The sequence below is a fragment of the Lolium rigidum genome, chromosome 3 (assembly GCF_022539505.1).
Source record: "Lolium rigidum isolate FL_2022 chromosome 3, APGP_CSIRO_Lrig_0.1, whole genome shotgun sequence".
NCBI classification, from domain to species: Eukaryota; Viridiplantae; Streptophyta; class Magnoliopsida; order Poales; family Poaceae; genus Lolium; species Lolium rigidum.
The window spans coordinates 97,530,370-97,602,458 of NC_061510.1; the positions used below are offsets into that span (position 1 = coordinate 97,530,370).

A 72,089-nucleotide genomic window follows, 5' to 3' on the forward strand; every position below is an offset into this window, starting at 1 on the left:
ATCTAGTTTACATTTGTAAAGATATAACACCTTGGCCTTATGGTGCTTTATCATGTATTGCTCACGGGAGAGGTTTTTAGTCAACGGATCCGACACGCTCGAAACGTATGTATTTTGTAATTCATTTGCGTCTCAACGCATCACTCATTTCCAAATGAGTTGGCATTAAATATGTTTGATCTTCTGGTGGAACCTTAATTCCGCTTGTCTGAAATATGTCACTAATATTGTCACACACAATATAGCTTCAAAGTTTCGACTCTGTCGGAACTACACCAAGTTCTCAAAGAACCTCTTGACTTAACATCCTTTGTCATTGTCAAAATAATGACATACTCTGCCTTCTTTTGTAGAATCCGTCACAATATTTAGAACTCTTCTAAATCTAGCATAGACAACTTCTAGCTCATTGTGCTACCTTTTAAACAACACTTAGTCTAATTTGAGATTGAAATTATATTTTATATGTGACAAAACCAATATCGGTGTAACACCTTACAGCGATTTGTTTGTCATTTCTTCATACAAAAATATATATATATATATCCTTAGTTCTTCTAAAGTACTCAAGGATATTCTTACTGTCGTCCAATGATCATCATATGATATATGCTCATAACACTTTATAGCACATGATATCTGATTGTGTACATATTATTCGTGATCTATAATCACTCATGTGTTTTTATTCATTGAGTGTCAGATACACTCAAGTCTTGTTAAACCTTCACATGACAAGAACATTTTCTTAATATTTCTATATTGAACTACTTCAATATCCATCATATGTACTTTGACTTAAACTTATTTATGTGTTTCAATCTATCTTCATAGATCTTGACACTAAATTTGTTTCGATCCATATCCTTTCATTGAAGTTAATTCTCAATGAAACCTTTTTAATCAAGTATATAATTACATCATTTATAACCAACTATATGTCACCTACATAAAGTATTATAAATGTGTCTTAGCGCTCCCACTTAATTTCTTGCAAATGCAAGCCTCTTCATCGTCTCTGATGAAATCAAAAACTCTTTGACTATTTCATCTGGTGAAGATTCCAACTCCGCAATACTTACTTCATCCAATTGAAGTTCGTATACCTATCTAGTATTCCACGGACCAGCAAAAACTCTTGGTTGTATCTTGTATACACCTTTAATACATACTTCTGATAAGTAATGTATTTTGCCATCCTACTAGCATATCTCATAAAAGAAATATGTAGTGATTACTAGAATAATCCACATAGACTATAAGCATTGCTACGGAAGATCTAATCTTATCGTATTCAACTCTTTGAACTTTGTCGTAAACAATTTTTCGATAAGTCAAGCTTTCTTCAAGGATATTTCATCCAAGTCTATCAATTTCATAGATCCATTTACTTTCATAAAGTATTCATCTATCTTGGATTTCATGGCGCATGGCCATTTTAATGGAGTCGGGGCCCATCATAACTTCTTTGTTTTGTAGTTGGTTTATCATTGATCAAAATCAATCCTTTGTCCACAAATCATTTATTTGATCACAAAGTAAACCATACCTACAAGGTTCAATATGTACTTCGATCTCCATGGCTAAAACACTTTGTAGTCATGAGAGCCATGATCGTCGTGGCCGCTTCCGAAACCAATTCCGATGCTTGCGCTACTCGATCATTATGCTCGGGTTCATAAACCTTATCAAATTATATTGTCCTCCCACTCAAATACTTCACTCGAAACAATTTCTCGGAAATAAGAAACATTGACAAACACTTTTGTCTTTGTCTCGTGGGAAGAATTCCCAATTAAATCTCCGGGATAACCAACAAAGACATTCATCCGATTTTGGTTGACTATTAGGGTTTATACCCATGCCATAACTTGTATGGTGTCATTTCAACGGATCATGATGATGCTCTATTCAGTGTAAAAGCGGTAGTCACTAAAGCATAATCCACAAAAATATAATGGCATCAATATTTTATCTCATCATTGATCCAACAAAGTTTGGATATATCTCTTGGATACTTCATCATCACTATGATACTCCAAGAAACGTAAGTTGTAGAACAATTTCATAACTCTCTTAGATGTTCGCTAAAACTTGTAATTCAAATATTTCCACCATGATCCAATCATAGATATTTGATTTCTATTACGATGATTTCCACTTCATGCTGAAATTTATTTGAATCCTATTCAAATGTTTCAAACTTTTCCTTATTGAATATATCCACATATATACTCAATTCATTGTTTGAAAGTTTTCATGAAGTAGAAGAATCTTCCGCACACAACTATGCCCGAGTGAACCACATATATCATTATGTATGTTTTCACTAAGTTAGTTGCCCGTTCAACTCTTCGGCCTATGAACGGTATTTCAGTCATTACCTTTTAGAAAAGATTTTGCAAGCGCCAAATGATTCAAAAATCAAATGACTCCAAAATCCATTTGCATGGAGTTCCTTCATGCGTTCCTTTCTAACATGACCTAAATGGCGGTTCCACAAATAAGTGGAATTCAAATCATTTGCCTTATGGCATTTTAGCGTCAGTGTTATGTATGTGTGTTTCACCATTAAGATTTATAATAACTTATCCATCGTTCATGGAGTGATGTCATAATTTGAACAACTCATTGTTTTCATTTGACCAGAGCAAAATAACAATTATTAAGTTCTTTATTATAAATTCTAAGGGCTAGATAGAATGCCAACGACGAACATAATAACACTTTATTTTGTTCTAGACGTGTATTCCTATCATATTCCTTGTCAGTCACTTAGGCCATTGTATTCTTGTATTGTGTTGTTTTGTATGACACTTCATACCAACCAATATAGTACTAATACCCAAGAATTTCATTGCGTGACTAAACTAGGAATACATCCATAACATGTATATCATTTATATACACCTGAGCTAGACTTTCTAGTCTTTTCTTTCTTTCTGCCAGAACATCTTTTGCAGTTTCTCTTTTAGCTTTCCTCATTATTCAGAAAAACACTTCAACATCAATAACTTCTAGGTTTGTTGGTCAAATACCAATAACCTTGAGGTTCTTACTTTGAAGTTGATCATCATATGACAAGTGTTCTAGATTTCACTTATTAGTAACTTTGTAATATGATGAACAATTTCACTCATAATTTTATCCATCATATCATGACGACTTTCTGAGACCATGTCTGTACATGCTAGGCTCGTAAAGTTTTAACCTTGGTATTTGCATGTGCAAATCTAGCTTGCACCCGTTGTATGCTCACGTAGAATCTATCACACCCGATCATCACGTGATGCTTCGAAACTACGAGTCTTAGCAACGGTGCATATTAAGGATGGTCACTTCATGGATATGCGAATATCGTTAGTGCCCCAATAGTTGGAGGATTGTGACGCCTTGCGTCTTCAACCTTCATACATTCCCATAAAACTTATGAGTTTATGTAGTCTCACCAAATTTATATTCTATCATCTTGCAATAAGGTCTTAGATATCACATATATCTCATACCTTGATTATTTCTGAAAACTAAATTTTCAGCTCCTTACTTTTCAAACAAATTTGAACTTCAAGTTTCACGGAGACAAGATAACTTTAGGTACTAATTGAAACCATAGCTCTTTGAATCAACAATGTGAGGTTTACTAAAAGTTTGCAATAGGACTTAATCAATTCTTGATTCTTTAACAATACGGTACCAATCCGTAAAGTTTCTTATCAGATTTTAACAGAATTTCTATCTCAATTATAAGACTAGCGCATAGTAGTAAACGGATGCCAATACTACAAAATTAATTCAAAATACTACTCGGACTATGTTTATGATAATTAGTTCATGTTTTAATCTAATTACTAATGAACTCCCACTTAATACAACATCCCTCATAGTTGTTAAGTGGTACACGATCCAAATCCACTACACCAAAACCGATCATCACGTGAGATGATGTAGCTTCAATGGTGAACATCAACATGTTGATCATATCATCCATATGACTCGTGTTCAACCTTTCGGTTTCCGTTGTCCCGAGGCCATGTCCGTACATGCTAGGCTCGTCAAGCAAACCCAAGTATTCCGCGTGTGCAACATGGCTTACACCCGTTGTATGTGAATCGTTGAATCTATCACATCCGATCATCACGAGATGCTTCGAAACGACGAACTGTTACAACGGTGCATACGAGGGGAGAACACTTTATTATCTTGATATTAATGTGAGGGATCATCTTATAATGCTACCGTCGCGATCTAAGCAAAATAAGATGCATAAAGGATTAACATCACATGCAGTTCATATGTGATATGATATGGCCCTTTTGTCTTTGCGCCTTCGATCTTCATCTCCAAAGCACGGACATGATCTCCATCATCAACGGGCATGATCTCCATCATCGTCGGCGTAGCGTCAAGGTTCATGGCGCCGTCTTCATGGTTGTTCACCTCATGTAGCAACTATTACAACTACTTTGAAATACTACTCAACATGAAATATTAAAGACAACCATAAGGCTCCTGCCGGTTGCCACAATACAATAATGATCATCTCATACATATTCATCATCACATTATGGCCATATCACATCACCAAACCCTGCAAAAACAAGTTAGACGCTCTCTAATTTGGTTTGCATATTTTACGTGGTTTAGGGTTTTCGATATAGATCTAATCTACCTACGAACATGAACCACAACGTTGATACTAATGTTGTCAATAGAAGAGTAAATTGAATCTTTACTATAGTAGGAGAGACAGACACCCGCAAAGCCTCTTATGCAATACAAGTTGCATGTCGAACGAGGAACAAGTCTCATGAACGCGGTCATGTAAAGTTAGTCCGAGCCGCTTCATCCCACTATGCCATAAAGATGCAAAGTACTCAAACTAAAGATAACAAGAGCATCAACGCCCACAAAACCATTGTGTTCTACTCGTGCAACCATCTATGCATAGACACGGCTCTGATACCACTGTAGGATAACGTTGCATAGAAAACAAAAATTTTCCTACCGCGAACACGCAATCCAAGCCAAGATGCAATCTAGAAGACGGTAGCAACGAGGGGATGATCAAGACTAACCCTTGAAGAGATTCCAAAGCCTATAAGAGTAGGCTCTTATTGCTGCGGTAGACGATCACTTGCCGCTTGCAAAAGCGCGTAGAAGATCTTGATCACGATCGCTTCCGGCGCCACGAACGGGCAGCACCTCCGTACTCGGTCACACGTTCGGTTGTTGATGAAGACGACGTCCACCTCCCCGTTCCAGCGGGCAGCGGAAGTAGTAGCTCCTCTTGAATCCGACGAGCACGACGGCGTGGTGTCGGTGGTGGTGGAGAAGTCCGGCGGAGCTTCGCTAAGCGTGCGGGAACTATAGAGGAGAGAGGGGGCGGCTAGGGTTTGGGAGGGGGGCGCCGGCCATCTAGTGGTGCGGCCACCTTGTGGTGCTTAGGGTGGCCGGCCCCCTCCCCTTGGCCCTCATTATATAGGTGGAACCCCAAGAGGTGGTGTCCAAGTCTTCGAATAAGACCCGAACCAAAAACCTTCCATAGGAGGGGAAACCTAGCCCAACTAGGACTCCCACCCAAAGGTGGGATTCCCACCTCGCATGTGGGGGGTGGCCGGCCCCCTTTGGTGGAGTCCACTTGGGACTCCACCCCATCTAGGGTTGGCCGGCCATGGAGGTGGAGTCCCATGTGGACTCCACCTTCCTTGGTGGTTTCTTCCGGACTTTTCTAGAACCTTCTAGAACCTTCCATAGAACCTTCCGCGACATTTTATTTCACATAAAATGACATCCTATATATGAATCTTATTCTCCGGACCATTCCGGAACTCCTCGTGATGTCCGGGATCTCATCCGGGACTCCGAACAAATATTCGAACTCCATTCCATATTCAAGTTCTACCATTTCAACATCCAACTTTAAGTGTGTCACCCTACGGTTCGTGAACTATGCGGACATGGTTGAGTACTCACTCCGACCAATAACCAATAGCGGGATCCGGAGATCCATAATGGCTCCCACATATTCAACGATGACTTTAGTGATCGAATGAACCATTCACATACAATACCAATTCCCTTTGTCACGCGATATTTTACTTGTCCGAGGTTTGATCTTCGGTATCACTCTATACCTTGTTCAACCTCGTCTCCGACAAGTACTCTTTACTCGTACCGTGGTATGTGGTCTCTTATGAACTTATTCATATGCTTGCAAGACATTAGACGACATTCCACCGAGAGGGCCCAGAGTATATCTATCCGTCATCGGGATGGACAAATCCCACTGTTGATCCATATGCCTCAACTCATACTTTCCGGATACTTAATCCCACCTTTATAACCACCCATTTACGCAGTGGCGTTTGATGTAATCAAAGTACCTTTCCGGTATAAGTGATTTACATGATCTCATGGTCATAAGGACTAGGTAACTATGTATCGAAAGCTTATAGCAAATAACTTAATGACGAGATCTTATGCTACGCTTAATTGGGTGTGTCCATTACATCATTCATATAATGATATAACCTTGTTATTAATAACATCCAATGTTCATGATTATGAAACTAATCATCCATTAATCAACAAGCTAGTTTAAGAGGCATACTAGGGACTTCTTGTTTGTCTACATATCACACATGTACTAATGTTTCGGTTAATACAATTATAGCATGATATATAAACATTTATCATAAACATAAAGATATAAATAATAACCACTTTATTATTGCCTCTAGGGCATATCTCCTTCAGCTCGATGCACACCAACGCCACAAAGGCCTCACCCCAAGATGCGGTACTCACACCACACACCGAACGCCACGAAGGCGCCTCACCTAGATCTCCGGTGACCCTCGCCACAAAGGCCTAGGTCACGGTTCCACTAAGGGATTTCCTTCGATGCGGAAACCGGGCCTTACACAAAGATTGGGGCACACATCCACAACTTAATTGGAGGCTCCCAACAAATCGCCACAAAGGCCTAGAATCCATCTAGGGTTCCAAGAACCCAAGAGTAACAACCTTCTTGCTTTCACCTCCACGAATCACCATGGAGAACTCAAACCGATGCACCAAATGCAATGGCAAGAACACCACAAAGATGCTCAAGTCCTTCTCTCTCAAATTCCAACAAAGCTACAAAAGCTATTGGGGGAATAAGAGAGGAAGAACAAAGAGGAGAACACAAAATTCTCCAAGATCTAGATCCCAAAGATTCACTCACAAAGAGATGATTTGGTTTGGTCAAAGTGTGGATCTAGATCTCCTCTCTCTTTTCCCTCAAAATGGGGCAAGAATCATGGAGGGATAGAGAGATAGGGCAAGCTTCTCAAGAACAACAATGGAGGAGAGAGAGAGTGGAAGAAGCAACAGCCCAAGGAGGAAGAAGGGGGTATTTATACCCCCCAAGAAAATCGAGCCGTTGCAGACTTTCGAGGGCCGGATAATCCGGCCTAAGTTGGGGCCGGATAATCCGCCCCCCGGATAATCCGGCCTCAGGGACAAAACCTGGTCAAAATCCGGCCAAAAATCCGGCCCCTATACTGAGCAGAAATTCCCGAGGTCCTTAGCCGATTTCGAGGGGGCCGGATATTTCCGAAATATCCGGCCCGGATAATCCGGCCCGGATATTTCCGAAATATCCGGCCCAAGTAAACTGCAGAAACACCAAAACTAAAACGGGCATAACTTTAGCATCCGGACTCCGATTTTGATGATCTTGGGCTTGTTTTGAAGCTAGGAACAAGCTCTACAAGATCATGCAGGAAACCATCATAGTCCAACAAGGGAGGATAGAAACAAATGATGAAAGGTTTGACCTATCTAAAAAAGACATACCGGTAAAACCTCCAATCTCGAAAATGCAACAAGTTGCCCGTGCAAAAACCATTCTTGATGAACTAGAGCTTGTCATGAGAATATGCACAAGCTCTAAATCATCACATGGATAAGATCCAAATGACAACCAAGAAAGATGATGAACCAAACTCGAAAACGCAACAAGTGATCTATGCGAAATCCATTTTCGATGAACTAGAGCTTGTCATGAGAATAAGCACAAGCTCTAAAACATCACATGGATAAGGTCCAAATGACAACCAAGAAAGATGATGCAAGGATGCAAAGGTTTGAGCTCTCTCCGAACGATACGATCGAGTTACTCACTCGAGAGCCCTCTTGATAGTACGGCAACTAAACTATAAACCGGTCTCCAACTACACTATGATACCGGTGAGAAAGAAACCCTATCAAGAGCAAACCTTATACTTGCGCATTCCACTTGAGCTTGATGACGACGATCTTGACCTCAACAAGATGGAACGCATTTCTTGCTTGTGCTTGCTTGACGAAGTCTTGTAGATTGCTCCCCCATAAACCACCATGGGAGAGCTTCTTCTTCGACGCATCTTCACATATCCATGATCACCATATGGATGGCAAGACTCAAGCAAAGGATCTCTTCGAGATGGCTCATCTTGAACTTGCACATCATTTCTCCATGGCAAGCTTCAAGCTTATGAACTCTTCGAGTTGGCTCATCTTGAACTTGCACTACATTTCTTCATTCTTCATCATGTTGATGTCTTGAAGTAACTTGAGGGCTCACTACATCTTCATCTTCAAGACATACTTGACACTTGATATCCTTCATCAATTTCTTCTTATTGCAACCTTGAAGCCAACATATGGTTCAAGAATTGCCTATGGACAACTCCTACAAATATAACTCAATGCAAACATTAGTCCATAGGAATTGTCATTAATTACCAAAACCACACATGGGGGCTCCATGCACTTTCAGAGGGTCACCTAGCGGTGCATCAAGCACATATTGCAGATTTCCGCCAGAGAGGAAGATCCTCACATGACGGAACCAGTCGATGAAGTTGCTACCGTTGCTCTTAAGCTTTTCTTTCTCTAGGAACTGGTTAAAATTGATTGGGGACGCCATCTCTACAACATATATTTGCAATAGTTTAGACTAAGTTTATGACAAATTGAGTTCAAATTTTAATTCAACATGATTAAAAATCTAGGTGAACTCCCACTCAAAACAATATCCCTCGCATTGTCTTAGTGATCACACGAACCAAATCCACCACACCATAGTCCGATCATCACGAGACAAGGTGTAATTTCAATGGCGAACACTCAAAGTGTTCATCATATCAATTATATGATTCATGCTCTACCTTTCGGTATCACGTGTTCCGAGACCATGTACGTACATGCTAGGCTCGTCAAGGCCACCTTAGTATCCGCATGTGCAAAGCTGGCTTGCACCCGTTGTATGCACTTGTTGATTCTATCACACCCGATCATCACGAGATGCTTCGAAACGACAAGTCTTGGCAACGGTGCTACTAAGGATGAACACTTTATTATCTTGAGATTTTAGTGAGGGATCATCTTATAATGCTACCGTCGCGATCTAAGCAAAATAAGATGCATAAAAGGATTAACATCACATGCGGTTCATATGTGATATGATATGGCCCTTTTGTCTTTGCGCCTTTGATCTTCATCTCCAAAGCACGGACATGATCTCCATCATCTTCGGGCATGATCTCCATCATCGTCGGCGTAGCGTCAAGGTCAATGGCGCCGTCTTCATGATTGTCCTCCATGTAGCAACTATTACAACTACCTTGAAATACTACTCAACATGAAATTTAAAGACAACCATAAGGCTCCTGCCGGTTGCCACAATACAATAATGATCATCTCATACATATTCATCATCACATTATGGCCATATCACATCACCAAACCCTGCAAAAACAAGTTAGACGCTCTCTAATTTGGTTTGCATATTTTACGTGGTTTAGGGTTTTCGATATAGATCTAATCTACCTACGAACATGAACCACAACGTTGATACTAATGTTGTCAATAGAAGAGTAAATTGAATCTTTACTATAGTAGGAGAGACAGACACCCGCAAAGCCTCTTATGCAATACAAGTTGCATGTCGAACGAGGAACAAGTCTCATGAACGCGGTCATGTAAAGTTAGTCCGAGCCGCTTCATCCCACTATGCCATAAAGATGCAAAGTACTCAACTAAAGATAACAAGAGCATCAACGCCCACAAAACCATTGTGTTCTACTCGTGCAACCATCTATGCATAGACACGGCTCGATACCACTTGTAGGATAACGTTGCATAGAAAACAAAAAATTTCCTACCGCGAACACGCAATCCAAGCCAAGATGCAATCTAGAAGACGGTAGCAACGAGGGGTATCGAGTCTCACCCTTGAAGAGATTCCAAAGCCTACAAGATGAGGCTCTTGTTGCTGCGGTAGACGTTCACTTGCCGCTTGCAAAAGCGCGTAGAAGATCTTGATCACGATCGGTTCCGGCGCCACGAACGGGCGGCACCTCCGTACTCGGTCACACGTTCGGTTGTTGATGAAGACGACGTCCACCTCCCGTTCCGGCGGGCAGCGGAAGTAGTAGCTCCTCTTGAATCCGACGGCACGACGGCGTGGTGTCGGTGGCGGTGGAGAACTCCGGCGGAGCTTCGCTAAAGCACGCGGGAGCTATGGAGGAGAGGGGGCGGCTAGGGTTTGGGAGGGGGTGGCCGGCCACTCAAGGGGGGCGGCCAGGTTGTGGTCTTGGGGTGGCCGGCCCCCTCCCTTGGCCCCTCATTATATAGGTGGATTCCCAAGAGTTGGTGTCCAAGTCTTCGAATAAGACCCGAACCAAAAACCTTCCATAAGAGAGGGAAACCTAGCCAAGCTAGGACTCCCACCAAAGGTGGGAGTTCCACCTCCCATATGGGGGGGTGGCCGGCCCCCTAAGGGGGAGTCCACTTGGGACTCCTCCCCCACTAGGGTTGGCCGGCCATGGAGGTGGAGTCCCATGTGGACTCCACCTTCCTTGGTGGTTTCTTCCGTACTTTTCTAGAACCTTCTAGAACCTTCCATAGAACCTTCCGCGACATTTTAATTCACATAAAATGACATCCTATATATGAATCTTATTCTCCGGACCATTCCAGAACTCCTCGTGATGTCCGGGATCTCATCCGGACTCCGAACAAATATTCGAACTCCATTCCATATTCAAGTACTACCATTTCAACATCCAACTTTAAGTGTGTCACCCTACGGTTCGTGAACTATGCGGACATGGTTGAGTACTCACTCCGACCAATAACCAATAGTGGGATCTGGAGATCCATAATAGCTCCCACATATTCAACGATGACTTTAGTGATCGAATGAACCATTCACATACATACCAATTCCCTTTGTCTCGCGATATTTTACTTGTCCGAGGTTTGATCTTCGGTATCACTCTATACCTTGTTCAACCTCGTCTCTGACAAGTACTCTTTACTCGTACCGTGGTATGTGGTCTCTTATGAACTCATTCATATGCTTGCAAGACATTAGACGATATTCCACCGAGAGGGCCCGGAGTATATCTATCCGTCATCGGGATGGACAAATCCCTTTGTTGATCCATATGCCTCAACTCATACTTTCCGGATACTTAATCCCACCTTTATAGCCACCCATTTACGCGGTGGTGTTTGATGTAATCAAAGTACCTTTCCGGTATAAGTGATTTATATGATCTCATGGTCATAAGGACTAGGTAACTATGTATCGAAAGCTTATAGCAAATAACTTAATGACGAGATCTTATGCTACGCTTAATTGGGTGTGTCCATTACATCATTCATACAATGATATAACCTTGTTATTAATAACATCCAATGTTCATGATTATGAAACTAATCATCCATTAATCAACAAGCTAGTTAAGAGGCATACTAGGGACTCTTTGTTGTTTACATATCACACATGTATCAATGTTTCGGTTAATACAATTATAGCATGGTATATAAACATTTATCATAAACATAAAGATATATAATAACCACTTTTATTATTGCCTCTTGGGCATATCTCCAACAATACACTGTTGTTTGATCTGGTCCCCGTCATATTTATGGGCGTGATTGGTTGGCCGCATCCCTTTGCTGCATCAGTTCATATCTTCTCCACATAGCCATGTTTAACTTGGCCAAGTCCATATACCTGAATGGCACTTTGTTTGGTTGCCAACAAAGTTTTTTCCGCTCATTTGTGCGCCTTGTTTGGTTGGCAAGAAAACTGTAATTTGCGTCTTAAGCATGAATTTTGGCTCTTTGGTTATCTATGGGAAGTAGTTCTAGTTACCACTTCTTCCAAGTGGTGACATTACTCCACATCGGCAAAGAGTAAAGATGTAGCATAACAACGAATGAAACTAACATGGTGGCTAATATAATGTCATTCAGTCCTAGCTAGTTCCAAATAGCAGTTTAAAAGAACATGTTAGGCCCTAGCTAATCACGAATGGTAGTGCATAACGCGCAAGTAGTTCATGGAACATCACAACATGGGTAGTTCATGGCACATCACACGTGAATGCTTCTCTTTTTCTTCAGACCCTGGTCTGGCCTATTTCAGCCCACATAGCGTCCGCCCACTGTTGCCTCTTGTTCTTCAAGGCTGTGTTATCGGTGGCAGCAACACCATGGCCAACATCGACCTCATCAGGTTGGACCTCGTCATCCTCCGGGAAGAACGAATCAACACCCCATCGTAAGATCCAATTATGCAGAGTGCAAAAAGCCAGCACTAGCTTTACCTAGGAGGGGAAGGTGTGGAAAGGCTTCTCGTCAAAGATCTTAAATATGTTCTTCAAAGCTGCAATGCCCTCTTGACGGTGACCCTGAGGCTAGAGTGCTGAGATTGAAGAGTTCCTTGACATTATTGGGATAGAACCTTGCATAAAACTCATTAAGGTGGTACCTTGTGGACCTGAAGGGCGGAAGAAAACCAGGGCGGAGCATAGCCGGCATCAACTAGATAGAACTTACCGCGAGGGAGCTTCATGCCATATGCTCTCTCCAAGCCGTTAGCTAGAATAGTAGCATCATGGGCTGATCCTTCCCACCCCACCAAGCACATATGTGAACCTCATATCAAAGTCCACATCGGCAAGCACATTCTGGCTGGTGTAGTGCTATCTCCCTCGATCTGTAAATATGAGACTCGCTTCTTGGCACTCTCGTTGTGATATGAGTACCATCAATGACACCAATGCAATCCTGACATGACCATGAACATATGTGATGATCAGAAACTTCTCCAGTACTGTACATGAATATTAACACTCTGAAATGATGCACAAAAGTGTAAATCAGTTGTACAAGGTATTGCTCACCTTGGAATATGGATACCAGCGGTGACTTTCGACGATCTTCACAGAGGTGGCCGAAGATGCAGGCTTGATCATCTCTCCTCTCAGTTCTCCAATAACATACAACACTTCATTGAAGTGCCTAGAAACTATCTCAGTTGATCTCCTCCATGTGCTATGGATGACTCAGAACCGTTGGTTGTACCCGACGACGTGAAGGGACATAGCAACTTGCTCTTCGATACATGTGTGGATGCTATCCCTCAGCAACCTCCTTCCTCTTAATGTGTTGACGAGTTGGTTCAAGGCAGCTTTTTCCATCCTCAGCATGTTCACAGATTTCACATCGCCATTGTTGTAGATATAGTTCAGGTTGTTAATCCTCTCTCTATTGCGGACATACATTGGTGCATATGCCACGCCGTGCCTAGTGTGGCGACAAATGACTCTCGCATGCAGAAAGAACACCCATGCCTGAATCACAGCTACAAGTGCACCAGCTTGAACAAATATCTTATGCTAGTCGTCCTAGGCATTTTGACGTGGCTAAATTGACATGAATCTAGGCCAAATCGGTTTGTTTGTAAGCTAAATCAGTAAGAGGAGGGATGGGAGTAGGTTGGTTGATCTTACAGTCTTTTTGGAAGACGGTCGCATCTTGCTGGAGCTGCATATGAAGGGGATGGAGGCAGAGACATGCCGCCGCTCCAGGAGGTCTTGGACTCGGAAACTAGCTGGACAGCTCGTTGGAGAGGTTGCGGGAGACAGTCCGAGAGATCTCCACCGCAGATCTAGTTCGACGCTGCCGTCACAGATCTAGATCACCGCCGTCATTGTCCTTGCCTTCTTCGCTAAAGGAAATCTCGTTTTCGCTGGGGTGACCGACTATAGCGGGCAGTGAGACTGCTTTGCGTGCCTAATCGGAGATCTCCCGCCTTTTCAACGCGTTCCCCTCGCGCATGATTTCAGCCGATTTACGCTCGATAGCGCATGTCCTCAGGAAAACGGGAATCAAACGTTACTCGCAGACGAACATGCCGCTTTAAGCTTCGTGTGATGCAGTATTTCCATACAATCCAGGCAACCAATCGTCCGATTTTTAATAACCCGCTAAAAAAGAGAAACGACGTTCCAAGCAACCAAACTACTAGTGTAGTACTACTATGTCCGTGCTGCCCGTTTGAACCGGGGACGCAGCCCTCGGAAACCTCAATGCTGGCCGGCTAGCGGCATTCCTGACATGAGATGGGTTCAAATGAAGATGACGATAGTCTATACATCCCTACGGTGAAGATGCTACACAATCAGGATTCAGGAGTTGGTCCATGGCCTAAACATATCCTCTAGGCCCGTGATCGGTCTGGTCATCTACAACGCGAAGGTGGGCGCATCGATCAGGCAGAGCGAGCGAAAGGACGGGAGCGGGGGACAGACACGGATGCCCTCGAGAACACAGCACTCATCTCCATCCATTATCCAATCCGTCTATCCATCAGACCAGCCACACCGAGGCGTACGCGTGCACGTCCCTCGCCTATTATCAATGGAATTGTGATGAGGCAGGCAGGCAGGCAGAGGCGGGGCATTGTGGAAGACAACTGGCTCCTCAGCCTATTGCAGACTAGACACTGCTGGCGATTACAGCTCGTAGCGTGTGTGCCACCAAGCACTACTACGTACCTGCCCGATCGTTGGATGGGTGAAGCGAGCCGTGTCATTGTGGTTGTGCTTGTGGTTGTGCCGATTTCGTGTTAGCGGGATGGTACTGTGGTGCTAATAATCAGTCAATCACGGTTATTCATTTCAACGTGATTCACGTGCACCGTTTTCGTTTGTTACTTTGTTAGTACCGGACTAACAGTAAGGAGCATCCCAGGTATAACAACTCGTACCTCATGTGCAAATTAGTGCAATAAATTGTAAAATGGGAAACCGGAGTACAAGAACTTGTAAATCCGAATCATAGTAGTCCAAAACGTCCCTAATGGTGCCATGGTGGACTCTGTACCAATTTGAAGTTTTGTCCTAGGTTTTTTTTTCCGTACTGGGTCCTTCACGTTGACATGATTTTTTTTTATAAAAAGAGACCGCGCCTTTATGTTTTTTCTATCTATATGCTTAGAGCATCTCCAGCCACGTCCGCCAAAGCGTTCGCAAACGACGGCAAATCAGGCAAATCAAGCGTATGGGGGACATTTTTTCTTCGTGCCGCGTCGTCGTCCTCACGAAAGCGCTTCCTACTCGTCACCTCTTTTTTTTTTTGCGAATTGCTCGTCACCTCTTCCGAAGAGGTAGTGGCGTTCGATGCATCCGAGGAGTTTGTGCACCCCCTCCGACGCGTAGTGCTTGATGTATTCATCGTCGTCGGTGCTCGCCGGCTGCGCCTCCGCCTTCGCCTTCGCCCGAGCCCTTGTCTCCTTCTTTTCCGCGGCTGCCTCCTACGCCTCCAGACGTCTCCACCTGGCATCTTCATCCTCTTCCTCCTCCTCCTCCTCATGGCCATCGTCGGTGACGGCCTCCACCTCCTCCTCATGGCCGTCGCCGACTACAGCCTCCACCTCCTCCTCATGGCCGTCTTCAGCGAAGGCCTCCTCCTCCTGGCCCTCGTCGGCCTCCCACTGCTCGTGGCGTTCCCTCGGCGGGGAACTAGAGCTGCTTGGCGTGGCAGCTCTTTCCTACCAATGGCACCATCCCAGCGGCTTCCTCTCGCTATCGGTGTCCGGTGGCAAAGAGAGGTTGCTCATGGCGTCGTAGAGATGAATGACGCCGGCCGGTTGGAGATCGGAATGCGCAGACGTATGGGTCTTATTGAGCGGGGGTGAATGGCGGGCAGATATCGAAGAGGGTTGCGGTTGCTCTTCCGCGGAGTTCGCGCTCCATTCTGGTGGTTCGCGCGTCCATCGACGCGGTTGCCATTGTGACGGTTCCCCTTCCCGGCAACTGCACCGTCGCTAGGTAGGCGACGGTTGGGCTTCGTTCGTGTGTCAATGACGCGTCAGGCCCGCCACCCCCCACCTCGCTTCTCGTTGTGTCCGGCGCGCCCGGAGCGTCCCCTGTAGACCGGGGATGGGCTCGGAGCGCCGGACACCATATTGGACCATGTCGGGCGGAAAGGGCCTTTGGGGGGCGTGATTGGGAATGAAAAAATGTCCGGCGCGCCCCAAATAGACACTTTGGGGAACGCGACTGAAGATGCTCTTACCTTTTCGTGGGAAAGAGCCAAAGAGAGCAACACAATCGCTGATTGAGATTCAGTTGCTATTTCTCCTGGACGTAGCCGGCGGCCACGGTGGATTAGGTGCCAATTTGTCGTATGTCAGGTGGTAATACCGCTCACCCTCTAAGCCGCCCGCTCACACTCCACCACCGCCATCCGGTCGCACTCCGCCGTCATCGTTGCCTAGGGTTAGGCTTGGGGATTGGGGAATCGATTTCGCCGTGTCCGTTGCTTGTCCTATTATGTTCACTAGTGAAACAAGGATCCCAATGTAATGCTCCGAAAGAGTAGGGGAAGTTTGCAAGATTTCAGAGCCAAATGGGATTTTCCATCCCGACCGTGGCATCACACGGCTGAACCCAAAAGGATGGGACTAATATGATTCGGATTTACAAGTTCTTACACTCCGGTTTTCCGTTTTGCAACTTAGTGTACTAATTTGCACATGAGGTGCAAGTGTAAGTTGTTGTATCTAGGACGTAATTAGCTCAACAGTAAGCTGCGAAGTAGTATTACCAATTTCAATGCAGATCACGTGCATGATTTGCATCTTTTTGTACGTATAAAGGCGCTCATGAAACTGTGTGGATTATGTGCCCCGCGCGTGTCACTTGGTCGCGCGCGTGCGGTGCAGGGAAGAGCTACAAGCCCAAAATTACCCACAAAATCGTGGGGGCATCTATCAGTCTCGCAGACCTCAAATCAGGCGCTCACTACCACCAAGACGCGACGAGACATGGTGAGCAGTCGAGCGGCAGCGGCTTTGGCCCCCACGCGACGCTGAGAAGGGGTCACATCCGATGGGCCAGGGTCCGTGCACCGCCGTACCGTGCCCTTCAAGTTTTTCCTCCCTCTGCTCTGCGCGCCGCAGGCCCGCAGCGGGGGGCAGTCACAGGCGGGCCATGCATGGCCGTGCTGCGACCTTATCCTGGATTCCTCTGTACCTCCTCTCTCTCTGCTTTCGCTTGCGCCATACGCCTGCCCTGCCTACAGGACAGGACTATCCAATACCCTCTGCTTTTCTCTTCTTTTCCCACCCCTTGGGCCATACCCATACGCCTAGCCAGGAGGAGTACGACTAGGTACGACGCCACTGTGAAGATGCTAACCACGGCTTGGTCCATGGCCTAAACTAAATGGAGCTAATTACACCTATAGTCCTACAACTTGTACATCATGTGAAGGTTTAGTCCTACTACTTGCAGAACGTGAAAATGTAGTCCTACAACTTGTCTACTATGTGAAGATTTGGTCCTCAGTTAATCAAAAGATGACATGTGGCGTTATAGATTTTGCAAAAAGATCCTTCATATTATTAACTTGCGCAAGTGAGCTCTGCGGCCATCTTAATGCGGGCCCCACCTGTCAGTTCTGCTGAAATAATAAAAATTACTGCGCGCGGCTGGCTGGGTTTCGATCCCGTGACCTGCTGCTACACGGAAATGCTGTTTGCCGCTAGGCCAAGCATCATAGGTGGTCTACGTTCTGTACGTATAATTGTTATCAATAATGAGGATGATTTTTTCACCACCCTTAGAAGACATGAAGTTACCCAATTTTAGTAACCGCACATTTTTTTCGGAAAATTGTATAGCATGTAATTTAAAAAGATTAATGGATGAATGTTGTCTTTTTTATCTTTGATTGTACTCCCTCCGTTCCTTTTTAATTGACTCGAATTTAGTACAAATTTGTACTAAATTCGAGTCAATTAAAAAGGAACGGAGGGAGTATATATATAAGATGGATGCATGTTTTCATTATTCTTGAGAGCTTTTAACCATCTATGCTAGCCAATTTAAGAATATAAAAAATAAACTATTCCGTTAAATGATTCTTGGGTTGACTATGAAATACAAATGCATGGCCCTTTGTTCTAAACTAGTTTAGTGTATACAATTTTTGCAACTAAGCATTTGTTTTTAGAAACTTCATAGTGCCGATTTGTTATTGCAAACGCCATAAATAGATGTATTTTTCCCTAGCTTCGGAGCTGTCCATGAAGAATTAAGTAATGTACACCCCCATTCAGCTAGATCTAGAACATCTTTGTAAAACTTTATAGTGCACGATTCGTTAATAGATATATTTTCTCTGGCCTCAGAGTACTTTTTTATAAGTTCCCTTATTATTGGGATGATGGAGAAATAACTATTTTTAAGTCGACGCTAACTCGTTAAGGACAGTTTTTTGGAAAAGAATTATATTTGTACGTAAAATACATGAGAATATGTCACTTGTGAACTTTACTAGACACATTGATAACTACCTGGTATAAATTATTTTTAAATCAACCGAGAAATCACCACCGTCTTTGATATATTGTCTAAATGTATTGTAGGTGTTTGTAGTTGTGTATTCTATTTTTACTACAACTCGTGAAGTAAGTAAAATATAGGAGAAACATGGACATGTAAAATTTGTGAAAACATTAGTATTATATTTCATTTGATAAATATACATTAGATTACAAATACAATTCAACATATATAATATGTTATATGATAAGAGTGTTTTGTCTTTAAATATTAATACATAGTAAATTGAGTTTTAATATACATGTGGTAAATAATAGTTTTCTAAAGGTTGTGTTTTTCTACTGTTTTATACTACTTACTACTTTGTATAAAAACATGTCTTCTCCATTCAAGCGGCCTGTAATTTTTGTGTAGGAATTAGACCACCTGTCATATGCGAAAATTTATCTTGTGAAAAGTATTATTTCTAACACTGAACTTTATCTTTTTTACAAAAGTCAAATCTTTATGAAATAACTTTGTGAACGCATAGCACCCGAAGATGTACGTGCAAATTTTTTATTTCAATTTTTTTGAAATTCAAAATATGTGTAAGTGTCATCCTAGCGAGAAATAGCAAAAAAACCACTAAACAAATGTATAAAGCTATAACGTCCTTAAGTAAACATCAAGAAATGTATGGTTAGGAGGCAGTTCGTCTGTATCTTGCGAGTAAGAAACCTCGTCCCAGCAAATAAAATTTTATTTATTTCCTCTTACTTTTCTATCTAGCTATCTTAGATGAAATAAGCTAACGTCCTCATGTGCATCACAACGAGTTTCATGATCTAGTGGCTACCAGTGGTTTACTGGAAACAAGAGATCGCGAGTTCGAACCTCTATAGGCGCGTATTTGATTTTATTTTTTCGGATACGCATTGACAGGTGGGACCCACATGTAAGAAGACGTCAAGGGTCCAATGTGCCAGCTAAAAATATTTGGGGTGCTTCTGCAAAAACTGTTATGCCACATGTCAGATTTTGATTGATTGAGGACCAAATCTTCACATGAATTTCAAGTTGTAGGACCATGACTTCACACTTTACAAGTAGTAGGACTAAACCTTCACATGATGGACAAGTTGTAGGACTATAGGTGTAATTAGCTCAAACTAAATGTTTCGCTGCTCATTGCCCGATTGTTGCCTGCCCCACGCCGCCCCGCCGGCGTGGAACGGTACATCTACCAAGGATCCCATTATCTTATTTTCCTTCTTTTCTAAAGAGCCTTTGGTTTGTTTTTTGGTGTCGCCACACCTCAACTTCGGCACATGGAAATGAAGCTGGGCGCTCGAGTCCCTTTTAGCTGTCTGCGGGACATTTAGCATGTGTACGCGTATTTGTGACACATGTTACCCTTATTTACTACAATTTCTATAAGAAAAACTCATATACGAGGATTTAAACACATCTGACCCAAGTATTTTGCTAGTTTTTCACGCATATGACCGGCGCGTTTCGTCGAATTAGCACGGCAAAATATGTGAAGATCAGAGGGCGGCATCGACAATTATGTGCAGGCTACTCTTATCTAATTGTTCCATTCCTCATCCGCGTATCGATAGTCTTTTAACATTGGTTATAACCTCACACCTTGCACAAAGAATAAGAACAGCAAAACGAGGTTCCAAGCATTTTGGAATGCTTAATCTAGAGGAGTTTTTCACACAATGGTGTAATTGGTATAGTGGGAGAGGATGTGTTTGTAATGTTGAGATCATCTCTTGAAGTTGTCAAGGACCACTCCCAAGAGCTTATGCACTCCACCTCAACTACACCCATTGCTATTTCATAAATTCATAAATACATTATTTGGATCAACAAGCAAATTTCCTTTGTACCTTGTCTTTATGTGGCATCCACCCAAGCAAATAAATGGACCGCGTCCTTCAAGAACTACAACTGATGTAATCAAGTTTTTGGTTGTATCTAAACTCATCCATGAAACACTGAGTGAGAAACGGAGTTGTCAATATCTTGAGCTCCCAAACTTTCTCACAAATGTGATCATTACAATATTCTTTCAATCCAGGGGCAACTAAATTGATGAAAACCTTCACATATAGCATGTAGCCTTGTGGCTTCATTTTTTTTATTTTTTTTATCTTCATTTCATTCACACTACAGACATATAGTGCTCCTCTGAATTCTTCCATAGAGGAAAATAGCATGCCAACTTTGAACATTGGTGCTTCCATATCCACCTCTGCATTGAATTTCTTGAACTTGTATTTCTGCTTCCTATACTCCTCCTTCGACAAATTTTAATCCTCATGGTCAAGACTAGCAACATCTTCTTTCTCAACTATATCATTATGCTCATTGCTAGCATTCACATCCTTGTCAACATTATATATGTAGGAACACGATGTCATAAAATTCAGAATCAACACTATCACTAACATCTCCTCCCTATGTATCCTCTTTCTCACTTGGACTAGCATTGTCAAACATCTTGTAAGACAACATCATCTCCACCCTCTTTCTCACTTGCACTCTATTGTCAACATCTTGTAAGACAACAGCATATGCATCCTCGTTCCCACTTGCAGTGATATTCTACTTTCTAGGAATTGGCACTACCACATCTTCTCTTAACCCCTTGAGAAAATTGGTACGGACAACCAGCAAGTTCAATACTTTCTCCTCTTGCACACGTACAATCATTGCAAAGATGTGGGAGTCAAAGCCCATTTGTAATTCCTTTCCCAGTAGGCACCAGTATACGGTTGTTCTTTCTGTAACTTCATTTCCACCTTCCCTAATAAAATCCTCAATCCATAGCAATGAGACGGTATCAATACTGTAGTTGGCATAGTAGTCAAGTGTTCCACTAGCATACTACAAAGGAACCTTACATAAGATGTCCAGAGACACCAAACTCTAACATATGTCAATTTAGATGTAATTTCAAGGATCAAGATGCAATACGCGCCACTACGCGGCGCCGAAACAAGACACTTTTGAAGTCCTGACTTTTGGCACATGAACTGCGAGGAAACCATGCCTACACACTACCTGAACATACACGACAAATTTTTGCAGTCGATCATCACTAGAAACCCTACGTACAACCCTAGCGACGTGCGATGCCATGGGCGGAACAAGAACTCACCAAGGGAGAAGAGAAGCTCACCATATATACTACAAAGGATCTTCCCAGTATTCACGGCGATGCGGTAGCTCATTCATCGGCGCCGATGCCCACGTTGCCACCTCCATCCTCACCCACGTCACCGCCTCCACAACTGCAAAAATGGCAACTGCCTAGCGAAAGTTGCGAGATTCACGTTGCATAACAGGGTAAAGTAGAGATATAGAGCAGGGCATGGATCTTTTGGTAAATTTCCAATGGCAGGGACGTGTGGGAGCCTCCGAACAATTTTGTATGACTTTCGCATTTCATGGACAAGGTTTTATACCGCGAGAATACACCGAAAAAGGTTTTGTATGAAGATGCACATAGTGGAAAAGGTTTTGTCAATTACCTCTTCTTAAAATTTGCAGAGTGATTCTAGCAAATTACGTGTACAACATTATCAATTTCAAAACTAGGGTGAATCCAGCAAGGAAGAACTTGAATAAGCTGCTGATAGTTGGCACTAGAATTTAGCAAATCATGTGGCAAACATGAAGTTCACTGTTCGTGCCTTTCTCGACGCTCTTCTCACTTCTCAGCTAATAAAGCAGAGTACATGGCCATCGACCTTAATCACGGCTGTCCGAAACGAGACCAATCATACCACGAGCCAACAAAGATCGTCAGGAACAATGCCATAGTACAGAACACGATGATTAAAACCTAATTTTAATCACAGACACCCACTACATTTTTTTCTTTTTGATTCTGACCACGAAATATTCACAAGAACAATTAAAAACACACATCCACGCGAACATACAGACGAACATCGTCACACCTCCCGATCTTTCCTTACACCAAGCCCCAGCCATTTCGTCCTACTGCAACGCATCGATTATTACTCCCATCGCACCTAGTCTCGATCTTGATGTGTTCTACACGAGCGTAGAGCACTGCGAGGTCTTGGGGTCCCACATGGCCGGGAGCAGGAACCGGCGGCCAGCCACCCCGACGGCGTTGTAGCTGGCCCCGGTCGCGGCGTCCACGGACAGCTGCCCGGGGTACCCCGGGTAGGCGCCGGCGCCGAACACCCCGGTGCACGCCGTCACGGCCTCCAGCGGCGCCTCGGCGGGGCCCTGGAAGTACCCGCCGCCGTACGGGTTGGTGACGGCCCCGGCGAGCAGCGTGGCGAGGTTGATGACCACCCCGTCCATCCCCACGTCCGCGTTCGGGGCCACCAGCGGCGGCGCCTGCGGGCCGTACGTCGGCTGGTGGAACGGCCACGCGCACTCCCCCGCGCACTGCTCCGCCGAGTCGCCCACCCACACGTACGCGAACCGCCCGCGCCCGCGTGTGGCTGTGATCGCGGCGCGGCTGCTTCCTTTCGGCGGCGCGGCGGCGGATGCCGAGGCGTGGAGGCCGCAGCGGGAGAGGCAGAAGCCGTCGACGAGGACGTCGGGCGCCGTGATCACGACGGCGACCGAGCCACGGTGCGGGGCGAGGCGCGCCGCGAGGGACGCGAGGTCGGCCTCCGACAGCCGCCGGCCGAGGGAGAGCGACGGGTCGAGCACCTGGCGGCCGAGCGCGAGCCGCGCCGCGCCCGGGTGGTACCGCGCGGTGGTGGCCCACCACGACGCGACGGACGGCGCGGGGGCGGGGGAGGAGAGGGAGGCGACGAAGTCGGCCACGGTGGCGCGCTGCGCCGGGGTGAAGCGGCCGTACCAGAGCAGGTTGACGGAGTGGTTGCCGGTGAGCAGCTGGCCGTGGTGGTTGGTGAGCGTCACGGGAGCCTGGGTGACGAGGAACAGCTGCCGCGGCGTGGCCGCGCCGGTGCCGGCGACAGCCACCGCGAGGAGCAGGATGAGGAAGCTGTGGTACCAGTGGGCCATGGTTGGCAGTGAAATCCCAGTGGGAGTGTGTAGGGGCTGGGTGGCATGAAGCGGGGTGAGCGGGGTTTATATAGGAGGTTAGGACGGAGCGGGCCAGGCCATGGCCCATGCGGCGGGCCGTGGGCCGTGCGGGACTTTTGAGGACGTGTTTCGTGGAGACGTAGCATTTCTTTATGAAAAGTTCTGCGAAATTCGGGATAGTGGGCCCAGGTGCAGAGGGTAGTGGTAGGTCCTTTGTCAGTGGTAGGGCTCCTGCTTCCTTCCAACGGAAGGGACGGAGTATTTTGAATGTGCTCGTGGTGGTGAGCAGGCCTGAAATATCTCGGATTTCGTGCATGGAAAAAACCATGGAGCACGAGTGTTTTGTGTGACAATGTCAGAAACCATGTAATGTAGGAGTAGTAAATATCATTCCGTTCTGCATTTGTGTTATTATTGGTTCTGCAGTATTCATCCTTTCAATGGCCAGATAATTAATTTTTTGTACGATATTTGATCCAAGAGGTTATTGCACCACAAGTACAAGAACTTGCACTCTATGTGCATTTTCATACAAAATCTTGCAAAGTGTGTTCCACTCATACAAGAACTTGTCCTGGACGTGCATAACTCATACAATTCAATGTGGTGGCGACAAGTGGCAGTTTTCAGACATGAGAGGAGGGTTTTCATTGCAGTGTTGAAGAAATAGGATAATTGCGAACAGGTCCTCGCCCCAACTAATGACCCAACTAACACCCTGACCCTCCAGACCCACCGCACAAAATCACACGAAAAGGCACAGCGAAAAAATAGATTACGACAGAAAAAGAAAAATAGCAGAGCAAGGGCACGCAGGCATTACAACGAACACCTCGCCGCCGGCGGCCCGGCTCAGCGGAGCCAGCGGCGGAGGTCGGTGGTGGACGACGGGGAGATCGGCTCCCCGCCTACGCTCTCCGCGCACGACAAGGACGACACGGTGGAGCGCTGCTCGGAGGTGAACCGCCCCATCGCGCTCTTGAAGCTCGGGCTCCGCAGGCTCTGCGCGTACCCGCCGCCGCCGCCGTACGTGTCCAGCGGGACGGGGAACGATAGCCGCTTCTTGGCGCTTCTTGGCGCTCCCGGTCGCGGGGTTGTACGCGGTCTGCGGCCGGTCGCGCTCCGGGGTCGCGGGGTGCTGCCGCGGCGCGCTCTGGGAGCGGATGCGCGCCTTGGCCAACTCCGTGGCCGCCATGTAGTTTGGCACTACCGAGCCGGAGGACGCGTGGCACTGGGAGTGGAGGCTCCGGGTATAGCTGCACCCGCCGGTGCCGCCGCGCTCCACGGGCGGGCTCGCGGAGCGGACCTGGATCGGCGGGCGCGCCTTCCCCGGCGACAGCGTCCCCGCGGAGTGGTGATGGTGTTGCGCCCGGTGCATCGGCGAGCCGCTCCCGTGCTGCGACGGCGGCGCCTGACGCCGAGGCGTGGAGTAGGAGAAGGGGCGGCCGGTGTCGATCTCCAGCGTCTTGACCTGGTCGCGGTGGTCTGTGGACGGGTGTTCTGGCGCGGCGGCGGTGGCCGCAGTTCGGGAGCTGCTCCTGTTGGTGTCGAAGGATGCTCGTGACGCCATCCACCTCTCCACCCAGCGCGGCTTCCCGTCGACGTCCATCTCTTCCTCCAAATCTTGTGAATGAAAACACGGCAGCAACCAATCAGTAAGATCGAACATACTGTAATCTCGGCACTGCAAATGCAATCACCAAACGCATTATTACTTGATTGGAGAAGGCGTAGGAGAGCACTCTCTCACGCTTGAGAGCAGCGTCTTTCCTGGTCTGCAGCATGACCTGGATCTCCTCAATCGTCCGCGGCCAATCATCCCAGTCGTCGGCGGCGAAGCTGCTGCCGTCCCTCGACCGCTCCTGCAAACCAGCCCAATCCATCACCATCAATCAAACATTTACGGAAACACTAGATTGGTAGTACTTGAGATGCGATGTTGGTTGGTTGAGTTGCAGACGGAGACGGACCACGGAGCGTCGCTCGGCGTATTCGTGGGTGTACTTGGAGTCCCAGAAGGTGGATGTGTCGACGCTGTATGAGGACTTTCTGCTGCCGCAGGCGGCGGCGCCGGCGGCGGAGAGGGAGTCCTGCGAGAGGCGCATCCGCTGGTCGCGCACCCGCACCTGGACGCGCACCAGCGCCTGCATGCAGCGCAGCGTCATGTTGGCCTGCTTCCGCACGTTGTGGCCGCGCACCAGCGCCTGCAGCTTCACCAGCCCCTTGAGAGCGCGCAGCGCGCGCCTCGCCTCCGGTCAATAGAAAACACACAACCACCCATTAGCGGCGAACCTACTGTGGCAAGTGCGGCGCGGCCATTGCTGGTGTCCTACGTACCAGGTAGCCTCGGAAGGCGGTCTGCACAACGACGGCGGCGTAGTGCTCGCGCACGAAGCTGGATGAAGGGCGGGTGAGGCGGACCACCTGCGCCATGGCCATGGCGGCTTCGGCCGTGGCCGCGGTCCCCACGGCGAGCGCGATGGCGTGGCGCTGCTCATCCGTCACTGAAGGGCCAGGCGTGGACCTCACCGGCGCAGATTGCTGCTGCTGCTGCTCCGGCGCCGGAGGAGCCGCCGACGAAGGGGACGGGGACGAGGAACTCCTGAACAACCATCTCCTCCGCTCCCTCTTTTCCTGCGCGGCCCAAATGCCCACGATACAAAGAAAACGTCATCAATCTGTCCCCTCAAATCTCGAATTCAATAAGGACTTCTCTGCAAAAACGCTTTGACCGTGGACCAAGGACGCGTGGCAGCTCCAGACACCACTTGTACCAACGGTGCACATCCAGGATAAGTTCTTGTACCACCTGAACACGTTTTGCAAGATTTTGTATGAAAATGCACATGGAGTACAAGTTCTTGTACTTGTGGTGCAATTACCTCTTGATCCAAGTTAGTATCACAGTTTTTGGAAAAAAAATAGTACGCTCTTTGATCCAAATTATTTGTCAACAGATGTTAGTACGCTCTTTGTCTGTCTAGCTTTCTCGCAGAACAGGGCAAGCTACTTGGCTCTCATTTGTCACGTGTTTCTAAGTCAAAAAAAGAAATTGGTGTATAGATGGGGAGAGGACAGAGCACCACTGTCACAGTGTAAAGCGTGAAGTTCCAGCTCAAGCGACGCCTTAGATAAGGAATCTGTCTGCTTTGCAGAGTAGCTAGTCACGTGCATTTTGTTAGGAGTACTTGTTAGGGTTACTAATTGAACCTTTCGCGTCTTACTGATAAGGCATAGGTTAAGGGTCGTGGTCCTGCTAACATGCATGCATTTCGTTCTTGTGGATCGGGACTCATATGTTCCGTGAGCTATTTCTTTAGTTTTCTCTCAGATTTTACGAGTAATTGCTTTTCTCAGAGCATCTTCAGCCGTGTCTCCCAAAGCGTCCCCTAAAGGGATTTAGGGCCCGCCGGACAAAAAAACCGTTCCAGCCCCCCAAAGCCCATTTTTGTCCGGCGCGCCCCCATACGGTGTCCGGCGCCCCGATCCCATCCCCGTCCCACAGGGGACGCACCGGGGACGCCGTACACAACGAAAAGCGAGGCGGGGAGTAGCGGGGCCGACTCGTCAGCGGCACAATAAATTTTTAACCTAACCGTCGCCTACCTCGCGACGGAAGTTGTTGGCGGTGCGGTTCCGCGGCGACGCGGCCGACGGTGCGGTTCCCGCGGCCGACGCGGCGACGGTGCGGTTCCCGCAGCGACGCAGCGACGCGTCCCGTCGCGCCTAGCTCTGCGTGCCGGCGTTATGCGCGCCACCGCTCCTCCGCCTCCCTCCGGCCTATAAAAGGGCCGCCTCTCATCGTCCCTCTCACACACACAAACCCTAGCGCATCTCTCCGAAACCCTAGCCGCCACCATCTCAACAAGACTCGACGCTATGTCCGGTAGAGGCGGAGGCCGACCTCGCGGCCGTGGTCGTGGTCGTGGTCGTGGTCGTGGCCGCGGCAGAGCTGAACGCTCGTCGTCGCCTTCCACGCCGCCGGCTTCATCATCGTCGGAGATGGACGTGGAGCCGGACGTGCGGTTCGAGTTCGTCCTCGTCCTCAAGGGCGACCCGCGCGGCATCCAGAGGCTGCCGGACTCCTTCGCCAACTACGTCGCCGGCGGCGATCGCCCGCGCACGATGCATCCGCGGGGAGGCTGCGTGCGGCTACTACCGGTGGATCGTCGACGTGATCTACGACGCGCGCGGCAAGATGTACCTCAACATCGGGCCGGGAGAAGTTCGCGCGGCACCACGGCCTCCAAGCCGGCTTCATCCTCCTGTTCTCCTACTTCGGCGACGGGGACATGAGCGTCAAGGTCTTCGACGAGACGCGGTGCCGCCGGGACTACCACGGCGACATCACCGACGAGGAGGACGGCCGAGTGTTCTTTCTTCGCGGCGAACACGTGCACGGAGGTTTCGGATGTTCGCCTCATCGGTAGAACCAACAAGGGCACCATCCTCCCGCTGGATTTTCCGGTTTAGGTGACTGGGTGTTCCCTCGAGTGTTCTTTCTTAGCAGCGAACACAGGAAACCTTCGATGCACGGCCTAGTTAGGTTTAGTTTCTTTGCAAAATTTTATATTTGTGTCCACGACGGTTCAAACTATGTATTAGTTTGTGGAAAACCATGTGCCTAACTGTGTTTTCGTGTAAATCACGTTCCAAATTATGTATTAGTTTGTGGAAATTGAAATAAAAAAGCCAAAAAAAAGTATTTTAAATATTTGGGGGAGGCGTTTGGGGGACGCGGCTGGGGAGCGACGTCCCCCAAAGACGGCACGAACAAAACACGTCCCCCATACGCTCAATCCGGCGCGGTTTGGGGGACGCGGCTGGAGATGCTCTCAAACAACGCGTACGAGTACAAAGAATGGCGTTCCAAGGGGACAGGGATTTGGTGCACATGGTCAGCATGGGCACCAGTGCTCCATTTGGTTTTAGTTTTTTGAAATTTTCAAAATTTCACACTTTTATGTTCTTAAAACTTATGGTGTTAAATATATAGATAAATATGTACGTGAGAAGTGTATGCAAAGAAGTCCCGATAAAAATATTTTAAAATTTTGGAAAACTAAAAAAACAAATTTCTGACAAAAGGATACGCTATTGTTATACGGAGTATATATTGTTTAAAATACAAAGTATTTTTAATGGGACTTTTTGCATATACCCTACCCATATATATTTACTTATATATTTAAGGCTATAATTCATTAAGACTTAGAAATATGAGGTTTCAAAATTTTCAAAAATCTGAAAACGAAGAGAGCATTGGCGTTCATGTGTAAAGACACTTTCCGGTTTAAGGTCACTTCCGTCTCATCTCAGACATTGTTTTACTCGCAAACAGTGCTGCACACTGTACTCCAAAACTTGTTTATTGCCCTTGCAATGTAGTAGACAGATGAACTGTCCTAGCAACGTATGACTCCACCAATTGATGTATGGCTGTCTCGCAAAGGATAAACATGTGCGGAGCTAGGCATTTACGACCGACGTCACAAGTCCTCGGCCCTCATAAATCAGCATGGCCGATGGCTAGACTTGACACGGAGAGGGGTTAGATATGCGGCACTTGCCACGCGATGACCTCATCATACTGTAGGGGCCGGTGTATAATCTAAGACAGCGATTCATTCCATTTGTGTAGCTTCCGCTGTGGATATATTTAGGTTGAGTTGTTAGAGCATCTTCAGCCGTCTTCCCGACGAGACCTTCGGCAGTCATTTTTTTACATTTTGACGGTATTATTTGAGCTTTAGACGGATCTAGTTTTTAAGGCACGGGTTCAATTACTTTTCTTCCTTAATGGCTGAATTCCATTCAGCTATGAATATAGATAAGACGAGCCAGCCACGTCTCCGATTCCTCGTTTTTATCGGATTTGGCCTTTAATCCATCCGAAGAAAACAGGCCATCCCCGGCTCCCCGGGATGCGCTCGGAGATTGCGTACGAGAGAAAAGCGGGGACGGGCCCGCTCTGTCGGCGAGAGAACACACGAACCCCACCACTTTCTCGACGCAAATCCCCCCTCCCCTCTCGTTGCTCTGTCGCTGCCGGCACCACCCCTCGCCAATCCGCCGGTCGGTTGCCTGAACTTCGTCGTCCCTCTACCCAACAGCTGAACACCGGGCGTCTACCGGGGAGACGGCTGAAACTTCAGCGCTCCCAGGTCGAAACTTTCATCCAATCCAACGCTATTTAGCGCCGGATTTGCCCGTGGGGAGCGCCAGCGGCTGGAGATGCTCTTAGGCCTGTGTCCACACTGGCCTAATCCATTTGGTCCACGCTGGCTATTTTAGCCTCGCTATCCGCATACAATAATTATATTAAATTTCAATAAATCTTGAAGCGTGCAAAAAAATTAAAAAAAAATTCATTTGTTTAAAGAAATTTACATATAAAAAATAAAAAGGAAGAAAATTAAGCGATGGGTCTTTTTTTGAACAGGGGATGGTCCCATAGGGACCTAGAAGCTTTAATTGAGCGGCGGAGTAACAATTACAAGAAGGGCCAAGGGGAAAAAAGAAATTACAAACGAGCCCTGAATTTTTGCACTAAAGACCCTAAAAGATGATGAAGAAACGCCATAAGCGATGGGTCTCTGTCCATGTAAGGAAAAATGTGCTAGTGGTGAGCAAGGCGTCTAATATCTCGATCTTCGTGCATGCAAAAACCATGGAGCACACATGGAGCACGAGCATTTCACGTGACAATGCGAGACGCCATATATTGTGAATATCTTTCCGTTACTGCATATGTGATATTTTTGCTTTCTGCGCAATCTTTATTCTAACAATGGCCTGATAATTTGAATTTAGCACCCTTTTCGATCAAAATTAACTAGCATAGATTTTGAAAAAATATTGTCTGAATATGTCTAACTTTGTTGCACCTTCAACAAGGGCCAAAGTAGGTGGATAGAGATTTGGTGCATGTGTGTAATGTCCCAAGTTTAGAGACGATCGAGTGGTAGAATTTAGAAAGGGATGTGCACTGCATCGTAAAATCAGGGGAAATTTCGCGCTTTTCTAAAAACTTGCATCTTAAGAGGGGACAAGTTTCTCTCTCGACACCACTTAGGGTGAGGGTTTCGAGAGTGCGATAATCTTGAACCTAACTAAACACAACTAGGGTTTTCGAGAAGAGAGGGGGATAACATACCTCTCAACTTAAGTTGCATGATTGAATTCCAACATTGTTATGTTTGAAATTCAAATTCAAACATCAATTGAATATATTATAAGTCAAATTGAGGTAATTCACATTCATTAAATAAATAGATAATCAAGTATATAAAATAACACAACACATATGTAAAGCTCATTATGGAAAACTTGAGCTTTATTGATTATCACACAATATGTATTGTCATTTAATATCCATATGAATTATAATATTACAACACATTACAGGAATTGAATAAATGGAAAAATAGAAAATGAAAAATTACAAGATATTGTATATGGCTAAACTAGACAAGTAAATCTTCATGATTTGCTTGGACATCACTTGATTGATCTTCTTGATCATCTCCTTAAACCCTACAAAGAGAAATAACAAAGACAAAAACAAGAATTAGGCCAAGTGGTAAAACCACTTGGCAGGTTAGCAAATAAAGGATACTGTGAGGATATGATCAGGGATCAGCCGAGTTGATCCACACCAAAGCACAAGTCCCAACCTGTGAAGCATACATGCAGCTCACAGGGATAGCTGCATGCACAACAGCACACATAGACCAGGGGAGAGTCACCAAAATGACATGGTTGTGCTGTCGACCAAGGAAGCAGGGTACAAGGTGATATAAAACCTTTTCACAGCCAGAAACCTTAGCAGCTTGATGACTGTTGCGGTCAGAAACCCACCGGCGGGCAGCGACGAGCAACACCGTAGAGCCGGGAATCTCCCAGGACTGCGGCTGGCCCTGGTCCCTCCGAGCGACGGCCCGCAAAGCCTTCTGCACACACGTCCGATGCTCGATGCAAGGGCGTGCCACCTGACCTATACCCGGTCGGGAAGGTGTTGGATGATGCCTCGCTTAGTTTCCTGCATGGCATACACGTAAACGTTAAATACGAGCCTCGATCGGCTCTCGGGTTGTCCGAGTGAATCGGCTCAAAGAGCCGATCCACCCATGATGCGTACGAGGTGTACGATCAGATGGTGGTCCTGCTTGATCAAGATAAAGCTAAAGCGACCTACTACGATTTGGGGTTTTCACCGCATAATCGGAACATCCTACTCGTGATCGAGCCTCGCGGCCACGCACGGTGATCGTAAACCGACCCTAGGCAAGGCCTAAAAACCAACACGAGGTTGATCCTCGGAACATCCTGTCTAGGGCTAGCAAACTACACCCTACGCGCCGCTGGATCCTTCGACCCGTTTGTAAGGCCTAACAATGCAGATATTAAACTAATCCTTGAAGAACAAGGAGCAATCATAACGGATCGGATCTACTAGATAATGATCAAGCGGGGTGCCGCCCTTACACCCAAGATAGGCGTAAGGGCGGCTAGATGCCTAAGGGTCGCACGACGATAGCATATGATACGAAGAACAATGCTAACCCTAAAACATCTATGATAACTACGTTGCTCGCCATCAAAAAGGCTTCAGCACGAGCAACGCATGAACGACGAATAAACGTGTGCTGCCTAGATCGCATCTTGCGATCTAGGCAGCATGGTGCTTACCCGGAAGAAACCCTCGAGACGGGGGAGTTGGCGATGCGCCGAGATTGGTTTGTGGTGAACGTTGATTGTTGTTTATTTCATAAATCCTAGATACATATTTATAGTCCGGGGGACTTTCTAATTCAGGCGTGCACCTAATCGTGCACGGGTTAAACTCTAACTTCTAAACGACACGTATCCTACTGTGTTACAGATACACGGGCAAACTAGCCCAAACTTGGTATACAAGGCCGATTCATGTATTCCTTCTATGTATATTCTTCAAGCCCATCTCCAATCGCGGCCCACCTCTGAACCGGTCAAATTCTGGTGATAACACATGCCCCCCTGGTTTTGGAAATGACATTTCCAAAATCATTACGCTTTTCCTTCGTCGGGTCATGTCGTGGCGGAGCGGAAACCGCCGCGATATCCTTCATCATGATGCCTTGCCTCCTCCACTTCTCCGCGTGGCCTGACAAATTTTTTTTTTGTTGGGCACCACTTCCTCGGAAACTGCTGTGGCATTGAATCTCCACTATATCCCCTTTTATTTAACCGTTCCAAACAGTTTGCTTCTCCCTCCTCCTCTTCCTCTTCCGGTCTTTCCTATCGGTCTTCCTCCTCCCGCGAGACGCCGGAACGGGACCCACAGGAGGTCCATGCGGCCAACATCCGTCGCGCCATAGAAGCCGGGGAGGAGCCCGGCCATGACTTCTCCGTCTGGTCCGAGGACGACAAGTCCTCGACGGACGGGGAGAGCGACCTCCGCTTCCTCGCCGACGGGGAATCGGAGGAGGAGAGCGATGACGATCGCTTCTCCTGGGATGACTTCACCTCCTCCGAGGAGGCGAAGGAGGAGGAGGACGACGACAGCTCCTCCGACGAGCCGCCGGCCAAGCGCTTCTGCCCCTGGCCGGGAAACCTCAGCGACTTCAACAGCGACGACGACGACGCTGACGAGGAGGACGAGGACAACGAAGGTCTCGCCGGCGGTCGCTACGGCGGCGACGACGAGCCCGCCGGGAGTAGCGCCGACGGCGGCGACGACGGCGACGATGAGGGCGGCGACGGCCCGTAGATAGGGCCCTTAGCATAGGATCGGTAGTAGATGGGGCAATGTATCCCCTTAGTACTTCCTTTTGAGAGCAATCGGCTCTTTATGTAAGAAATCTCGTTTATCAATGAAGAAATTCCCCAACTTGATTTTGCCGATTTCCTTTATGCCAATTTAGCCGATTTCCCCTCATACTGATTTTGCCGATCGTCACCTAGCCAATGCTCAACGAACCAATGGCCACGCATCGGTCCCCCATAATCCGCTCTTCATCTCTTTGACGTCGGAGTGATCGTGAACTTGGTCAATGCTTCAATAAGCCGATGTCAACGTATCAATCCCTCACGATCTATCCTTCATCTTTTCGACCGATGACTTTGAGCTGCGGTGGACAATGAGGCGGACTAATGCCTTCAAGAGAGTCCTGGAACCGCTCGTTGAAACAACTTGTCGTTGAAGCCGAGACTTCTGCAGAACAGATATCACCTGCTCTGTTCCTTTACAGCAACCAGATAGTCCAGAGCCAACTCTCTATCGGTGATGATGGATCCCTCTTTTGCAAGAACTCGCTGCCTTTGAGAGGAATTGCGTTGCGGGACCAGCCGATGACTCTCCAATCGGCTTCTAAAAACAGAGCATCTACCAGGCCAGCTGCCCCCGAGCCTCAGTCGAGGTGAAAACGATGATGAGGACACGTATTTCGGACAAATGGACCCGGGCTCGATCATGTCCGAGAGAGCTACCATGCGAGCCAGCCGGAGCCGATCACTTTTCTTCCGTTGAAAGCCGATATTGCGGATAATCACCAACGGCTTAATGAGCAAAAGGCTGCCTTGTACGCCAAAACTCCTCTGACAGCATTGCCTTGTGCCCTGAACACGCAGCGGGTAGCTTCTGTGTCATTGTGCTAGAGTCGATGGCTATGCATCGGCTTTGTTCCTTGCATATCATGCGAAATTTTTTTTTTACGGGCCGATTTTTCTATCGGCCCCCAATATTTCACTGCACCTGTATCGCACATGTTTATCTGATTAGGTGCCCCCCGAGCCGATTCTGCCAGGTAACTGCACATGTATCGCACATGTTCATCTGATTAGGTGCCCCCCGAGCCGATTCCGCCAGGTAACTGCTGATATCGGCTCTGTGGTTAGCCAAGGCTCTATATGTGAACGTCGGCTCTGTTAGGACCAGTGTGGATTTCTTCCAGCGCATCAGCCGACGCAAACCCATTGCCCATTAGATCGACGTTGAATCCAGGCAGAATGAATGGTGAGGATAATTTTGGCCGATTGCTGGAATCGGCCTCCATGTTGCTTGCTCGATGAAGGTTTTGCAATGTTCCTCCATAGATCCTTGGGGCCGATCACATGGATCGGCATCGCCATGTTTGTCCATCGATGTTGCTTTTGTTACACGGTCAGGCCGGTGGATAAAACCAACCTAACCCCGTCCTTTGTCACGTCGATGCTTTCTCGTGGCTTCTCAAAGATGACCGGCCGTGGGCCGCGATCAAGGCCGTGCCACAGGTGCTTCGTCTAATCCTGGAGCACTAAACTCCGTTGGAAGGATGAAGACCATGTTTGTGCCAGCCGATGTCTCATCATCGGCTTTCTTTTGTCCGGGCGCCACTCTTTCCTTTGTGGCCGACCTTCTTCGTTCGGGGTTCGCTGAATTTTAGCGGCCGATCGGGCCGCGCCTTCCTCAACGTGTGCGGTATAACCTTTCGGCTTCCTCCAACCCACGTAGACGCTGAACCCTTCGTTTTTGGGAACGGCCGAGCCCATCAGGGCACCACCTTGGCCGATGATATTTGTCTTCTTCTTCATCATCGTCCTCTGGTTCCTCGAGATCTTCCACCCGAGCGGACTCAGCATGCCTGTTCCGAGGCGGGAGAGGCCCTAGACGTTCGAACACGGACACGTTAGCTGCATCCTTCTTCTTTTGTTTACATTCTGGGCAGTTGCCGATTGTAGGCAATCGGCTCATTCCTGAATCCCAACAGTGTCTGAAGAAGGGGCAGTCCCAGTGCCTATCCACATCGTCTTGCTCCCTCGACTTTTCCTTGGCGTGGTGCTCATATCTCTCCTCGTCACGATCATGCCGACGGCGTCTCCTGTCGTCCCTAGCCAGACGATCTTTTTCATCATAGTCGTTGTACCGCCGGCGTTGGTCATATTGACCCACATACTTGTTGAGGAGGTGATCAGAGAGAGGTCGCTGATATCTTACGTTCCTTACTTCTCCCTCTGTGATGTAGCGCTTGCCATCTTGACGGAGCCGATCGCGTGGAGCGGCTTCCTCTGTGTCCTTGCTATGAGAGCAGCTGCCCTCATCTCCGTCCTTACCAGAGTGGTGCCCAGGTCCTACCACGTTGATATTGCACGAGAAATCTGGCTGGCACCCTCCATGGTAAGTATACTCCACCATGTTAACGGCGGGGAAGGGGTGTGTGTCGACCTTCATGGCGTACTCGGCTGAAAATTAGCCGCCCTTGTTCTATCGCCATTTGGACTCGTTGACGCCACACCCTGCGGTCGTTGGTGGCGTGGGTGAACGTGTTATGCCATTTGCGGTATGGCTTTCCGTTCAGCTCTTGCACCGTGGGGATCTTGTGGCCTTCGGGTAACTTTAGTCGCTTCTCCTTGAGTAAGAGGTCAAAAATCTGCTCAGCTTTGGTCACGTCGAAGTCAAACCCTTTTGGAGGACCTTGTGGCTTAACCCACTTACGGGACACGGGGCTTGCCCCCGAGTCCATTCAGCCACTCGCTACCTCTTGATCTCCCGCAACACCTTCATCTTCATCTCGCCTCAACCAGGACCACCGCACGCTTGAATTTATCCCGATAAACATCCGGGTGGCGCTGTTCATATGCCGACAGCCTTCGCACCATGTGCGCCGGTGAAGAGTACTCGCTTGGGAGGCCACGTCCTTGATCGATGATGAGAGACCCACCACCGCCAACTCGATCGCTTCTTTTTCACTTACATGAACCGAATAGCATCGGTTCCTAACGGTCTCGAAGCGCCGGACGTATTCCGCCACTCGTTTCCCGCGCTTCGTCGTACTTGTGCTAGATCGGCAATACCGGCCTCGGAAGCCTCGCGAGTGATACCGTATGTGGAACTGCTCTTCCAACTGCTTCCAAGTCCGGATTGAGTTTGGTGGCAGCGATGTGTACCACCCGAAAGCCGATCCTGTGAGGGATCGTGCGAAGAACCTCACACGCAGCTCGTCCGATGCTCGAGATCGTGCCCAGCTGTGCCAAATATCGTCTCACATGCTCGATGGAGCTGGAACCATCCGATCCATTAAACTTTGTGAAATCGGGGAGCCGATATTTGGGTGGTAGCGGGATCAATTCGTACTCGTTGGGGTACGGCTTGGAATAGCCGATTGTCCTCCTTTTCGGCATCATGCCGAACTGGTCTTTCGAATTGTACAAATCGGATCCGCGGTGATGGGCTGTAGGCGTCGAACCCCGAAGATTCGCCGGGGTGGCATACTTAGCCAGCCATGCTTGCTTTTCCAGTTCCGAGCCAACTGCGGGAGCTGAGCTGCGGAGGTTTGTCGGAGTGGCGTACTTAGCTAGCCACGTACGCTTCTCAAGATACGTTCCCGACGTTCCTCCCTGTCGTTCCCGAAGTCCCCGCTTGTTGCGGCCTGGTTCGAGAGTGCCCGATTCTGCGGTCCGGCACGTATGCGCACGTGTATCCGTGGGGGATCTCCTTGGGCGCCTCATGTAAGAATTGGTAGTCACTAGGGTCACCACCAATCTTGTAGACGACGTATGCCGATGAACTCGGCACTTCCGGTGCTGCCAACGCGAACGGCAGCGGTGGACGGGACCGGAGTGGCATCTCTCCTTGGTAAGTCCCCGGAGCTGGTCCCGACGGAGAATGCGATGGCTCATGATTTCCTGGATCACACGCAGAGCGACACGCTCCAAAGTGTTCACCGAGGCTCTCGGAATGGTGGTGCGGCGAATGAGCCACCATCAAGTTGATCTCCCGACGCGGCGACACTGGTGCGTTCTTCGACGGGGAGGACAGGTCCACTCCATCGAGCGCGCCTTCAGGTGAGAACCCCTTCCACCTGATGCCATGTGAGCGGGTTACGTGAAAAGAGTCGATGAGGTCGGCTTCGAGGACTCGCTTTGATCTCGTCATGCTTCTTCTTGAGCTCCTCGGTCGGATCCTCGTACTTGACCGGAGTGCCTTCCGCCATCTCGGATGTAGATGGCGATGCGGTGGATGTCGAAGATTGTCCCACCGGGCGTGCCGGAATGTGTTGCGGTCGGAAACCCACCGGCGGGCAGCGACGGGCAACACCGTAGAGCCGGGAATCTCCCGGGACTGCGGGCTGGCCCTGGTCCCTCCGAGCGACGGCCCGCAAAGCCTTCTGCACACACGTCCGATGCCGATGCAAGGGCGTGCCACCCGACCTATACCTGGTCGGGGAAGGTGTTGGATGATGCCTTGCTTAGTTTCCTGCATGGCATACACGTAAACGTTAAATACGAGCCTCGATCGGCTCTCGGGTTGTCTCGTGAATCGGCTCAAAGAGCCGATCCACCCATGATGCGTACGAGGTGTACGATCAGATGGTGGTCCTGCTTGATCAAGATAAAGCTAAAGCGACCTACTACGATTTGGGGTTTTCACCGCATAATCGGAGCATCCTACTCGTGATCGAGCCTCGCGGCCACGCACGGTGATCGTAAACCGACCCTAGGCAAGGCCTAAAAACCAACACGAGGTTGATCCTCGGAACATCCTGTCTAGGGCTAGCAAACTACACCCTACGCGCCGCTGGATCCTTCGACCCGTTTGTAAGGCCTAACAATGCAGATATTAAACTAATCCTTGAAGAACAAGGAGCAATCATAACGGATCGGATCTACTAGATAATGATCAAGCGGGGTGCCGCCCTTACACCCAAGATAGGCGTAAGGGCGGCTAGATGCCTAAGGGTCGCACGACGATAGCATATGATACGAAGAACAATGCTAACCCTAAAACATCTATGATAACTACGTTGCTCGCCATCAAAAAGGCTTCAGCACGAGCAACGCATGAACGACGAATAAACGTGTGCTGCCTAGATCGCAAGGCAGCATGGTGCTTACCCGGAAGAAACCCTCGAGACGGGGGAGTTGGCGATGCGCCGAGATTGGTTTGTGGTGAACGTTGATTGTTGTTTATTTCATAAACCCTAGATACATATTTATAGTCCGGGGACTTTCTAATTCAGGCGTGCACCTAATCGTGCACGGGTTAAACTCTAACTTCTAAACGACACGTATCCTACTATGTTACAGATACACGGGCAAACTAGCCCAAACTTGGTATACAAGGCCGATTCATGTATTCCTTCTATGTATATTCTTCAAGCCCATCTCCAATCGCGGCCCACCTCTGAACCGGTCAAATTCTGGTGATAACAATGACCCACAAATATAGGGGGTGTATCGTATCACTTTCGATAAATAAGAGTGTCGAACCCAACGAGGAGAAGAAAGTGTTGACAAGAAGTTTTGATGAAGGATTCACTGTAAATGCTCACAGACAAGTTTTCAGGGGGTTTTGATATAGCGGATAAATAAAATACAAGTAAGTAAAATGCGGGAATAATAATTGCAGCAAGTGGCCCAATCTTTTTTAGCACAAAGGACAAGCCGGTTTGTTTACTTATGATGACCAAACGTTCTTGAGGACACACGGGAATTTAGTCTAGTGCTTTCGCTTCATATAGTTGATTAATCTTCATTGTTTGATAAGTGTTGTGTGGGTGAACCTATGCTAATGCACCGCCCTGCCTAGGACTAATACATACTTGTGATTAAACCCCTTGCAAGCATCCGCAAATACAAGAAAGTAATTAAGATAAATCTAACCACAGCCTTAAACTCTGAGATCCTGCTATCACTCATGCATCGATATACCAACGGGGTTCGAGTTGATGTCACTCCGGCAACCCCACAATTAGCAAACGAATACAAGATGCATTCCCCTAGGCCCATAAAGGTGAAGTATCATGTAGTCGACGTTCACATGACACCACTAGAAGAATAACACCACAACTTAAATATCAAACCATTAAATATTACTCAACATAGTTCACTACTAACATTTAGACTTCACCCATGTCCTCAAGAACTAAACGAACTACTCACAAGACATCATATGGAACATGATCGGAGGTGATATGATGATGAATAACAATCTGAACATAAACCTTGGTTCAATGGTTTCACTCAATAGCATCAATAACAAGGAGTAATCAATACCGGGAGAGTTTCCCCTATGAAATAATCAAGATTCAACCCTAGATGTTACAGCGAAGACGAGGTGCAGCGGTGGAGATGACGGTGTCGGTGGTGGAGATGATGATGATGATGATCCCAATGAAGTCCAGCTCGATGACGGTGACGATGGTGACGATTTCCCCCTCCGGGAGGGAATTTCCCCGGCGGATTTCAGCCTGCTCGGGAGAGCTCTTTTCTCTCGCGGTGTTTTCCGCCCCGCAGAGGCGGCTGTGTCTATTCTCGATCGTCTCCTGCACCTTAGGGTTTCGGGTAGATGAAGTACGTGAAAGAGCGATGGCCGAGGGGGGTCGTGGGCCCCCTCCCCACGTGGCGGCGCGCCTGGCCTGGTGGCCGCGCCGGCCTATGGGGAGGGCCCATGGTGGCCCTCCTCGGCCTCCCCTTTTGGCTGGCTCCGTCTTCTGGAAAAATAAGAGCTTCGGTGTATTTTCCATCAATTGTTGATCTTCAGAAATATTATATCCTGACGGTGCTTTTTCCAGCAGAATCCTGACTCCGGTGAGTAATTCTCCAATAATCATGAAACATGCAAAATAGGTGAAATAACATAAGTATCATCTCTAAATATGAAATATATCAATGAATAACAGTAAATTATGATATAAAATAGTGATGCAAAATGGACGTATCAACTCCCCCCAAGCTTAGACCTCGCTTGTCCCCAAGCGAGACTGAACTTAGTAAACAAGACCACATGTTTATGGAGTGAAGAGTCGATAAATAAAATACGGACAAGAAGCATCACATTTATTAATTCACACAAGACATTCTAGTAAACAACTTCCTCATATAACTCAACTTGAGACAAGTAAAGGGAAATCACAAATAAAGGTGCATAGGAAATCATAATTGGTGATGGCAAACTTTGTTCTTGGTCAAAGAACAATTAGCAGATTGTACTTATCTTTCGAGTAGAGCCTTTATATTAGAGCTTATATGGTAGAACTTATGTGCTCAATCATAACAATCTCCTCATAATCATTGATAACCTTCAAAGTCATATTCATTCAGATAAAATTTGTACTAAACAAGGAAGAATAAAAGACATGATTAAATAGATCACAATATAAATGGTTGGATCACAACAACTCAATTGCTTGCTTGAGACAGAGGGAAATAGGTTTACTGACTCAACATAAAAGTAAAAGATAGGCCCTTCGCAGAGGGAAGCAGGGATTAAATCATGTGCTAGAGCTTTTTAAGTTTTGAAATCATATAGAGAGCATAAAAGTAGAGTTTTGAGAGGTGTTTGTTGTTGTCAACAAATGGTAGTGGGTACTCTAACCCCCTTGCCAAACATAATTCCAAAGAGCGGCTCCCATGAAGGACGTTATCTCTACCAGCAAGGTAGATCATCCCTCTTCTCTTTTGTTTACACATGTATTTTAGTTTTATTTAGGGATGGCACTCCTCCCAACCTTTGCTTTCACAAGCCATTGCTAACCGAATCCTCGGATGCTTTCCAACATTTCACATACCATGGAGGAGTGTCTATTTGCAGAATTAAGTTGCTGACTGATGAATCAGGGCAAAACATGTGAAGAGGATTATTAATGAAAGTTAATTAATTGGAGATGGGAACCCCATTGCCAGCTCTTTTTTGCAAAATTATTGGATAAGAGGATGTGCCACTGGTCCATTGGTGAAAGTCTGCCCAACAAGATTGAAAGATAAAACACCACATACTTCCTCATGAACTATAAAACATTGGCACAAATAAGGAGTAATAAAGTTTTGAATTGTTTAAAGGTAGCACATGAAGTATTTACTTGGAATGGCAGAGAAATACCACATAGTAGGTAGTTATGGTGGACACAAATGGCATGGGTTTGGTTTAAGGTTTTGGATGCACGAGAAGCATTCCCTCTCAGTACAGGTCTTTGGCTAGCAAGGTTTTTTAGCAAGCATAAGAGTTGAGGGAGACAAACAAATATACATGTGATAGAAACAGTCATGCATCTTCCTTGTAAGCACAAATAATTTTAACTTTAGAATACTAAGCTTATTAGCTAACAAGAAAGAAAGATAATGAAATAATATATCTACATGTATTTCCATCTTTTCTACTTAAACCTCAAAGTATTGTTGTTGTTGACCAATGCTAAGTTTGCCAAAACCAAATAGATTTACTTGATGCTCCCAAAGTGATACCAATACTAACAACAAGATTAATCATATAACAGAAATTGCAAACTAAAATAAGGTGTGCAAAATGTAGATGATAAAACTTCTCATTAATATTCCATAATGATAACTCACACCAAGGGATACATAGATAACCAACTAAAAGAGAGATACTTCCACACTACAACTATCTTATATGATAACTTCCCTACTCATGATATGACACTGCTTGACAGTAAAAAGGTAAAAGATAGTGATGATGTGATACCGCGGCACTCCCCCAAGCTTGGAACAAACCAAGGGGGTGCCAATACCAATGATGAATTACTCCTTCGGTGGTGATGTCGAATTCTTGATAAGCTTCTTAACAAGCTCCTTTATCTCATCAATCTCGTAAGTGAGGTTGTGGATCATCTCCGAGTTGTGCTCGGCGCGGTTAAGAAGTATGTCAGATGGTGAATCCCAACTTTTAGAGTTGTTTCCCCACTCCTCAGCTTCAGGTTTCATCCTTCCCGCAGTGTTAGAACGATCCATATCCCAACTACTAGGCAATACTGCCTTGGGAATCCTTTCAATTTGACTATTATGAATTAGAGTGCGGAAGGGGTTGTCGATGCCTGGAGGAGATGTCTTTGGAGCTAAGAAGCGACGTGGGACTTTTCCTCTGGTGCTAATTCGTGCGCTTCTCTTGGGGTTGAACGGATTTGCCACCACCCCGATGCTTGCGACGGTGGCACGCGGGTATACTCGCGGGTCTTCCTCCACTTCTCCTTCATCTTCACTCTCGACTTCTTCTTTCAACTCGGGATCTTGAATATCTTCCTCAAAAGGCCCCTTGCCCTTGTTGTTAGAGACCATGGTGCTTCTAGATCAAAAACAGATCCTGGCAGAAAACAGCTCGAAACAAAACACGACGAGAAAACGATATACGGACCTCGGGGGATCCGGGGGATTATATAGCAAAAAAAATCACGAAAAAAGGAAAGTACCAGGTCGAACCAGAGTGGAAAAGGGACTCCGAGGAGCCGTCCCCATAGGGCGGCGCGGCCAGGGTGGGGCCCGCGCCACCACGTGGGAACGCGCCCTCGTGCGTCTCTTCCGCTCCGATTCGATCTCGTAATTTTTCATATTTTCTAAAAATAGCAAAAACATTGTTCGGAAAATTAAACGCGGACTTTTTATTACCGAAACTATTACCTATTCGAAGGCGAACTCTGCAGAACTATCAATTTGATCTTTGATGAAAGTTTCCGGAGTCACCACTCGAATAACATCAACATCTTCATTATAAGAATCTCCAGAAATATAATGCTTGAGTCTTTGTCCATTCACCACTTGTGTGGCATCACCTTTCAGAGAACAAATTTTTATTGCCCCTGAACGATACACCTCCACGATGGCATATGGTCCTTCCCATTTTGAGAGTAATTTCCCTGCAAAAAGTCTGAGACGAGACCGATACAATAGGACTTTATCTCCAACATTAAATTCTCTTGTAATAATTCTTCTATCATGCCATTTCTTAACCTTCTCCTTAAAAAGTTTAGCATTTTCATAAGCTTCACTTCTCCACTCATCTAGAGAACTCAATTGTAGCAACCTTTTCTTACCGGCAAGTTTAGGATCTTTATTAAGTTCTCTTACAGCCCAATAAGCTTTGTGCTCTAGTTCTAAACTGTAAATGACAAGCTTTTCCATAAACCATTTTATAAGGAGACATACCCATAGGATTTTTATAAGCAGTTCTATAAGCCCACAACGCTTCCTTCAACTTACTAGCCCAATTTTTCCTATATTTATTAACAGTCTTTTGCAAGATAGATTTAATTTCTCTATTTGATAATTCTACCTGCCCACTAGTTTGAGGATGATAAGCGGAAGCAATCCTATGATTAATACCATATTTAGCAAGAGTTGTTCTAAAACCACCATGAATAAAATGAGAACCTCCATCAGTCATAAGATATCTAGGTACTCCAAACCTAGGAAAAATAACATCTAAAAGCATTCTTAAAGAGGTCTCACCATCAACACTTTTTGTGGGTATGGCTTCCACCCATTTAGTAACATAATCAATGGCAACAAGTATATGAGTGTTACTTTCTGAAGAAGGGAAAGGACCCATGAAGTCAAATCCCCAACAATCAAATGGTTCAATAACAAGAGTGTAATTCATAGGCATTTCATTGCGTCTAGAGATATTACCAACTCTTTGACATTCATCACAAGATAAAATAAACTTTCTTGCATCCTTAAATAGAGTTGGCCAATAAAAACCTGACTGTAGAACCTTTTGTGCGGTTCTATCTCCGGCGTGATGTCCTCCATAAACACTACCATGACACTTACTCAATATCTCTTGTTGTTCATATTCGGGAACACATCTTCGCATAATACCATCCACTCCTTCTTTATATAAGTGTGGGTCATCCCAAAAATAATGCCTCAAGTCGTAAAATAATTTACTCCTTTGATGAGCTGAAAAGGTTGGAGGCAAGTACTTGGAAACAATAAAGTAGCATAATCAGCATACCAAGGACTATCTCGCGAGCTCACCTTTATTACAGCCAATTGTTCATTTGGAAAACTATCATTAACAGGAACAGGATCATAAGCAATATTTTCCAATCTAGACAAATTATCAGCAACAGGATTATCAGCACCTTTCCTATCTACAATATCTAAATCAAATTCTTGCAAAAGAAGCACCCATCTAATAAGCCTTGGTTTAGCATCTTTCTTTTCTATAAGGTACCTAATTGCAGCATGATCAGTATGAATTTTGACTTTTGAATCAACAATATAAGGTCTAAACTTGTCACAAGCAAAAACTACAGCTAATAATTCTTTTTCAGTTGTAGCATAATTTCTTTGAGCAGCATCAAGAGTTTTACTAGCATAATGAATAACATTCAATTTTTTATCTACTCGCTGTCAAAGGACAGCACCAACAGCAAAATCACTAGCATCACAGATAATTTCAAAAGGTAAATTCCAATCAGGAGGTTCAACTACTGGAGCAGTTGTTAAGGCTCTCTTTAGAGTTTCAAAAGCTTCCTTACAATCATCATCAAAAACAAAAGGTACATCTTTTTGAAGAAGATTAGTAAGAGGCTTTGAAATTTTAGAGAAATCTTTAATAAATCTCCTATAAAAACCAGCATGACTGATACGTCCAATTTGCATCATTATTTTATATCATAATTTGCTGTTATTCATTGATATATTTCATATTTGGAGATGATACTTATGTTATTTCATCTATTTTGCATGTTTCATGATTATTGGAGGATCGCGCACCGGAGCCGGGATTCTGCTGGAAAAAGCACCGTCGAATGCAATATTTCGGAAGATCAACGGTTGACGGAAATTATATGAAAAATCCTATTTTTCCAGGATGACGAAGGGAGCCGAGGGGGAGAAGAGGGGACCCGAGGTGGGCCCACCCCATAGGCCGGCGCGGCCCAAGGCCTGGCCGCGCCGCCCTGTGAGGAGGAGGGCCCACAGCCCCTCTCGCCTCCTTTTCTTTGCGTATGCCTTCGTCCCGAAAACCTAAGCTCCGGAGGTACGTCGCGAAGAGCCACGGCCGCCTCGCGGGGCGGAGAACACGAGAGAAAAGAGCTCTCCGGCAGGCTGAGATCTGCCGGGGAAATTCCCTCCCGGAGGGGGAAATTGACGCCATCGTCACCGTCATCGAGCTGGACATCATCTCCATCACCATCACCATCATCTTCATCATCATCACCGCCGTCTCCACCGCTGCACCTCGTCACCGCTGTAACAATTTGGGTTTGATCTTGATTGTTTGATAGGGGAACTCTCCGGTGTTGATTTCTACTTGTTATTGATGCTATTGAGTGAAACCGTTGAACCAAGGTTTATGTTCGGATTGTTATTCATTATCATATCACCTCTGATCATGTTCCATATGATGTCTCGTGAGTAGTTCGTTTAGTTCTTGAGGACATGGGTGAAGTCTAAATGTTAGTAGTGAAGTATGGTTGAGTAATATTCAATGTTATGATATTTAAGTTGTGGTGTTATTCTTCTAGTGGTGTCGTGTGAACGTCGACTACACGACACTTCACCTTTATGGGCCTAGGGAATGCATCTTGTACTCGTTTGCCAATTGCGGGGTTGCCGGAGTGACGAAACCCGAGCCCCCGTTGGTATATCGATGCGAGGAGGGATCGCAGGATCTCGCAGTTTAAGGCCGTGGTTAGATTTATCTTAATTACTTTCTTGTAGTTGCGGATGCTTGCAAGGGGTATAATCACAAGTATGTATTAGTCCTAGGAAGGGCGGTACATTAGCATAGGTTCACCCACACAACACTTATCAAAACAATGAAGATTAATTAGCCGTATGTAGCGAAAGCACTAGACTAAAATCCCGTGTGTCCTCGAGAACATTTGGTCATTATAAGTAAACAAACCGGCTTGTCCTTTGTGCTAAAAAGGATTGGGCCACTCGCTGCAATTGTTACTCTCGCACTTTACTTACTCGCACTTTATTCATCTGTTACATCAAAACCCCCTGAATACTTGTCTGTGAGCATTTACAGTGAATCCTTCATCGAAACTGCTTGTCAACACCTTCTGCTCCTCGTTGGGATCGACATTCTTACTTATCAAAGATACTACGATACACCCCCTATACTTGTGGGTCATCAAGACTATTTTCTGGCGCCGTTGCCGGGGAGTGAAGCGCTATTGGTAAGTGGAATTGGTAAGGGAAATTTCTACTGTTTGTGCTGATTTTATTTCTGTCGCTACTATAACTCATTATGGAGAGATCTTCTCTTGAGTGTTTATTTGGGAAATCTACTACTACTGCAAAGGTAGTGGATGAGGCGCCAAGTAAGGAAGAAATACCATACAAAATACCTATGAAAATTATTGAACGTGTAGTGGGTAACCGTTATACAGGGGATGGAACTGTCCACCCTGGAGATCATTTACTGTTCTTACATGAGTTATGCGGTTTATTCAAGTGTGCAGGTATTGCTATGGGTGAAGTGAGGAAGAAACTATTCTCTGTATCGCTGTCTGGTAAAGCGGCGCATTGGTATAAATTACTGGATAATGGGGATTCTCTTGAATGGAATGATATTGTGCCCCGGTTTTATTGGATAATAGGGACAAGTGAAAGTGGTTTTCTCTTGATCTTTAGTTGTAACAGCAATTTGTGAAAACCCATAATAACCATCAAGAAAACAGAAATGAGTATTTTTAGATAACCTTTCTAGCATTTGATCAATAAAAGGTAAAGGGTAATGATCCTTCTTAGTAACTTTATTAACTTTTCGAAAATCAATGCACATTCTATACCCTACAACTACTCTTTGAGGGATGAGCTCATCATTATCATTAGGTACAACAGTTATTCCTCCTTTCTTAGGAACACAATGCACAGGACTAACCCATCTACTATCAGCAATAGGATATATAATACCAGCTTCAAGAAGTTTTAATACCTCATTCCTTACCACATCCTTCATCTTAGGAATTAAACAACGCGGATGTTCAACAACAGGCTTTGCATCATCTTCCATGTTGATGGCATGTTTGCAAATAGAGGGAGAAATCCCCTTCAAGTCATCAAGAGTGTAGCCAATAGCTCCTCGGTGTTTCTTCAATATTTCCAATAATCTTTATTCCTCAAAATCTGAAAGCTTAGCACTAATAATAACAGGATATGTTTTCTTATCATCAATATAAGCATACTTAAGATTATCAGGTAACGGTTTCAAATAAAAACAGGATCTTCCTTTGGCGATGGTGTTGTACCTAGATCTTCAACCGGTAAGTCATGTTTAAGAATAGGTTGACGAAGGAAGATTTCATCAAGCTCATTCCTTTCTTCCCTAAAGAATTCACTCTCATGATCCTCCAAATGTTGCTGCATAGGATTATTAGGACCAAGAGCAATAGATGCAAGCTGTTCAACTCTAAAATCATTATTAGGCAATTCAGCTTCATAAGGGACTTTGGCAAATTTAGAGAAATTAAACTCATAAGATTCACCAGCAAATTTAGTCACAATTTTCTCTTTCTTGCAATCTATTATAGCTCCACAAGTATTTAGAAAAGGTCTACCAAAAATGATAGGACAAGTCTTACTAGCAGCAGAACCAAGTACCAAAAAGTCAGCAGGATATTTAATCTTACCACATAGAACTTCCACATCTCGAACAATACCAATAGGAGAGATAGTTTCTCTATTAGCTAGCCGAATAACCACATCAATATCTTCAAGTTCACAAGGAATGGCACTAATACTTGCACCAATATCGCATAAACCATAATAACAATGATCACCAATTCTAATAGAGAGCATAGGAACACTAGCTTTTCTAGACTTACTAGGATGTGAAACAATATTAGAAGCATCTTCACAGAAAATGATGTGGCCATCTTCTACATTTTCAGTCACAAGGTCTTTAACTATTGCGACAGCAGGTTCAACATTTATTTGTTCCTCGGGTTCTATAGGTTTCTTTGCACTTTTATTAACCACACTAGTTATAACAGAATAGTCCTTCATTTTAGCAGGAAAAGGGGTTTTCTCAATATAAGCTTCAGGAAGAATGTGATCAACAGTTTTAACTTCAATACATTTACCTATAGGTGAATCAGTTTTATCTTTGTAGGGTTCATGATACTTACTAAAATTCATCCTAGGCAATTCAAAATGAGAGGAAAAAGCTTTATAAAAATTTGCAACAACTTGAGAGTCAAGCCCATAAGTAGCACTCATATTACGAAATTTATCAGTATCCATAAAAGTTTCAATGCATTCATAATCATAATTTATACCTGACTCTCTACCTTTGTCGTTCTCTCATCCTTCAGTATTCTCCTGAATCCGATCAAGAAGGTACCATTTAAACTCTTCCTTGTTGCGTGTGAATGATCCAGAACAAGTAGTATCCAGCAAGGTTTTATCTTGAAAAGAAAGTCTTGCATAGAAATTATCAATGATGATATTACCATGAAGCTCATGAATGGGGCATTTGAGCATTAAAGACTTCAATCTCCCCCATGCTTGGGCAATACTCTCTCCATCATGAGGCCAGAAATTATATATGCGGTTTCGGTCTTTATGAATTTCACTTGGAGGATAGAATTTAGAATAAAATAGAGGCACAATATCCTTCCAATCAAGAGAATTCCCATTCTTCAGCAAGTTATACCAATGCGCCGCTTTACCAGACAACGACATAGAGAATAGTTTCTTCCTAACTCATCCATAGAAATACCTGCACACTTGAATAACCCGCATAATTCATGTAAAAACAGTAAATGATCTCCAGGATGGACAGTTCCATTCCCTTCATAGCGGTTATCCACAACGCGTTCAATAATTTTCATAGGTATTTAATATGGAATCACTTTCTCACCTGGCGCCTCATCCACTACCTTTGCAGTAGTAGTAGATTTTCCAAATAGGAATTCAAGAGAAGATCTCTCCATAATGAATTATAGCAGACAGCGTAAATATAAACAGAGTACAGTAAAAGTTTTCCTTACCAATTCCACTTACCAATAGCGCTTCACTCCCAGGCAACGGCGCCGTGAAAATAGTCTTGATGACCCACAAGTATAGGGGGTGTATCGTAGTACTTTCGATAAATAAGAGTGTCAAACCCAACGAGGATCAGAAGGTGTTGACAAGCAGTTTTGATGAAGGATTCACTGTAAATGCTCACAGACAAGTTTTTAGGGGGTTTTGATATAGCAGATAAATAAAATACAAGTAAGTAAAATGCGGGAATAATAATTGCAGCAAGTGGCCCAATCCTTTTTAGCACAAAGGACAAACCGGTTTGTTTACTTATGATGACCAAACGTTCTTGAGGACACACGGGAATTTAGTCTAGTGCTTTCGCTTCATATAGTTGATTAATCTTCATTGTTTTGATAAGTGTTGTGTGGGTGAACCTATGCTAATGCACCGCCCTTCCTAGGACTAATACATACTTGTGATTAAACCCCTTGCAAGCATCCGCAAATACAAGAAAGTAATTAAGATAAATCTAACCACAACCTTAAACTCTGAGATCCTGCTATCACTCATGCATCGATATACCAACGGGGGTTCAGGTTGCTGTCACTCCGGCAACCCCACAATTAGCAAACAAATACAAGATGCATTCCCCTAGGCCCATAAAGGTGAAGTATCATGTAGTCGACGTTCACATGACACCACTAGAAGAATAACACCACAACTTAAATATCAAACCATTAAATATTAGTCAACATAGTTCACTAATAACATTTAGACTTCACCCATGTCCTCAAGAACTAAACGAACTAATCACAAGAAATCATATGGAACATGATCAGAGGTGATATGATGATGAATAACAATCTGAACATAAACCTTGGTTCAATGGTTTCACTCAATAGCATCAATAACAAGGAGTAATCAATACCGGGAGAGTTTTCCCTATGAAATAATCAAGATTCAACCCTAGATGTTACAGCGGAGACGAGGTGCAGCGGTGGAGATGACGGTGTCGGTGGTCGAGATGATGATGATGATCCCAATGAAGTCCAGCTCGATGACGGTGACGATGGCGACGATTTCCCCCTCCGGGAGGGAATTTCCCCGGCGGATTTCAGCCTGCCGGAGAGCTCTTTTCTCTCTGGTGGTTTCCGCCCCGCAGAGGCGGCTGTGTCTATTCTCGATCGTCTCCTGCACCTTAGGGTTTCGGGTAGATGAAGTACGCGAAAGAGCGATGGCCGAGGGGGGTCGTGGGCCCCCTCCCCACGTGGCGGCGTGCCTGGCATGGTGGCCGCTCCGGCCTATGGGGAGGGCCCATGGTGGCCCTCCTCGGCCTCCCCTTTTGGCTGGCTCCGTCTTCTGGAAAAATAAGAGCTTCGGTATATTTTCCATCAATTGTTGATCTTCATAAATATTGTATCCTGACGGTGCTTTTTCCAGCAGAATCCTGACTCCGGTGAGTAATTCTCCAATAATCATGAAACATGCAAAATAGGTGAAATAACATAAGTATCATCTCTAAATATGAAATATATCAATGAATAACAGTAAATTATGATCTAAAAGAGTGATGCAAAATGGACGTATCACAACTCATCGCCAGAATCTCCAAAGGGTAAGCATAGCAAGAACACAAGAACAGGAAGAACACATAACCAGCAAACCATCCAGAAATAGTTCCACCAAGAACTGCTCACTATTGATCAAGTCACCATGGAGTAGATCAAGCACAAGCTAGCCAGGAGGAGCAGGACAAGCCAACAAACCATCCAGAAGCAAACCCTCTACAGCAACAACTAATCTAGGAGCTGGAGTGAGGTATACACAAATCATCCTGAGCAAAATCATGTTTTGCTCATCAATAAGCATATCCATGCATCACAGAAGCACAGGAGGGTAGAACCCTGTTTGTATCATCACTTGGTTGCAAAACCATTTGGTGCCAGCAAACAAATGACTTAGCTAGAAGTATAAATCACCAAGGGAACATTGGTTTTGTCACCATAGTGACATAATCAAAGAATTCCATCATGGATTTAATCCTATTTAGCCACTCAAAGTCACCTAGCACCTAACAGATAAGCTATACCATCAGATTGGCAGAAATAAAGTTTTCTGCAAGTATTTTTTCAATATCAAAAGCTACTGGCAGTCAAGTATGATCAACCAGTAAGCAATTATCCCTTCACAAAGAAGCCACCAGAGGTGGGAGCTACCAAAACAAAGAAGGTATTGCTGTTGAGGCCACCTCAACCACACAATCATCCAAACCACCAAGTCATGCACACTTATTATCACCCAAATGGGTTCAAAGAAGGGCTAGGGTACCCAACCAAGGGTTGGCATCTCTCTAGCTCTACCAAATCCATTTATATGATCATTACTACAAAGTAGTTCACATCATTTATCCACTAAAACAAAAAAGGCAACACAGATAAATGATATACACAAGATAACCATGCACTGGAGCCTTGCAGATGATCCAATGGATCATTGCAAGCAATAGCAATGGCTTGAGAAAGCACCAGTATGCACCAGCACAGGCTAGTGTGTCACACAGACACAAGGAAGAGCAACAGTGAGACATAAACATGGAACAACAGCCATTAACAAGCAACTGATGATCATGTGATCATCAGGGACTTGCTAGAGCATGACAGAGCATGTTAAAGTCAAGCCTAGCACCAACACATTAACCATATGAACTAAACCGCCACAGAACATGAACAATTGCATCACAGATAATCAAATAAGCTAGATATAATTGTATCCAGAAGCACACCATCAAAAGATGAAGCTATCTAGCCCACAACCAAGCTCAATGGAGAACTACCATGAATTATAACTCATTGAGCAATACACCAGAGGTACTGGTCCTTGCATAAAGCAAGGATTACCTACAGTAATCAAGCCAGAGACAGAAAGTATGAATACACATGAGAGTCTAGTAGCAGCAGCAATGAATGGAGCAACATGGCAGACCATGAGCATCACAGTATGCTCATGAGCAATTACACATAGTCATAGCATCAGCAGTGGCAAGAGCACAAGCATAGACTAGAGAAAGAAGGGCAACCACACAGGCATGGTAATAGAGCTAGGCCATGGCTAGTAGAGCAGCAGCAGCAACAGCTAGCACACCATAACAGAGAATCGAGAGCACAACAATAGCAGCTAACATCGTCCGAAGCAAGAAGACAGCACGGCATGGCAGCATCTCCAAGAGGAGGAGCAGCCGTAGCTGGAGCTAGACGAAGAGGAGTAGAAGAGGAGGCGTACCTGGAGCAGGAGCACCACGGCGTGCCCATGGCGGCACGACCCGACCACGGTAGCGCCAAGCCGCGGCCAAGCCTGGCGTCGCCGACCACAAGTGCTCCAGCACCGCCACGGCGAGGCACACGGCCGCGTCACCGCGTTTGGATCGCCGGCGAACGACGAATCGCCGCGGATCCGTGCGGCCATGCGTGCAGACGAGTTGGGGGCGAGCAGAGGAGGCGACGAGGACCAGATCGACGCGGACCATCTGGTTCGCCGTCGAGAGGCGGTCCTTCTGCAACCAACCACGTCGCCGGAGTTGGCCGGAGACGGCCGGAATAATTCGGCGACGGCGGCGGCGACGCGAGTCGCTAGAGCTCGGGGAAGATTAGGGTTCGTCGAAACGGCGCAGAGGGAGAAGAGTGGGAGCGACCGCGCCGGTCGGTTGGACCGTGCGGGTCTAACCCAACCCACTGGGCTCCAATGACAGGTGGGCCCAGGGGCATTTCTGTCTTTTCAAAAATGCCCATGAAATTGAATCTTTTCTATAATTTTTATAAAATAAATATAGCTCTAAAAAAATAAATAAAAATATGAAAACCACTCAGCACAAAATTCTCTGTCAGAATAAAATATGAAAAGGAATTTTTGGAGACAAAAGAGATTAAGTCATAATTTGATGAATATTTTAATCATTAAAAATAACCCACCCTATTTTTAATGATAAAATAAGTCCATAAATTCTTTTGGACTTAAAAAAACACCTTGACAACATTTCAAGGTAGTATTTTACTCTAAACAGAGTATCTCTAAATTATTCTTAGTAATTACCTCTCACATGGAATGATAAGACATCGGAAAGGGGGGAACAAACCCTAAAAGCTGAACCATGCATAATTGCTTCTTTAACCATTGCCCTTATCGGACAATGATGCTATTTTTCAGCAACAGAGGACAAGGGTCAGTCCACACCTTCGAACTGCAACACTTTGTAGTCTTCAGGCAAGTTCATCGCTTGCTCATGTCATTTGAGTACTTTTACCAAATTACTTGCAAAGTACTAAACTTATCACTCCTGCATGAAAAGCAAAAGTACTACTTTCATAACTATGAATATGACTATGTGGTTGGCAACGGAACCATGGAATGTGTTGACATGGTGGAGGTTCCATTGCAATGAATTTATATCCATCTAGGATTAAACAACAAATATCGTCCAGTGATTCTTGTGCCGTAAAACTCGTGTTAACCATAAGATCTGGAGTGGGACGGAGTAGTCAATCGTATTTCCACCTCTTGTACATCAACGGATGCACTTTACCGTAGTCACTTGTATTCCGAGGGGCAAGCGGAGTGGTTGGGGAGCCCTAAGTCCCCACGGCAATGACCGTAGTCACTTGTATCCCGAGGAACAAGCGGAGTGGTTGGGGGTCTATGATGGGTTGCATCTCCCGGCGAAGGAGTTTATGGTAACAAGCCCATAACTGTTGTTGTGGTCGGGGGCCATCCTTAATTGGTATAAGAACACCGGCGAGGACCCAGGGTCGGAGTTTGCAACAAAGGGTGGGTGTGCGAGGTAGTGGAGGAATATGATTGGCTAAGACCTTATACCGGGCCTCACACCAAAGGAAGTGTGGACGGGAAAGCTGCCCGGTTGGCACCATGGTTAAGATCTCTTATGGGTAAAGCAACACACCTCTGCAGAGTGTAATGAATCGTGACCTGTCACTCCCTGTTCCAGGTTTGGAACTGCGAACGCTGCCGGAAAGGAACTCCATGAAGTTCTAGTAAGCCGGTGAAGGCTGACAGACATAGTTCTTCTGAATAAAAGCAACCTCTTGAAGAAATGGTTATCAAAACCTGCATTGGTATTAGACTTTTTGGTCTGATATCGTAGCTAGTGCATTAAACACCTCTTTCTATAATGAACTTGTTGAGTACGCTCGTACTCATACCACTCTTAAATCCCCTGCTTAGATTGTCTGAATCGACTTGAGGAGGACACCGACAACCAAGAAGGAGCAGAAGACATCTGCTATGAAGAACTAGACCTCTCCGGAGGTGTAGAAGGAGTGGATTACCTCATCGTCTATGGAACCGGGAAGGGTTCCGGAGGAGAACAAGCGTAGACTAATCTGATAATAGTAGTAGCCGAGCAGTACGAAACTTAGTACTTAACTGCTCGATGAGAATAAATGTATAACTTATTAAGACTTCTATATTGTAAGTTGAGTCGGGTTCACCTAGAACCCAGGAGTATTTCTCTTAGGACCCAAGAGGAACTCCGAGATGATATGTATATATGGTTTGTAATAATAAATGAATGAGTTATGGACCTGCTATGTTCTGTTGTACTACTGTGAGGGATGTAATATTTGCGGATTGGTACTTCGTGAATGTTATATCAACGACTAGCATACTACAAATGCAGTGGTATGCAGGGTCACCACAATGTGGGAACAAACGATCTCTTTATTTTTTTAAATGAAAATATTATTTCTAATTTTTTATAAAAATTAAGAAAATTCATGATGTAGCCAGTAATTTATCTCACCAAGGTGCAAATTTTCAATCGAAAACAATGTGTAGTTTGGGCAACACAAAAATGTCAAAAGTGTAGATCTAAGCATAGTTTTCAAATCTCTAAAAAAGATAGACTTTGTCATTTTTATGTAGCACGGAATACAAAGATTAAAATTAAGATTTTGTATTATTGTAGGACATATCATTAGCTACTTGTAGAATTTGTTTCATAATTTTAAAAATCTGTGAATATATGTTTTCGAATATTCTAATATGCCGAGAGAAATGGTACTCGTGAGCCAAAATGGCTTTCCGAAGAGTAGCCTATTTTTACTTAATCTCATCTGTCACGTGTTTCTTCGTCAAAGAAATTTGGTGGATAGACCGGGAGAGGACGGAGCACTCTTGACATACGTAGTATTGTAAAGCAAAAGGTCCTCGGATAAGGAATCTGCTGTCTGCTTTGCAGACTAGCTGGTCACGTGCATTTTGTTAGGAGTACTGTACTTGTTAGGGTTACTAATTGCTCTCCGATAAGCCATGGATTAAGCGGCCTTGCTCGTGCCGACATGCATGCATATCGTCCTTCCGAATCGAGTCACGTGTTCCATGGCTTTTTCTTCAATCATTCTGCTGAATTGTTTTCTTAAGAAAACTCGTTTAAAGTTGTGTTGCACATTGTTCTCCAAAATCGTTTTGCAATGATCGATGTTAGCAAATGAATTGTCCTGGGCTGGCGACGTATGGATCTAACCATTGATGTATGGCTGTCTCGCAAAAGACAGACATGCGATTTATGGCCAACGTCACAGGCCCTCGGCTGTCTTAAATCGATAGTATGGCCGATGGCTGGACTCGACACGGAGAGGGGATAGACGTGCGAGGTTTACCAAGCGAGAAACCTCAAGTTTTTTTTTGAACTCGTGTTGGTACCTCAAGTTAAAATGCCGTAGGGCAGTGGAAGAAGACGTGAGCCCCGGCCCGGCCACAATGATTGCGCTGCAGTACCAGGGCGCTCAAGTGCGATTCGGCGCTAGCCTGAACCCCTTCCGCGCGAGGCACGGTGATCATTCTCTCGATTCGTCGCTATTCCTGGTCCCTGTGGATGAGCATGCGTTTCGTCGGAAGAATTGGTACTAGTACAACCCGTGGATTCGTGGATGGATGCCGGATTGTATCCTGATGAAATAATTGATCGCATGCTGCTTACGAACGGGCAGTAGCTAGCACAAGAAGAAGACGCACTCTTTTGCCCACAACCTTACGGAAGCACACTGCTGCAGTGTTGCGCAAGAAAAAAACAGTAAATGCATACTGCCACTTTTCAAAGGGTGACAAAGTTGTGACCCGAACTTTTGGCTCTCGGGTGCAGGCGTACCCTATATACTCCAAAAAATGTAGTAATTTCAAATAAAGTCAAAAAAAAATTGAATCCTTTTGGGAATCAAAGATAATTAAGTATTGTACTCGTATAAATTTGTTTGGCCAAGAAATATTTCACATTGACTTCAGGCAAGAAAAAAACAAATCTATAACGAATATAGCGTGAATAGTACTTTAATATAGGACCTCCAAGTCTGTTTTTTTCACCCAAGAAACAAGAGAAGTTATTCCATGGTGAATCTTTTGTATACGAGTACAATACATGATCATCTTTGATTCCCAAAAAGATTTGAATTTTTTTCACCTTTTTCTGAATTACTAATTTTTTTTTAATATAGGGTGCGCTTGCTCCCAGGTTCACCCATGCAATTTCCGACAAAGTTGGTGCTAAAAACATAGAAAGACGCGAAGGGCTCCCGCGACGCGCAGGCGTCTAGGGTTCCGCCCCGTCGCGCCGCCGCCGCCGCCAGGCCTTCCTCTCCTCCGCCCCCGACCCCCACCCCCTCCTCTCCCCCGGCCCTTGCTGCCGCTCCCCGCGGGCGGCAGGAGGGCGCCCAGCACCTAGCGCCCCTCGCCCCCCTCCGGCCTCCCCGCCCGCCGCCGTCGGCGCAGGCCGCCGGGCAAAGCCCCGTGCGGTGCCGGCGGCGGCGGAGCTGCTCTTCCCCGCGCATAAGAAGGGGAGACGCGGGGTCTCCTCATCTGGTGGCGGTGCTCCCAGGTTGGAGCGGTTCCGGCAGCGGCGTTTCCTCCTTGGCGGCGCGGCAGCGGGTGACGACGACGTGGTGGCGAGGCTCTTTGGCCTCGGGACGGCGCGGTGGCTCGGGGCTCCACCTGCCTGGCCCAGATCTGGGTCCTTCGGGCCCCATCTGGGTCCGGGCGGGCCGGCTCCCTGCCCCGTGGTGCTCCTCTAGGCGGACGGAGGGAAGGCCGGAGCTTGGGGCGGCGATGTCGGCGGCGCGTACACCGCAGCCGCATAGACGAGAACTTCACGAGCCCGCTCGGGCTCGGCCGGGCCAGTGGGCCTCGGTGTGTTCCGGTCGCCGCGTCCGGTCGGTGTCCGCAGTGGCGGTGGAGGTGGTTCCTCCGGCGTGGCTGCTGACGTGCTGCCTCTCGCTCCCGGTTGGCTCGTCCTGTTCGTGATGACCCCGCTTCGTTGGTCACGGTGAGACGGCGGTGGTGCTTGCAAGGCCGTGGTGGCGCATGGTGGTGGGTGGCGAGTGTGGTGGAGCACCTTGGAGTGTCCAAGGCGAGGTTGCGAGGGTCGGGAGAAATCCCTGTCGGCATTGCCGGCACCGACGCGGTGACGCCCGCGGGCGCCATTCTTCCTTCTTGAAGGGCGTTGGGTGAAGCCCTGTTTCCTTGTCCTTGCGCGTACCGGGGGAAACCCTAGGACTACTCCGGGCAGCAGTGGCGTTGTCGTCGCACCCCTTCTTGAAGGTGTTGCTTGGTACGCGGAATTTCAAAGTGCTAGGAGCGTGGTGGGCATTATACGGCGGGCGCAGCGGTTGCGAGGCATCTCCGTTTTCGTTGATCCGACCCTTTCGGCATTAGTTTCTCTTTTCTTTCTTTTGTGTTTTCTTTTGGGCTTGCTTTGTGCTGTTTGCCCCAGCAATGGATCCTATGTTGTATCGGTGGTGTGCTATATTAATATAGCGGGGCGAAAGTCTATTTCGAGAAAGGGTGACAAAGTTTTCAAAGGTAAAATGGATTTGAAGACGCTTGTCGCTCACGCTACGCCTGCGCCTTCCTCCTGAAAGGTACTGCAGTAGCTTTATCGAATTCCATCGTATTCTTTTCTGTGTGATGACTGATGAGTGTTAGTATATTCTGACAGGCGAGCCATTCGAAGCGAGAAATGCATACTAGTAGCATATATACTGACAGCCACGATGGCACGATCCTCTCCTCAAGCTTTTGTCCGGCGGCGAGTAATGCCGACATAGCCGAGGAAGTTCGTTACGTAATTACCTCAAGGAAAAAAAGAAACGTTATAATTCGCGGAGGAGCGGCAGAGGATTGGTTGATTAGTGCAAGGAAACGGAGAACAAAACGATGGAGACTGAATCCGAGAAAAGGCTCGCCTGGCTGTCGATGGTGTTGGATAATTAGGCACAATTTCCATGATTAATTCCATAATATAAAACATGATGACAACAACTACTAACATGTGAAACTCGAACATACTAGATGCATTAATCAATATAAGTAGCAGCAGCACAAACAGTAAAGCATCCATCGCTAAACAGATCGAGATATGTCGCACGTACCGATCTAGTGGTGGTGGCGGTGGAGGTGTAACAGATGATGTCGCAGCAGTAACGTTGTTGACGACGGGGACGACGGGTCGAAGTAGACGGCGTTGAAGACGACGGTAGGCAGCACCGCCCGACTTGGACGGAAGGCGACCCGTGATGAAGAATCGGAGCGGCCGCGCGAGCGCTTCCCAAAAACCTAATTCGCCCTCTTCCGTACAGGATCACAAGGACGAGTGGTTCCGGAGACCTGCTCTCCCGTTCGCCGATGCACGTCGGCGCGCGGGATGGAGTAGGGTACGATGGCGACGCAAGCAGAGAGAGGTGGAAACCGTAACTCGTGTATTCAGTATGTTTCTGCGGTAGCCGGGCAAGAGATTATATAGGCTCGGGAAACCCTAGGCAACGTGGGCCACGCCCACGTCGCACGTTTCGAGTCGGTTACAGATAGCCCACGATCCGGGAGCGACCCGAACCGACTAACTCGCGACGCGTCCGTCTAGGACTCTGTTCGTTTTCCTGAGCTGCAAAAAGTAAGGAAAGTCTCGGCTCGAGGCTCAATCCACTCACCACGAGCGCGGCGCGTCGTGACGTGTCGAGTCGAGTCGAGACGAGCGAGCGAGGAGGAGGAGGAGCGCGCGCATGTAGCACTCCTATTCTCACTCACTTACTAGTGGTGGAACAACCCACCTTATAAGGTGGTCTAACTTCCTCCCAACTTTCCATGTGGGACTAAACTTCCCACCTCTTGCCACTCCCTAGTGAGCTGCCACCAACTTGGGCTCAAACTCACAAGGTCTGCCACTAAGTGGGCTTTGAGATTTATAGGGAAAATCTGAAATCTAGTATGGGCCACCAAATGTGGGCCCAATATTTCAACAATCCCCCACCAGATCTCAAATCCCCATTTAGAGATTTACCAATACTCGCTGCTTGTTTATATACCAGTGTTTCAGCGGAGACTGTTAAGTTGAACTTCCGCCTAGAACCTTAAGCTACATCCATTCACACTTGAACAATGGGCTAAGCCTTGAATTGCAAGTTTTGCGTGAACAGGGTTTCACTCAAAGTCATGACCAGTACATGGCTGCCAATAGCCTACCCGCGGGTGAAGCATATGCGTCATACTTCGTGGTCTCTTCATGAGTTTACTAGAGATCACCCAAATCTCATAGATTGCGACGTTTAACAATCGGACTCATATAGGTGTGTTATTTCAAGAATGCTCGTAGGACAAGCATCTTTGCTAAAATAGCCAACATAAACACATTAAGGCTTGTTGCCAACTCTGCCTTACAGACAATTGAGAGTTGTGCATCTTCACTTAGAGAGGGTTACATAATACTCTCCTCAATTAAATCACTAGTTTGTTCTTCCCAGGTCCTAATTCACGGGATCTCCGATCACAAAGGTTGGGTTACCACTATGGTGTAACATCAACGGGTCTCAAACCCATCTCCCGTGATGCACTTTCTATCACATTACGTGATAGTCCCTTTGTAAAGGGATCTGCTGAGTTTTTGTCTCGTTTGAATATATGTAACAGCTTATTACTCCGGAGTTTCGCAATTTCACGACAGACTTCAAACGTCTCTTGACGTGTCTTGATGACTTCGCGTTATCCTTAGAATTGTTCACTTTGACAATTACAGTTTGATTGTCACAATTCAAAAGGATTGCCGGAACAGGTTTTTCAACCACAAGCAAGTCCATCAAGAGCTCACGCAACCATTCTGATTCAATAGTGGTTGTATCCAAAGCAGTAAGTTCTGCTTCCATAGTTGACCTCGTCAATATGGTTTGCTTGCAAGATCTCCATGACACTGCGTCACCTCCAAAGGTAAATACATACCCGCTAGTGGCGTAGAGATCAGCTACATCAGAGATCCAATTCGAATCACTATATCCTTCAAGCACAGCTGGATGCCCTGAATAGTGAATCCCATAACTCATTGTACCACATAGGTAGCGCATGACCCTATCAAGTGCATGCCAATGATCGAGTAACCGGGTTTGACATGAACCTACTCAACTTGCTAACAGACAAAAGAGATGTCCGGTCTAGTCGCGCTCGCTAAGTACATGAGTGAGCCAACAATCCGAGAGTATCTCAGTTGATCTACGGCAATCCTCCGGTTCTTGCGTAATGTCACACTGGGATCATAAGGTGTTGGAGAAGACTTGCTATCAATATAGCCGAACCGGCTCAAGATCTTCTCAACATAATGGGAATGCGTTACGGTAATCCCACTCTCATTCTTAATAAGCTTGATGTTCAGAATTACATCAGCTTCTCCCAGATCTTTCATATCAAAGCACTTTGACAAGAAAGACTTGACCTCGTGTATTACTTTCATGCTTGTACCAAATATCGAATATCATCCACATACAAACACAAGTATAACACCTTCGCCCCCACCATGGCGATAGTAAACACACTTGTCAGCCTCATTGACAACAAAGCCTACGAAGTCAAAGTTCTGTCAAACTTCTCATGCCATTGCTTAGGTGCTTGTTTCGAGCCATATAAAGATTTCAGCAACTTGCACACCTTTCTTTCTTCACCTTTTATTACGAACCCATCAAGCTGATCCATATAGATTTCCTCTTCCAACTCTCCATTAAGAAAAGGCTGTCTTTACGTCCATTTGATGAACGATAAGACCATAGGAGGCAGCCATGGACGGTAGTACTCGAATGGTGGTAAGTCTAGCGACAGTGAATAGGTGTCGAAGTAATCTTCGCCTTCTCTCGTGTGTATCCTTTAGCTACAAGCCGCGCCTTGTACTTCTCAATAGTACCATCGGGTCTTAGCTTCTTCTTGAACACCCATTTGCGGCCCACAGGCTTGCATCCATGGGGTCGTTCCGATAGCTCCCAAGTTCCATTAGAAAGAATCGAGTCCATCTCGTTATGGACAGCTTCTTTCCAGTCATCTCGCATCCGGAGATGCATATGCCTCTGCAATGGACGTGGGAGTATCATCCACAAGGTACACAATGAAATCATCACCAAAGGATTTTTCAATCCTTCGTCTCTTGCTCCGTTTAGGAGCTTCATTGTCATCCTTCTCAGTAACATTCTCATGTGATTGTTCAAAATACTCATTAGATGTACTAGACTCAGGGATTATCTCAGTAGAAATTCTAGCAATGCTATGCATATCTTTCATAGGAAACATATTCTCAAAAAATGTTGCATCACGAGATTCCATAATAGTATCAACATGCATATGAGGTACCTCGGATTGAACTACTAAAATCTATATCCTACACTCCGCGGAGCATAACCTAAAAAGATACAATCCACTGTCTTTGGTCCGAGTTGGCGCTTCTTAGTGATTGGAATATTGACTTTCGCCAAACATCCCCATGTGCGCAAATACGAAAGTGATGGTTTTCTTCCAGCCCACTCCTCGTAAGGGGTTTTATCTTTATTCTTGTTAGGAACTCTATTCGAGACATGACATGAAGTCAATAAAGCCTCCCCCCACCATGCCTTAGATAAACCAGCAGTGGCTAACATGGAATTCACCAAGTCGATCAGCGTGCGGTTTTTCCTCTCGGCAACCCCGTTTGATTGGGGTGAATAGGGAGGCATCCTCTCATGAATAATGCCATGTTCCTCACAGAATTCATCAAAGATTTTAGGAAAATATTCTCCACCACGATCCGACCTAAGACGCTTGATCTTTCTCTCTAGTTGATTTTCAACTTCGGCCTTATAAATTTTAAAGTAGTCTAAAGATTCATCTTTAGTTCGCAACAAATAAACATAGCAAAATCTAGTCGCATCATCAATCAATGTCATGAAATATCTCTTTCCACCTTTTGTCAACACACCATTCATCTCGCATAGATCAGAATGTATGAGTTCTAGAGGTGCCAAGTTTCTCTCCTCGGCCGCCTTGTGAGGCTTCCGAGGTTGCTTTGATTGCACACAACTATGGCACTTAGAACCTTTGGCAATGGTGAAATTCGGAATTAAACTTAAACTGGATAGCCGAGACATTAAACCAAAATTAATGTGACATAAACGAGAATGCCAAACACCGGTATCATCACTAACATTGCCACAAATATGGTTCACGGACTTATTACTGAAATCGTGAAGCGAAAAGCGGAACAAGCCTCCGCACTCATAGCCTTTACCAATAAATTGTCCAAACTTGGAAACAACTACTTTATTCGACTCTAAAACAACCTTAAACCCATCTCCGCATAGAAGGGAGCCGCTAACGAGATTCTTGTTCATAGTAGGGACATGCTGCACGTTCCTCGACTGCACGATCTTCCCGAAGTGAACTTCGGATCTACCGTGCCAACACCACGAACGAAGCATGTGACCCATTCCCCATCAAGACGGAAGAATCCCGGGCGACCTGGTAAGAAGTGAACATGGATATGTCAGCACACACATGAACATTAGCACTCTGTATCAATCCACCAACATGGAGATTGAAATACCGAAAGAACAGTAAAGAGATTACCGTACCCATCAGCATTGCTAGCGGTCACCGTGTTGACTTGCCTCGCCTTTTTCTTACGGTCTGCCCTCTCTGGACAGTCCTTAGAAAAGTGGCCAGTCTCTCCACACGTAAAGCAGCTCAGTTCTGCTTTGTTTATCATCTTCTTCTTCTTGAAGGTTGTAGTCTTCATAGGCTTATTGAAGGAGGGCTTGTTATTCCCTTTGTTCTTGTTCTAGGGTTTCTTCTGCACCATGTTGGCGCTAGACTGACCCTCTCCTTTCTCAGTATTATCCTTAGCCCGAGCTTTCTCCTCAACATCAGAGATGCTATCAGATATTCAACTGATATCTCCTGTCTCTTGTGTTTGAGAGTTGTGGCAAAGTTTCTCCATGAAGGGGGCAACTTAGCGATGATGCATCCAGCCACAAACTTGTCAGGTAAGGCACACTTAAGGAGTTCAAGCTCTTTCGCAATGCATCGTATCTCATGAGCTTGTTCGACTACGAACGGTTGTTAACCATCCCGATGTCATGGAAGCTCTTCATGATGTATAGTTCATCGCTCGCATAGGTTGCACCGAACTTAGCATTCGAGTGCATCCCGGAGCTCTTTACCATCCGTTAAGTGCATGTACACATCACACGGACGATCGGCAAGAATACTTAGAACGCATCCGACGAAGAGAGTATTGTTTTCCTTGAACTTGTTCCGATCTTGGTCAGATATAGTTCCTTCGAGGTAAACCATCAGTAACTTCGAACACTTTCAGATGAGTAAGCAAGAGCATGGCCTTATACTGCCACCTCTTAAAGTGCACACCGGTAAACTTATCCGGCCTCAGTGCATCGGAAAAACCAGCCATTGTTAACTCAGGAAATTGCCTACAATTAGGTTTTTGGATTGTTGGATAATTAGGCACAATTTCCATGATTAATTCCAGAATATAAAACATGATGACAACAACTACTAACATGTGAAACTCGAACATACTAGATGCATTAATCAACATGAGTAGCAGCAACACAAACAGTAAAGCATCCATCGCTAAACAGATCGAGATATGTCGCACGTACCGATCTGGTGGTGGTGGCGGTGGAGGTGTAACAGATGATGTCGCAGCAGTAACGTTGTTGACGACGGGGACGACGGGTCGAAGTAGACGGCGTTGAAGACGACGGTAGGCAGCACCGCCCGACTTGGACGGAAGGCGACCCGTGATGAAGAACTGGAGCAGTCGCGCAGAGCGCTTCCCAAAAACCTAATTCGCCCTCTCCCTTACAGGATCGCAAGGACGAGTGGTTTCGGAGACCTGCTCTCCCGTTCGCCGATGCACGTCGGCGCGCGGGATGGAGTAGGGTACGATGGCGACGCAAGCAGAGAGAGGTGGAAACCCTAACTCGTGTATTCAGTATGTTTCTGCGGTAGCCGGGCAAGAGATTATATAGGCTCGGGAAACCCTAGGCAATGTGGGCCACGCCCACGTCGCACGTTTCGAGTCGGTTACAGATAGCCCACGATCCGGGAGCGACCCGAACCGACTAACTGCGACGCGTCCGTCTAGGACTATGTTCGTTTTCCTGAGCTGCAAAAAGTAAGGAAAGTCTCGGCTCGAGGCTCAATCCACTCACCACGAGCGCGGCGCGTCGTGACGTGACGTGTCGAGTCGAGTCGAGACGAGCGAGCGAGGAGGAGGAGGAGCGCGCGCGTGTAGCACTCCTATTCTCACTCACTTACTAGTGGTGGAACAACCCACCTTATAAGGTGGTCTAACTTCCTCCCAACTTTCCATGTGGGACTAAACTTCCCACCTCTTGCCACTCCCTAGTGAGCTGCCACCAACTTGGGCTCAAACTCACAAGGTCTGCCACTAAGTGGGCTTTGAGATTTATAGGGAAAATCTGAAATCTAGTATGGGCCACCAAATGTGGGCCCAATATTTCAACAATCCCCCACCGGATCTCAAATCCCCATTTAGAGATTTACCAATACTCGCTGCTTGTTTATATACCGAGTGTTTCGACGGAGACTGTTAAGTTGAACTTCCGCCTAGAACCTTAAGCTACATCCATTCACACTTGAACAATGGACTAAGCCTTGAATTGCAAGTTTTGCGTTAACAGGGTTTCACTCAAAGTCATAACCAGTACATGGCTGCCGCGTAGCCTAACCCCGCGGGTGAAGCATATGCGTCATACTTCGTGGTCTCTTCATGAGTTTACTAGAGATCACCCAAATCTCATAGATTGCGACGTTTGACAATCAGACTCATATAGGTGTGTTATTTCAAGAATGCTCTGTAGGACAACATCTTTGCTAAAATAGCCAACATAAACACATTAAGGCTTGTTGCCAACCTGCCTTACAGCAATTGAGAGTTGTGCATCTTCACTTAGAGAGGGTTACATAATACTCTCCTCAATTAAACCACTAGTTTGTTCTTCCCAGGTCCTAATTCACGGGATCTCCGATCACAAAGGTTGGGTTACCACTATGGTGTAACGTCAACGGGTCTCAAACCCATTTCCCTCGATGCACTTTCTATCACATTATGTGATAGTTCCTTTGTAAAGGGATCTGCCAGGTTTTTGTCTGTTTGAATATATGTAACAGTTATTACTCCGGAGTTTCGCAATTTCCTGACAGACTTCAAACTTCTCTTGACGTGTCTTGATGACTTCGCGTTATCCTTAGAATTGTTCACTTTGACAATTACAGTTTGATTGTCACAATTCAAAAGGATTGCCGGAACAGGTTTTTCAACCACGAGCAAGTCCATCAAGAGCTCACGCAACCATTCCGATTCAACGAGTGGTTGTATCCAAAGCGATAAGTTCTGCTTCCATAGTTGACCTCGTCAATATGGTTTGCTTGCAAGATCTCCATGACACTGCGCCACCTCCAAAGGTAAATACATACCCGCTAGTGGCGTAGAGATCAGCTACATCAGAGATCCAATTCGAATCACTATATCCTTCAAGCACGGTCGGATGCCCCGAATAGTGAATCCCATAACTCATTGTACCACATAGGTAGCGCATGACCCTATCAAGTGCATGCCAATGATCGAGTACCGGGTTTGACATGAACCTACTCAACTTGCTAACAACAAAAGAGATGTCCGGTCTAGTCGCGCTCGCTAAGTACATGAGTGAGCCAACAATCCGAGAGTATCTCGGTTGATCTACGGCAATCCTCCGGTTCTTGCGTAATGTCACACTCGGGATCATAAGGTGTTGGAGAAGACTTGCTATCAATATAGCCGAACCGGCTCAAGATCTTCTCAACATAATGGGATTGCGTTAGAGTAATCCCACTCTCATTCTTAATAAGCTTGATGTTCAGAATTACATCAGCTTCTCCCAGATCTTTCGTATCAAAGCACTTTGACAAGAAAGACTTGACCTCATGTATTACTTTCATGCTTGTACCAAATATCAGAATATCATCCACATACAAACACAGTATAACACCTTCGCCCCCACCATGGCGATAGTAAACACACTTGTCGACCTCATTGACAACAAAGCCTACGAAGTCAAAGTTCCGTCAAACTTCTCATGCCATTGCTTAGGTGCTTGTTTTAGGCCATATAAAGATTTCAGCAACTTGCACACCTTTCTTTCTTCACCTTTTACTACGAACCCATCAGGCTGATCCATATAGATTTCCTCTTCCAACTCTCCATTAAGAAAAGCTGTCTTTACGTCCATTTGATGAACGATAAGACCATAGGAGGCAGCCATCACTACTAGAAAAAAGGCTTTCAGTGGCGCACCACATATAGCCATCAGTGGCGCACTAGTGGTGCGCCACTGTTATCACGCCACTGCTAACACATAGTAGTGGCGCACTAGGGGTGCGCCACTACTAGCCTAGATACCGTGGCGCACTGCACGGTGCGCCATTGACATGCCCACCGGTGCGCCACTACTACTCCAAAGTGGTGCGCCACCGTTAGTCGAGGCGAGTGCGCCACCACCGTGTAGAAGAGGTGCGCCACCGCTACGGTCTTGCGTGCGCCACTGGTCCAGCTAGTAGGTGCGCCAGCTGCTGCGTGAGTACGTGCGCCACTGCCCTCTCCGGGACGTGCGCCACTGCTACTTATCCTTGTGCGCCACTTGCTAGTCTCGGAGAGGATCACAGGGCGGTGCGCCATCTGGATCGATAGCAGTGCGCCATTGCTACTTAGTGGTAGTGCGCCACGGATGGTCCACTAGTGCGCCACCTTGCTAAGATTTCGAATTTTTTTTTTGTATCTTGGCGGTATTTATACAGGTTGTATATGACGAGTACAATAGCACAATACGGGATATATAACAGCATATAAACAACAGCACGGCTTATCCATACATAGTTCTTCACATTAGCCCCACATGATTCACAAGCATTCACATTAGAGGTTACAATGCAAGTTACGGTGTTACAAGTCACAAATGAGCTACTAGTGGCACAAGGTCGATCATCTAAACTAGCATCACATAGAAGAGAGCTAGAGTCACTACTAGCACCGTCCCGATGAAAGTGGTCTTCATCCGGTTCCTCCTCCGCTCCGTCCTCTCTCCCGCCGGATAGCGTGCGTATCCGTCTTCGGCCTCCGCTCTAGTGGTGTACCCTTTGTAGTCTGTTACCGCTAAAACGGTGAACCTGTCTCCGACACTCCTCCCGGTCGTTGTAGACTCCGGGAACCTTGCCCTTGTACACGACATACCACGTCATATCTGCGTACATATGCACAAGCCAAAGAAACATTAGTGCACGCTCATAGATGTTTGCAACGAATAAGAGCAAACTCAAAAACGATCCAAGTAGTATGAACTAAAAGGCATGCCTCATACATTGTTGGTCGGAACAAATATTAACATTTAGGGACGGAGTAAGTGAAACCAAGTAGGATGCACAATAGATTGATACTTGTGTCATCGCACCAGGTTCACTTACCCCTCCCCCAAGTGTATAGGTGACCAACATTCTAATCATCGGCATTTTGAGATACCAAAGCAAATAGAAGAATGACAAGGGCCTCATACTTTGTCGGTTCAAACAAATATTAACATTTAGGGAAGGCGTCGGTGAAACCAAGTAGGATGCACAAGAGATTGATACTTGTGTCATCGCACCGAGGTTCACCGACCCCTCCCCCAAGTGTATAGGTGACCAACATTCTAATCATTGGCATTTTGAGATACCAAAGCAAATGGAAGAATGACAAGGGCCTCATACATTGTTGGTCGAAACAAATATGAACATCCCGGGATGGCGTTAGTGAGGCCGGGTAGGATGCACAAGAGATTGATATTTGTGTCATCACACCGGGCTCACTAGCGACACCCGGAGTGTACAGATTGACCGAACATTCTAATCATCGGCATATGCAAACAAAATTAACGACCAAATCAAGTGCGGAAAACGATAGAGCCATATATATAAGTTCACAAACATAGCCGAACTAGTAATTAAACAGACATGCAAGTAAAGTGCTTGGATAAAGTTTATTACAACGAAGCTCGTCTTTAGTTCACAACTACATAACTAGGCTCGCACATCAAGACTTTTGCGGAGCGTGGATAAAACCGCCGCCTTTCTTCAAGCACATCCATGAGCGGTAGTCGTCACCCCGCATTTGGAGCATTGTGTCTATGTCACCGTTTGACGGCCGATAGCCGGCGCGAGAACTCCCCGCGCTTCTAACGACATCTTGATTGATGATTTCACAAAACTCTACTTGGATGCGGAAGAAGTCTTGCTTGATGCCGTCGTCGGGGACCCGCGCCAATTTGTTGGCCCAGCCTCCGAGATGCTCGAGTAGCGTAAGCTGCTCGCTGGTCCCGTATGAACTTATCCATGTGATAGAGGGCGTAGTAGGCATCCTTGTTACTAGAAGGCGGCTTCTTGACGCAGGGAAACTTTGTTTGGTGCTTGAACACATGCTTCCCGTACCTAACATTTGGCCTCCGCATGTTGCCTTTCGCTTTGACGTAGGCATTGAGAGCATCATCAAGTACGGCCTTGACATTCGTGTAGTCCGTGGTTGACTTACCGTCCGCATCGAGGTATGTGGCCACGGAATGCTTCGGGGTTATGGAGATGAGTGTGCAGGTTTTGTCTCTGCGTAGAACACATAATGTTTAAGAACATGACGATTGAAATCTAAAAAAATCACGAGTTAAGACCGGTACGGTGAGGGGGTGACTTACTCGGGAAATACGAGCAGGAGGATGTTAGACTTCTTCTGGTTCGCTAGAAAGAAGTCTTTGAGGTATCCACTCGCAACTGCCCGGTCTCCGGCGGTGGCCAAGTGGACGGCACGCATGTAGAAGGGGTCGGCTATCGCGATGTCCGGGATGTTGTTTCTAATGATCCGCATCGCCTTGCTGAGCGAGTATAGGCGAATGAAGGTGTAGTGCAGCGGATAACCGTTCGAGCATGGCAAAGATGTCATCATACCGCAGGAAGATCTTCTCCGCGAAGCCACTATCGACAAAGCCATGGCCCGAGGGCACCTTGGCAATATACACTCGGGTATCCATTATCTTTCTCCCCGAGACGCCGCTCCTCCATAAACTGAATACCGTCAACCGGAGATCGCATAGGACCGGGTGCATCATCGTACAATCTTTGAATTAGCATCCGCTCACCCGACACATGCACCCTCGCCTCGATATTCTTGGGCACCGGTGGCCCGTCCCGAGCACGGATAGGTGCCGGCTGGGCTGGCGGACTTGTCGTCCTTCTTCTTTCTTTTCCGTCCCTTCGGCCTCGTATTTATCGGGACTGCATTCTCCTCTTCGCAAGCCTTCTTCGGTGTGTTAGGACCGATAACACTTCTCACCTCGGCTATCGGCTGAGTCTCGGTGAAGTCGGCAGTTGGAGGCGTCTCCCGAGAACGAGAATAGGCGCCGCTTGTTGCAAAAGGTTTTCCCCTCGGCGGCAGCTTGAGAGGGTTGGCTACCGAGATCGTAGTCCATCACCCCAAAATCGAAGTTGCGGTCCAGAGTTGGCGAACGTCTTGTCCTCGTCCGGACCGTCGTTCGGATCTCGTGCCATCTGCATGTCCACATCAGCCGATGGCGGCACCGTTGGGGTGGTCTTGCCATGGCTTGGCGCCGGCATGGCTTGGGGTGCTGTCCGTGGGGTGGTGTCGCTCGCCCCCAAACGAATCTGGCTCTTTGGCCTAACCATGGACCAATTGAAGCATTGGTGGAGGGCAAGGACCTGATCATCTTCGTCGGCACCATCGGGTTGAAAGGGAGGTACCACGTCGTTGTAGCCGCTAAGCACCCGAATCAGTTGAATCCTATACACGTCGGGTTGCATGGGTCTACCGTGTAGCGGCGGTTGCTCGGTTGAACGATTTTGGCCTTGGCAACATCGATCAACTCGCCGTTCACAAAGTGCGAGGAGAGTGCATGGGACGTCGACGGCGGAGCTCTGCGGAAAACATGTAGGGCGTTAGGGATGGCTAGCTAGTCAAAGGATGGGATATGGAAGTCATTGGCCGAGGGTTGGTTACCGTGATGGCGTCCGGCTCGGCTAAGGTCGAGGCACCGCCGGCGACGGGCGTGCAAGCGATGGAGTGGCCGCTTGTTGGCGCGGTGCCGGGCGGCGTATTATCCGCAGCGACGGGTGCATTGAGCTGAAGTAATGGCGCCGCGGGAGACACCAAGGTTGGCGCCGCGGGAGCCACCACGGTTGGCGCCGCGGGAGCCACCAAGGTTGGCGCCGCCGGAGACACCATTGTTGCCGCTCGCGGACTCACCGATGGCTCCACGTTGTGGGAGTTGCTGCCCGCGGCCGGGAACCGGGGTTCCCCCTTTTGTCCTCCCTTATACCACGCGTCCAGACCGGCAACCAAGGTAGGGATGAGGGAGCTAAGCGTCGTGCCCACTTGGTCCTCCACTTGCTGTCGTTGCGTCCTCTGTTGGGTCTCCACGATTTGTTGCACTTGTTGCCGCACTTGCTCCTCGACCAATGTCGGGATCTGCGCAACTTGTGCCTTGAGCTGTGCGACCTCCTTCTCATCGATGGTGGCCTTTCTCTCCTTTTTCCCCGACTTATAGTATTCCGACCATTTCATAGAGCATCCTTCGCCGGCCACACGACCAGCCGACGTCGGCTTACTCAATGGATCCCTCTTCTTGTGGGCATTCAACGCCCTATTTAAAGGGTTGTCCCAAGGGGCACACTGCGAGGAGCTCGTGGACCCCGCGCCGCTACTAGCTTCCTTTTCACTTTCCGCAGCGATCTCCTTAGCCTACGGGAGGAACATGCATGAACCATTTAGAAATTTGGATTCATCAATAAGAATGCAACCATAAAGGAGCTAATTAAGCGGGTGCATTCCTTACCGGAAGAGCCTCAAACTCCTTCACATCCGGAGTGGTGGTGAGCTCCTTTGTTTTCGGGTCAAGACGGTACCGGGCCGGGAGAAAGTTCCTGGTTTGCTTGTTTTTGTATTGCGGGAAGAGGGGCTCGAGGCCGTTCTTCACACGCTCCTTATCCGCGGCGTCCCATTTCGGTTGCGCCACCCTAAAACCGCCAGGACCAAGTTTGTGGGTGCCTAAGTTCAGTTTTCGCATGTCCTTCCCCCACTGACTAGAATCCGACGTTGACTCGCTCTCGCACTTGATCTTGAAATCAGCGTAGTATTGCTCGGTGATCGAGGGATTTGACTCCTTGATCTTCTCGTAACTCTCACCATTATTAATCATTTTCTTCACTCGGTTCCTCCAACTAGCGAGGGCGGTGCTCATCTTCGTGAGGGCGGCATTGTGCACTTTGTTCCGCATGAGACGCTTTTCCGAGCGGTCCACC

General features: G+C 46.4%; 1 protein-coding gene and 1 pseudogene across 1 annotated transcript; both read right to left on the reverse strand.

The window, feature by feature from the left end:
- Nucleotides 1–22,484: 22,484 nt before the first annotated feature.
- On the reverse strand, nt 22,485–23,693 carry LOC124695232 (protein EXORDIUM-like 2). Its single transcript, XM_047228106.1, has one exon. The coding sequence runs from the start codon at nt 23,691–23,693 to the stop codon at nt 22,740–22,742; it is 954 nt and encodes a 317-aa protein (XP_047084062.1). The 3' UTR covers nt 22,485–22,739.
- Nucleotides 23,694–24,464: 771 nt separating this feature from the next.
- Nucleotides 24,465–52,859, reverse strand: LOC124695234 (annotated as a pseudogene).
- Nucleotides 52,860–72,089: the final 19,230 nt, after the last annotated feature.

Excerpts from the sequence above, each read along its gene's own strand:
- LOC124695232 (XM_047228106.1), bottom strand. The coding sequence starts at position 23,693 with ATGGCCCACTGGTACCACAGCTTCCTCATCCTGCTCCTCGCGGTGGCT.